A 56,436-nucleotide genomic window follows, 5' to 3' on the forward strand; every position below is an offset into this window, starting at 1 on the left:
TTGTTGGCTAATCTTTTTTATCCTTTCACGCAGTTGACTTTTGTTTTTTTGACAAGAAATGAGGACTTGGACTGATTCAATGTAGTGAGAAATAAGCACAAACCAATGTTTTTACTTTTTTTACCTTTCACACCAGCTAAAAAGCAACTAGAGTATGAAAATTACTTTAATTTCCATTTAACACCATGTCAAATTGTCAATGACGCACAGAGCCTTGAGTTACTGTATACCAATTTGACCTGGTATAATATTTTGCTGATCTGTCATGGATAGTTTTACCTCTTATCTCCATTTTTTTCCTTCTTGTATAACAACCAATCATGACTTAATCAATTTAGTAAATTTGGTCAATATCCATCCGTTTGGAATTTTGGTTTTTCAAAAAATTGGAATTTTAAATATAGAGTTGAAATATTCAAAATTCTGAAAAAATTTGAAATTCCGAATATAACAGAATCGAAATTTAATAGATTTCGATTTTTAAATTTATTGAAATTCTAAAATCCCGAACTATGATCCTGACTGGCTACAACTCGAAAACTATACCTTACTCAACATAAAAAAACAAAAAAATCACAAAATTAGGAAATTTTTGATACTATAGAGCCCAAATGAGGACTAATAACTTGAGCGTTATTTCAGTTGCAATGCCAAAGATTACCAGGAACGGTTGGACCGCAATTAAACTCCAATATAATGGTAAGGGTGTTGATCATTATTGACATTGAATGCTATTGCATTTGCATGGTAAAACCATAGTTCGTGATTCCGAACGAAAACTCTAAAATTCCATTTGGAATTTCAGTTTTCTAAAAAATTGGAATTTTGAATATAGTGTTGAAATAATTGAAATTCAAAAAGAATTTGAAATTCCGAATGTAATAGGGTCGAAATTTATTGGATTTCGGTTTTTGGATTTACCAGAATTCTGAAATCCCAAACTATGGATAAAACACATTTACACAAAAAAAAAAAATTACCGTTGTGTAAAAGGAAGGCATATACAGGGAACTTCTCTCTGCTGATTGTGCAGAGAATATATATATATATATATAATTAAAAACCAAATTTGCATAGACTTCATGGGCTTTTGTTTATCATAATAAGAAACAAAGACGTTGTTGGTTTGTGAGAACTGACGAGAGAGACAGAGATAGAAGAAGGGGCAGGTAAGAGAGAGAGAATTTAAGGTCAAAGAGTATACAAATGTAATGATTTCAAGGAGATCAGAAAAGCTCGTGATGCAAAAAGTAAAGAAGAATTTTCCTTGCAGGGTAACAGAACCAGAATGCTAAGACATCAAAAGGAATTTACAGGCACTCCAGCCTCTTCATTCCTTTTCTCGTGATCCTCTATATATCTTTCTACACTCTAATTACTGAAAAAATAATAATAATTTTCTTGCATCAGCTCTCTCTCTCTCTCTTTTTGTCTCTGAGCTTTCTCTGTGCTGCTTAATGTGGCTTTAAAAAGATTTTAAACCTTGACTAGACAGTTCCAACCATAAGACCAAATCTTCTTATAAAAAGTTACATCTGTCTCCAGCAATAGAGAACAGGTGAGAGAAAGTAAGCATTTTTTGAGTTTTTAGCAGCAAGAAAAAAAAAAGATGCCCATTAGCTCAAGATAAAAAGCCATTGAAAAAGAAGGATTTTTGAGGTTTGCTTCGAAAACCCAGAGTTGTTATCGTAGGAAGAGAGTGAAGAAATGGGTAGCTGTGGAAGAAATGGATCAGTGAGACAGTATATCAGGTCTAAGGTTCCTCGACTTCGATGGACTCCTGAACTTCATCACTGTTTTGTTCATGCCATTGAAAGGCTTGGTGGCCAAGATAGTAAGTTTTAGCAACTCCTTATCTTTTTACCCACTCCCACTACTATCTTTTTTTACTGTCTGACAGTTTTTACTTGTTTTCTCACTTTGTAGAAGCCACACCCAAGCTTGTTCTTCAACTTATGGATGTTAGAGGACTAACCATTTCTCATGTTAAAAGCCATCTCCAGGTTTTTTTCTTCTTCATCTTTTGTGTTATGCTTTATGTTCTTGTCACTTAAAATATTTGATTCTATGTTCTTGTTATTTGTCAACTTCAGATGTATAGGAGCATGAGGAGTGATTTGATCGGCAGACAAGGTATGGGAAACTTTCTACTAAAAGAGCAAGCAACGTTTTTTTTTTTATCTTTTCAACTATGATTTGCTCTTATTTGTTTTCTTTTCTTTCATTCCATTAATCCCATGGTGGAGAATTCCTCTAAACTTTCTACTAAAGGGACTTTTTCAAACAAGTTTGTTAACTTAAATCCTCACTTGCAGTTTACTGTTCTTGCTTCTTTAATGAAAGTTATGAAATCAAAATAAATACTGGTTCTTTCTTTCATTTATTTCATTCTCTAGTTTCTGAGAAAGCTGATGTACTTTACCTAAAATAATAGAGTATTTAATGACAAAATTTTCAACATTTTCCCCCATCTCTTTCTACTTCAATTTCACGGGTAAACTTGTTTGCTTAAAATCATTAAGAAACTTACTCCTTGTGAACATGTGTTTCCTGTGTTTGTGTAGCAGGTTTGCTTTCAACCCAACAAAGCAATCACTCTTTTGGTTATCATGATGGATGTGTTGATGGGGAGAGTGAGCTGGGATTCTTTCATTCTTCAAAACCCATCAAGGATTTTGAGCCTCATCAACCCCTCTACAGTTCTCTTCCTTTAAAAAGGTTAGCTTGTTGCTTTTTTAGCTTTTCATGAGATTCAAAAGAGAAATAAGTAAAGAAAGGAAAGCTACATACATGCACTCTCCTTTTTCATACTTTGGTTGGAGTGTCGAACCATGTTTCTCAAACTTTTCTTTTTGTTTCTTGTTGGTTTACACATCAGAGCTAGAATAGAGACGAGTTCTTCCATCTCTCAAAACCTGCAATGCAGTGAAAGAATATGTGAGACAGTCTCCTTTCCGTACTGTTTTGATGATTATCTGCAACACAATGCTGAGAAAAGGGAAGGAATAAAGGAGTGTTACAGATGGCAGACGGAGACTCCAAACACACTCTTCTCTCTGCCAAATAATTCTTGCAAGCTCAATGCTACATGCCCATACACAGAAGAATCTGCATTCTATAAGGTACTACTAACATATATACTATACTTTATACAATCCTTTCTCTCTCTCACTTTTCCTGGCCTTTTTATTCTCTCAACTTACTTTAGTATAATTCTTGACCTTCTTTCCGTAGGGTCAGTCTCATATTGATATTTTTATGTAAAGATTGCATGGAATGACTCGTTTTAAAATGAATGGTCTCATTTCTCTTTTGGTATTTTTTTCTTGTTTTTGGTTCAGTAAATATGACAATATAAGTTTTGCTGTAATGCTCTACCGGCCTGGACCACCAATCCACCATAGCAGTATTGGATACTCTCCATGAATATGCTAACCCAACTATGCATCCCTTCATCAGCACCAAAGTTTTTGCTTACTTACATTTGCCCCCATTTTCTCAACTAAGTAAATGAGATATATTTTGGGCAAAAATGAGGTTAATATCCCAATATATTTTAGATTCTCTGTCCCTCTCTAGGATGCAGGACGATTTAAATGAAGGACAGTATAGATGGTCCTTTTTGCATGGTTTTGGTGGAGTGTATTATGGGACAATGTCCTTGGATCCACATTTGCATAAATTCCATGGCTACCCAACACTGAACATAGCCATATGATGATCCGCACGAAAGTTGGTCGAAATTTCTTTTATGATGTGAATTTGGGTCACATTACACTGAAGTATTCTATAACTCTCAAGGTTAATCATGGATGAGGCCCTTTGCTGTTCTTAGTTCTAAGTTATAACCCAATACAAAAGTAAGGTGCACTTAAATGTTATACAGAGAAGTACTCATTATTATACTGTAGTTCAATTTCTCTACTAGTACTTGTTGGTATTGTTCCATGAAAATGAATTGTCTCCTCTTCATTACTACAGTGTCTGGGCTTAACGGTCTTATGCTAAATCGTTTTATTCCACAGAAGCCTATGCAAGATGAACAGCTGTTTTCATCTGGAAGGAAGAACGCAATAAGTACTGTGGAGAATGGTGATCAAATACAGTTGAGCATCAATCAGATGATGAAGAAGTAGGTGGTTGCGTGCTTTCATTATCACTCTCGTTGCTTCCCTCTACTCATAGGAGCAATGCCTCGTCGACTAGCGAGATTAGTGAAGAAGCATTTTCGTCTTCCTCCATGATCAATTCAAAAGACTGCTCTCATTCTCCGGCCAAGCGTGGTGTCAACTTAGATCTATCTATCTCTTTGCTTAGTACATAGTGTAGGAAAGTGTACATCTCTTTTTGTTTCTCATGAAATCCCTATCTTTTTGCACATTATACATACCCATCTAGACATCTAGTTATCCAGTTATCCTTTAGGCTTTTATTTATTTTTAGTTTTTTTGAGGTGCACTTATGTTTCGAATTCCTAGACTCTATGGAGTATGGACTATAATCAGGTTGTTTCTCTGGTATTATTCTTCTTATTGACACAATGGTTGACATATATAACTAATTTTGGTTTCCAAGTATTCTCTTTCGATCATTTGTATTATTAATTTGCAGCTGCTGAATTCGATGAGATTGGATTCAAGATTCCCTATTATCTTATTATCTTGCCAAATATTATAGATGGTGATGATATATGTATGACGTGCTTTGCCACGCACTAAAAGTTTAAAATTGCCCACACATCTCAATTACGATCTGTATTTACTGTAAATACACCAAAGCCTGCTTGTACTTGGAACACGGAATGCCTAAGGCAAAAACGTTGAAAATGCAACTTACTTATGAGTTGAATGTTAACGTTCCTCACTTAGGCTTGGAATTTATTGACCATGGAGGGTTGGAAGCTCTGTGGATTCCGTGTTCAAAAGTATTAGCATCATCATTGTCTATTTAGGTGATATGAGAAGTTTGGCACCTCTTGATTCTTAAAACCAGTTATATGCCAAGTGGGTGATCTGATTTAGGTGGATCATGATTCATGAACATGTATACAAAAATTGAGGTAGTGATAACTGATAATAAGAGGTTTAGAATTTCGACACGGCCTCAATACATGACAAAGTTTTTTGTTTTTTGATATGGACTACATGGCAAAGTTGACTACACATGCAGGCAAAAGTTGTATTTGATTGCGCACGAAACTTTGATTGAAAACTTGCTTCTTGCTGTGAAGAATTTCCACGAGACCTTTTTTATCGAGGCAATGGAAGTATGAAAATCCTTCCCTGCCTCGCGTTAATAATCCCATACAAAGATTTTCTGATTGACTCGTTCTTTCATTGCACTTACTACAGCTACCGACACGAATGTACCCTCCAATAGTCCAATAAACTTATTTTAAAAAATAAAATAAAATAAATACTGGTGAAATAAAAAGACTAATTTCATCTCATGGAGAACATTTTCACCATAATCTGCTTTGATCATTCAGCACCGGCAGGTTTTAATTGCATAACTAGAACAGTGAGTGCATAATAAAATCACGCACCCCAGCATTACCATTTGTTTTGAACAGAATACCCAGCTCGCAAGTCACAACATACATTGTCCAGAAAGAAATAACATAAAATATACAAGACAACATTTCCTTGTGAAGAACTACCACCAGCAGCTATTGCAAAATGAATCTTTACCCTTCACAAAACTTGACTTCTCATGAACCAGAAAGGCTACACGGCCGAGCTATGAGCCAATGATACAAGCAGCCCCAGAAGATTGTCCTACTAAAACTCCATCAGCAAACCTTTTAACTCATTTTTTTCCCATCTGAAATTAATGCCTTGATCAAGAGCTTTGGTTTTGTACTGATGAGGTTCTGGGGAAGAACTGAAACAGCAACCACCACAGAACCATTTGGCATCCGAGAAAGAGGTAGCAACTCAATGAGTACGGCAAACTGAGAATATATTATTCGGGTCAGCACAAGTAGTTAACCATATAAATAACATCAACTTAGTGCAAAAGATGGTCTCTTTAATAGGTACGGGTAGACTATTAGAAACAAAATGACACATCAGGGTATGTATTGTGAACTACAGCAATGGTTTGGCAAAAATGGGAACCTTCATCAAATAAAAGCTGAGACAAAAAGACAAAACAAATAAAAAGCTGAAATTGTCAAAATAACTCATTGGAGGAACAAAATTATTGAATTTCACCTCTGGGGATTTAAGGTCAACAACTGAATCTGTTATCATATCTTTAATGACACTTGCTACAAGGGCAAAGCATTTGTTGCGGTCCAATAGAGCCAATGAATTAGAATCTTTTGCATTACTCTTGTGACTCTTCAACTCTGTCTCATCCATACCTCTTCTGTTATATGCAACTGCAAACTACAATGTCAAATAAGAATCTTTCGACCAATATAAACATATATGAGGTAAACATGTATATATAACATTTTTTTCTGCAGAGACACGGATCTCAAGAAAAACGATTCTCCTGACTCAAGTCCCTCCCTAGTAAAGTTTTAAGTACATTTCTGTGTACAATTGAGTTCAACCACATCTCCTCTATTGGACCTAGCAGTTGCTTGGTACTTGGGTCCAAATTAGGGCCAACTGTGTAAAAGAAGGAAATAACTTTTACAAAATCTCCAGACAAAAAGGAGTGGTGAGTGTTATTTTATAGTAAACAAGCAAGAAGTGATACAGATTGAAGTTCTGTTGTTTCACTCTATAAGAGGCTTCGAACTTGTGGTAAAATTTTATAATATGGTACCTTTGTAGGCTTTTGAAATTTATTTTGTTCACTATCCAAGAACAGTTTGAGAAGATTTGACACAACTGCACAAAGATCGTTCTCATTTAGTCCACAAGTTGCTTGGACTGGGAATATACGATGACACCACCTGCATTGCATAAAATTAATTTCATTTTAGTTAAATCAGTTAGACATTTCATAGTTATGTCAACAGAAAATCTCAGACATATAAAATGAACTTGTTGCACTAGCCAATGCAAACTATACATGCACACACACATACACCAATAGCACCAACAAACATTTCCATGCCAACACTAAAAAGACAAGAAAACAATTCTGAACACCTCTATCATATGTTCACTGTAGAAAAACTCCATAGAAAAAGAGAAAGACCACAAAATACTGGAAGTTTTTCTAAGCTTTATTTAGAGAAGCAAGAGCCCTTCTTCTTAGTTGAATAATAGTTCAAAACTACAGATTTTCACACTTTATCTATTTTGTTGTTACATTTGTTTCCATTATTAGAAATATCTCAATATACATTTCACATGTTTAGACTCCCATTCGTTCTCACTTGCTCCTGTTTTTTGGCTTCCTGACATATTTACTAGTCTCCTGTCTTGGTTATATGCTTTTCTTTTTACCTGTAATGACAAGGATTTGCCACCTGGGTTACAAGCAAATAGAAGCAGTGCAGTTGGTCAAGGTCATTGCTGTTGGACTCTCAAGCCCGGGTCCAATACCCTAGAGCATAATTTAGATTTACACCTGGAAAATGTATTCCTTTACCAATATGTATTCCTTTATGTATTTAGATTTTACTGATATAAAGAACCTTTGCAGTAAAAAAAAAAAATTTGAAAACATTCAAATTCGTGCATTCTATATGAAAAGGCACTAGGAGTGAGCAAATATCTTACTTCAGTGACTTTAGATTTCCAGATTCCAGAGAATGAAATATTTGAGAGACAATATCAGTAGAGTCTGATGAGTTGTTTTTTGGGAAGATAAAAAGAAGTAATCCGCTCCTTGTTAGCTTGACCAGTGAGAGAATTTCCTTCTCACCATTTCCTTCCACCAGAGCCGAGGACGACGAAGTTTCTTTTAAACCTTGACCTGATTTCAGCAATTACGACAAGACGCGTTTGTCAGTATAACAGCAAACTGATCTCATTTCCAAGAGGATTAGAAAGTAAGCGAATCTTACAAAATATAATTACCATTATCAGTATTCCCCTTGATTTCTACATCATTGGCACATTCATGAGCTGTTTCCTCTAAGATAATTTTTCTTCTCTTTAGGTCCACATTTTTTTCCAAATCTTCCACACTGCGAAAACTGTTCTCCTTCAAAGATTGGATGTACTGCGATAAACACAAACTAAATTTAAGTGAAAAATACCAAAAAAACAAACTATCTGACCTTAAAATTGAAAATCCTTTCAACTTGGAAAATAGAGAACAGTCCGAAGTTTTAGTAACAGAAATAACTAGAAAACTAAGTACCAACGTCATATATACGTATTTCGTGTCTAACGTAAGTACACGGTATCTTGGAAATGGGGACACGGCTGTGCCTATACTTTGATAATCCAAATGCATAGGTCCATTGATTGGAAAATATTCCCACATATAGATTGTTAGTCTAACATTACCAATATCAAAGATAACCATATATGGCTCTGTAATTACATATTGTGCGCATTATAAATCCTGTCAAGATATTAATCACATGTCAAGCATTTCTATAAAACCATGGTCTGAAATTGTCACTACGCAATTTACAGTGTTAAATAGAACATACTATACTAAGTTACTAACATACATTTTAAAATGAAAATGGGCAACTTTTAGATAAAAACCTTTGATAAGATGGAAATGGCTTCTTTTGTGGCACTTTTCTCCCTCTCTAATAAAAACAACATTTCAAAGCAGTTTCAGCTCATGAAATTGAATATGGAGAAAAAAAAACTTCATTGCACAAAAGTGAAGAAGAACTTACTGATGGGGCAAGTAATGAGGAAGCCGGAATGAGAGTGTTGGAGAAGAGAAGAAGGTGCGTTGTAATCGAAACGAGGGATGCTAATTACTGCTGAGTGTTGCTCCCAAGGGGTCATCACTTTTTCTTTGGTCAACTTGAGTTCTTTTTCTTCTTCTTGTTTCTCCTCTGCCATTGTTAACCTCTTTTCTTCTTCTTTCCCTTCTCTGTGTTTTTTAGGGTTTAAGGGTCATTGTTGGGCTTTTTTTTTTCAATAGATGAAAGCCCGTCAGAAGTTGGGTTGGGCTTGCGTTAAGGTGTTGGGCTGGTGGTAAGCCCGTCATGGCTGGGCTTTTAGTTTTGGGTTATGTAGAATTGTTTTTTTCTTCTTCCTCTTTACTCCCCCTCAATGCCCATAAATCCATAATCATTATCATTTCCTTCATGGACAAATAGCAAATTAGATGGATTCTAGAGTCTAGTACTCGGATCACTTCTCGTGCAATTTGCTTCATTATTAAGAACCACGTCATCACGCCCTAAATACTTCACTAGTTTGCAATATCTTACTATATTAGAAAAGGGTGGAGTTTTAGAGACATATTTTATCTGGACACACCTAAACAAACTCAAAATTGTTAGGACATTTATAAATTTTAAATTGGGTTAATTTTTTTGTAGATATGATCTTAACTTTTGATCTAAATATTATGAGGTGACAAATCGAAAGTGTTTATGAAGTTGGGTTGTTTTAGTTAATAATTTACAAAATTCTTTGAAATCAACAAATAGACTAGACTTATTTTGGACCATTTTTGATATTATATTTGCTTCTAATGGTTTAGAAATTTGTAATTTTTTGATTATTTGTGACAATGGGCAAAATAGTTATGAGATTATATTAGAAAAAATGGTGATTAATTCAAAACTTATAAAGTAGTAAATTTTGTTTAATAATTTTGAATTTATCAAAAAATGACCCCAAAATAAAATATGTCTCTAGAACCCCTTATATTAGAAAAATATGGGTACGAGGAATAGTGATTTTGTGTTAGCAATTTTGCTTAATAATTTAATATATTTTATCAAAAATGAACTCAATGATTGATTGACAAATATCATAAAATGTTTTTTAATAGTGATATATAGTGAATAATTTGGGCAACCAAAAGGACCGTGAAACGCCAGGGACCAGACACCACCACAGTTTCGTGGATATAAATATGTGTCTTTAAATAGTGTGGTGGTTACTCACTAGCTGTCATGTTTTATGGGGTTTTGAGGTTTTTCCTTTTTCCACTCTGACAGTCACTAAGTCTCTTAAACCCTCGCCCCCCCCCAAACTCTTTCTTCACTACTTCACTTCACTTTGCTTGCCTCAAAATTCATCAGCTTTATTTTTAGTTTTGTATGTCGCGCCAAAAGCTCCTCCTTCGTTTCTCAAACAACATGTCCACTCTCTACTCCAACCACGTCGGCTTTTCCCCGTCTTTACTGCACCACTCTCACAGGTACTCCCGAAACACTTCTCATTACTTCTTGCACAAGTCACCAAAGTTTTTATTTTTATTTTTATAAATTTGTTTTAATATGAGTTAGTGTCTGGGAATAGCAGGTTGAACTTGAGTAGATCATATTGTACTTCACTTGAAGTCCCAGAAGACAAGTGTTCTTGGCTTCAAGAAGCCCAAAATATTAAAAGGTGGAAATTGGCTATAAGAGATAAAGATGGAAGTGGTTATGACACTGAACGAGTTACTGATGCTGAATCACCTCGTTTTCAGTTTCGATCCAGTAGTAGTAGTAGTGGAGTACCGCAGTTTTATGTGAACGATAGGGGTAGTGGGACCTTCATGCCTCATTGCTTTAATCATGGTTCTATGAATGAGAATAATGGGGTTAAGGTGCCCTTGAGACGGGATGCCCAAGTTAACGGAACCAGTGGAAATTTGGAAACGGGTGCTATTACAGTTCAACCTGAGTCTTATGTTTCAAAACAACCTGTAGTTGTACAGGTAGATTATCGTGAGCGCCTTGCTCGTATGTACAGTGATGTTCTTGTTGTCGACAGTATATCTTCAGCTAAGAAAGTTGTTCAGCTACTTACAACAAAGTACAGGGATTTTGTTCATGCATGTGATACAGAGGTTATTTTCCATATCTGTCTATGATTTTCACAGTCGTGGTAAACATGTATATGTGTGGTTCATGATTTCTTGTTTATATTTAGAATTCAGTGGTATTTTTTTTTTTTTTTTGTTTTTCTTGACCAATGTCAGTATCTATACAGGTATCTAAGATTGATGTGAAGCAGGAGACTCCTGTTAATCATGGCGAAATAATATGTTTCAGCATCTACTCTGGATCTAAAGCAAATTTTGGAATGGGGAAGTTATGTATCTGGGTAGATGTTCTCGATGGTGGTGGTAAGGATCTGCTAATGGAATTTGCTCCATTTTTCGAAGACTCGTCAATTAGAAAGGTAAAAGTTTTGACGAGCTTGACCAACACACACAGAAACACAAATGTGTACATACATAATGTGGTCATGTTATTGGTTGAGATCTTATTCTATTTTTCATCGACGAGCATCTTTGGTATTCAGACATTCTACAAAAGAATATGTGGGGGGTCTGAATAAATTTGGAAAGAGATTTAAATTCTCTCTTTTGCTGTGGAAATGTTGGTATTCAATAATATTGGATTGAAAACGAGGTTTAGATCTCCCTCACTCCGTGTCTTGTTTGGTAGCAACGTAAACACTGATATTGTACTCTTCGATTGGAATTCATTGAATAATTATATTTCTGATCAGAAAAAAGCCAAGTAAAAGAAATTGGTGGCCCTTGTTTAGGCTGTGCTCTTACTTCTAAGTGTGCATTAACATGAAATGAGAACAGCTGATCTATTTTGCAGGTTTGGCATAACTATAGCTTTGATAGTCATGTTATAGAAAACTATGGGATTAAAGTTTCTGGTTTTTATGCCGACACAATGCATATGGCAAGGCTTTGGGATTCTTCAAGACGGACTCAAGGTGGGTATTCCCTCGAAGCACTTACAAGCGACTCAAAGGTCATGAATGGGACTCCTAAAAGGGACTCAAAGGTCATGAATGAGACTTGTAAAAGAAACTCAAATGTCATTAATGAGGATCCTAAAAGGGACTCAAATGTCATGAATGGGGTTTCTACAAGTGACTCAAAAGAACTGATTGGTAAGATATCCATGAAAACCATCTTTGGGAACAAGAAGTTAAGAAGAGATGGAACTGAGGGAAAGTTTGTGGCTATTGCTCCAGTGGAAGAACTTCAAAGGGAGCAACGTGTACTATGGATTTGTTATTCCGCTTTGGATTCTGTGAGCACACTACAGCTTTTTGAGAGCTTGCAAAACAAGCTAAAAAGTATGAGTTGGGCTGTTAATGAGAACAACAAAGGAACCATGTTTGATTTCTATGAAAAGTATTGGAGGCCATTTGGCGAGCTTTTAGTTAACATGGAAACTGAGGGAATGCTGGTAGATCGAGCATATCTTGCTGAAATACAGAAAGTTGCTAGTATGGAACAAGAAACAGCTGGTAATAGATTCCGCAAGTGGGCAGCTAGGTACTGTGCTGATGCTATACATATGAATGTAGGAAGTGATACGCAATTGCGAACGCTCCTTTTTGGTGGCACAACTAACAGGTATATGGCAAGCGTGTCCATTTTATAATTTTTTTTGTTTTCTTTTGCTGAGTACATTTAAGTGCGTGGATGGTAACTTACTTATTTTTCTTCCCAGATGGATATGTAAATGTTGTTAATCACATAATCCATTAATTGTCTCTTGTTTGCTTTTTACAGCAAGGATCCAAATGAAGTTCTTCCTGAGGAAAGGGTTTTTAAAGTGCCAAATGTTGACAGAGTGATTGGAGAAGGGAAAAAGATTCCATCGAAATTCCGGGATATTAGAATAAGCAGTTGTAAAAATATTAAAATAGAAAGTGCGATGTTCACACCCACTGGTTGGCCCTCTGTTAGTGGTGATGCTCTGAAGACCCTTGCGGGAAAGGTATCGTCAGAGTATGATTGGATAGATGATGTTCATGGATTTGAGTCAGAGATAGATAACAGTGGGATACGTAATGATTTAGATTGTTCTGCGGATCAAAACGGAAAAAAAGACGTTTCTTCATATGGAACAGCTTATGAAGCATTTGGAGGTGATAAGGATGGGAAGGAGGCTTGCCACGCCATTGCTGCCTTATGTGATGTCTGCTCTATACACTCTTTGATATCCAATTTCATTCTTCCCCTGCAGGTGATTTATTTTTACATGATTCTTCCATACATGCATTTAGATTATTTACCCATCCCAGGCTAGAATACAACTTCAGTAAAGTGCTCTTCATTAAGGAAATCAATCCACATCTTCTGGTTCAATTGGCAATGCTTTGGCTGATGCGATACTCGTAAAGAAAGTTGCTTCCTTCATCTGTTTTTTTATAACTCAAGACGCCTGTCTCATATACTCATGCCTACTTGAAGTTTTGCATTTTATGTCTTACACAAATTTTGGTAACTGTAACTGGTTTAAAGGTTGAGATTCTTATGCAATTACAGTTGTATCGCTTTCCAACAGACTGACCTGTTCTTCTAGTTCGGCTTCTCTCCTGTTTGATAACTTACCAATTTAGATAAAGCCCAATGGCTGTTGCAGCAGTTTGCATTTCTTTTTTGGAAAAGCTATTCTTTGCAGTCTATGACACTTGTCTTAAGGCCATAAGTACACTGGAAAAACTGTGTTTCATGTAGATGGAAGGAAGGTTATTATTCTAACCATTTGCATGGGTCCTACACAAATTCATGCTAATATTCTTTTGCCACAAGAACTGAAGTGATTAGTGGGGAAATATGACACTTGTCTTAAGACCATAAGTACACTGGAAAAACTGGGTTTCATGTAGATGGCAAGAAGGTTATTATTCTAATCATTTGCATGGGTCCTACACAAATTCATGCTAATATTCTTTTGCCACAAGAACTGAAGTGATAGTGGGGAAATGCATGTTGGATGTCTATCCAGGATGATTTTTCCGACTGCTACACCTACCTCCCCCCCCCCCGCCCAAACCCACACACTCACACATGTTTTTGATGGTCTGGACTTACATTATATGGGGTAACTCATTGTAACTTTAATTCATGGGTGAGTGGCAGAACAACCGTATATCAGGGAAGAATGGGCGCATCCATTGTTCTCTAAATATCAACACTGAGACTGGACGTTTATCGGCAAGGAGGCCAAATTTGCAGGTACATGCTTGATATTATTATGTTATGTGAACAAAGACTAATTTGAATTGTTGCTAGTTTTGTTATATTTATGGACTCTTATTTCTACTATTGATTTAAAGACATGGTTCACTCTGAACAAACAATAAATTGTTGACACTGAGGTATCACAAAGTGTGTGCATCCCCAATAATAGACCATCAGTTCTTCTGATGCACATATTGACACTGTCAAGATGTTCCACATGGGACATTTAAAACTTTGCGCATTAGTATATAACTATATAGGGGTCACTCCACTCATTGGCAATTGGTTTTGAGTTAAATGCTCCAAAGGTTAAGATGGTATGAGAGCAGGCTATTCCAGTTTGTTCCATAGGGCCCATTCATGTCATTCAATAATATTGGTCCATGTGTCATGCTCAACCAACCCCACGTGTAAGGGGGTGTGTTGAGATGTTTAGTATAGTCCCACACGAGACATTTAAAGCGGTGCATATTAGTATGTACATTCCTATGGCCCCGCTCCACTCATTTGCCAATTGGTTTTGAGTTGGTTGATCCAAGGTTATTGAGACACGATTCCTTATTTCAATATACCATTTTTCAAAACTAGAAATCAACATGGTATCAAAGCTGTAGATCTTGATAGGCTGAGTGGGTTGCAGTATTAATTAAGTGGTTGTTCAGTAGGTTTAGTGGTAATAAATACTGTTATGCACCTGCACCCCATAAAGTGGTGTGCTAGACCTATTTAACATCCTGTTCTGCGTACGCTGGTAGCTACTATATCTTCCCTTATAGTTTTTACTTTTTTTTTTTATCTATCTATGAACTATACTCGTATATTTGTTTATTTTTGAATTTTTTTTTTTGCTCGGTAAAGTGAAATCTCATTAATAAAGGAGAAGTAGGTTGAGAAGGCCTACATTACAAGAGAAAAAGAAATAAAAAACATTTACAAGAAATGAATCAACATTGTTGAGATATATAACTTCTAGTATGTGGTTTAGTCCCACATTGAATAAGGAGAGAGCTCATACTCTGACTCCTACCTACTCAATCCGACCTAGCTACAAAAGACTGAAAGAAACATCCTCTAAACTCTTTGAAGACTTTAGACCACTGAAATAACAAAACTTTTATTGAGAGAATTATAATCGTATTTTTATTCCTTATGTCCTCTTAAAAAGTTTCTAAAATTTCACTGTTATATATTTCTGATATCAGAACCAGCCTGCTTTGGAAAAGGATAGATACAAGATCCGTCAGGCATTTGTAGCTGCTCCTGGATGCTCTCTCGTTGTTGCTGATTACGGACAGGTTACTGGATACTTAGTTACCAAATTATGACATGTGGATCGTGTTAATTTGTTCTGATTTTGTAAGAGATATCTCATTACAGTTGGAGCTTAGAATTCTGGCTCATCTTGCAAACTGCAAGAGCATGAAGAATGCCTTCAAAGAGGGCGGTGATTTCCACTCTAGGACAGCAATGAATATGTACTCATATATACGTGAAGCTGTAGAAAAACAAGAAGTTTTGCTTGAGTGGCATCCCCAGTCCAGTGGGGATAAACCCCCTGTTCCTCTATTAAAGGTAAAAATGACTGAAAAATTGTTGCACTTGTACATGAGAGCTTCAGTATACTTTTGCGATAGGAATTAAGAACCTCTGGATAACCACTAACCAGCATGTTAATGTATGAAGACCAAGTTATTAAGTTGTTCATGTATTATTTAAAGTAGCACAGAAGCGAAGTGACATTAACATGGTTACATGTATCGGTTTCCGACACCACTGTTTTACTTTGTGCAGACTGGCTCAACTTAACCCCTACTGATATCCATTTTAATATGTGGTTTATTTGTCTCAAAACCAACTTGCTGTTCCAATCCTTGAAAAACCCCAAAAATTACTTGAGTCCATCTGTCCCATATTCTAATGGAGAGAACATTATACCTTCGCCTTTCTTCTTTTCTTTTCATCTCAGTGTACTTAGAAGAGGAATATGATTTTTCTCAGCTCTCCTTGTTTCTCACTTCTTCCTCTTTGGGGCTGAAAATATTTAACCTGAAATCTTATCAGCAGTGTGTTTTTGTGTATCCGCCACGAGTTTTGGAGTGTCCACATGTTGAAGCGTTAATTGTGTAAAACATTTTTCGTATGGTACTGTTTTTAACATTTTGAGAAAGTGCTAACTTCCACAAACAAACAAAAGAAGGCTTTAAAATGGAAACAGTATAGCATATTTTGGAACATTATATCGTTATTTGCGTGAACCATATATGCTTTGTTTATAATATGCAAGTTCAGTTTTCTTTTATGTTTCCTGTGATTTTCTCAGGACACCTTTGCTTCTGAAAGGAGAAAAGCCAAAATGCTCAACTTTTCCATTGCATATGGTAAGACTCCTGTTGGGCTTGCTCGGGACTGGAAGGTACATGCGCTATGATGAAGTTATAGGTTTTGTGTGAGTTACAATATATTCAAAGTGGAAAAATTGTTCAAGATATATATGTTCTCTTTATCTTAGGTTTCTGTCAAGGAGGCAAGGGAAACAGTCGAACTCTGGTACCGAGATAGAAAGGAAGTTTTGAGTTGGCAAGAGGAGCGGAAGCAAGATGCTAATCGTTATGGATGTGTAAAAACACTATTAGGCCGGACACGCTCCTTTCCTTCGATGAATGGTGCTAGTAATGCTTATAGAGGACATATTGAGCGAGCTGCTATTAATACCCCTGTGCAGGTCTGGCTTCTAATTTCACACAGAAGCTAAAAACATTTCTTTAGAAAAACATAGCTGTGTTTTTTGGTTATTGACATTGCCTGTATTTAATTAACAGGGCAGTGCTGCCGATGTTGCTATGTGTGCCATGCTTGAAATATGTAGAAATGCCCATTTGAAGGAGCTTGGATGGAGGCTGCTCTTGCAGGTTTCTCTCATATGACACTTTTAGTTTTAATTTACCACCTGTGACTTATTTGGTTTAGCTTTTCATGTGCTCAATTGCAAACACCTACTGTGGCTCTTCACTTTCTATGCACCCTCGATATCTCTCGTAGCAGTAAACCGTTCTATTTAAAATTTTAAACTCAAAGTTCCATCTTCAAAGTGTTAGACTTGGATAGTCAAGGTTTTTAATGGTATCTAAACTCACTGGAAGCTGCACCTTGAAACTGCTTCGGTTTGCAAGATGAAAATGTTGTCTTACCAATTGCATACCCCTATTATCTAATATAAGGATACAGTTGATTGGTTCAGTAAGTCGTGAGCCTCCGTTCAATTCTAGTTAAATGACGTCTTCTGTTTGTCTTATTTACTTTATTTTCCCTTTCCTTTGACCTTTTTGCATTTCAACTTACTAAAACTAGAGCATTTGTCTGTGTTAGCACTCGACTAAATTATCTCAATCATTTTTTGTGTCTTACCATGCTTGAGCCATTCCTACATTGTCACGAACGTCTTTGTTTCTGATTTTCCTCCTCTTACTATGCTCATCTCTTCTCTTCTCTGCTTAATTAGTCAAAGTGTTCTTTATTGATTAATCTCTCTGTAGCTCAATAGATAGGTGACTCGGTATCCTTCTTATAAAATGTATCAAGTACATTAGCATTTATCCGTTAAAAATGAGTGGAGACATGCTTTTGTTGAAGCAGGTTCATGATGAAGTAATATTGGAAGGTCCAACGGAGTCAGCAGAGGTGGCGAAGGTTATAGTTGTTGATTGCATGTCCAAACCTTTTGTTGGCACCAACATTCTAAGTGTTGATCTGGCTGTGGATGCCAAGTGCGCACAAAATTGGTATGCCGCCAAGTAAACACCAGTTCTGTGATTGTATCACAAGCTCCAGTTAGATTGAAGTTACAGTCGCAGTGGTGCAGTCTGAGATCCATTTTGTACAGATGTAGCGAAGGCTATAGGTAATTGGGTGTGTATATCCCAGCCTTTTGAAGGCGCCAACAATCTCGGTGTTAATCTGTCTGTTGATGTCAAGTCTGCACAGAATTGGTACACCGCCAAGTAAAACATTGTGCTCTATCACAAGCTCCACTTTTTGTGGTTCCTTCGGGCCTTTAGTACTTGCAGTGGCGTGGCTACAGTTGTGTGCATGTCAAAACGTTTGGGGTGGCACAAACATTCTCAATGTTGATCTGGTTGTCAATGGCAAACTTTTCACAGAATTGGTATGCCACCTAGAACACAGTATTTTGCATCACAAGGTTCAATTATGATCGAAATCCTTTTGTTGCTCCTTTGTGCTTTCTTTGGCCCGAAGGAGTTAAAGTGGAAGCTGTGTGGTTTAAGATCTACTTTGGACAGAGGTTTAAAAGGCTAGTTGAGCGCATGGTTCGAATACCAATATGTTGATCTGGCTATGGCAACTGTGATATGACCTAGTATTCCACCAGTAAAACAGTCAGTTCTGGTACAAGCTCTAACTTGACTGAATGTCTTCCCCTGATCCTTTGTGGTTTCTTTGGGCCTCAGTGAGTTTCAGTGGTGCAGTTGAGATCCGTTTTCTTTGGCTGGAATTGACGGCACTGCTAGGTTGCACGCTATAAAATTAGTTTTATGATCAATATGAGGTGGTACTTCGATATGATTCACAACGCCATGTGGTGTGATCTGTAAGGACAGTGGGTTAACATCTCTGTGAGGCTTGAAGCTAAAGCTGTTTAGATTGGGGATGGGGGGGAAGAGTTGTACAGTGTACATTGACGTCCTACTGCCATTATTCAAAGCTGTATTTCCAGATAGAATGGATTTAACTCCGTACTCCTTTTCATTTGGGCCCTAGTTTTTATTTTCTGAAAATTATGCTGTTTTCGATTTGCTGTGAAACAGATTTCTTGAATCTAAAGCTTACTGGCTACTGCTTTGGGTGGTAGTAACCTTCATCCACAAATTCTAAGGTAGTGTGATGTCAGTAACCTTCATCAACAGCTATGTTTCGATTTCGGACTGATTTTGTGACCCAATGTAAACATTGTTCTCTACTAAGATCCATCAGTTGAGGTTCCTGAGAACATCAACCACTATGGAATCAAATGTACCAATCACTCAACGAAAACGCAGATAAAAAATGGAAAGTGCTCACCAGCCAACAAATCAACATCTAAACCAGTTTCACAAAAAGGAAAATAGTTTCATCCAAAGAGAACGAGTATGCAAGTATGCAACACCAGATCCCTCTCATGGTCACTGCGCTATAGGAGGATATGAAAAAAACGATACACAACATTTTCAAACGGCATAAGTGGTGATGCAAGAGTTAAACTTGTATGATTGAGTGAGTATACAGGTTGTTTTCTAATAATGGTATTCGGTATCTCAAGATCAAACAAAATGTTAGAACATCAGCAAATTTGTGGAAGTCCCAACAACGAATGGTTCCATTAACAGTCGCGTCAAGAAGTAAAACGTCACCCCCAATGTGATAGAGATGGGAAGAGCAGGTAGAGCTCGATGACACACAGACAAGAGGATAAGTGTGCACCCAAGGCCAGATATGATAGCAAGATAACATGCATAGACAGTCATGAGATCATACATAGCAGCTCTACCAACAAGAACACTATAGAAAACAAAGTCTCCAAGACCTAATTTGATACCTGGTTTCATAATGATATCCAAATCTCTACCACTATCTCCACCTCCACCACCAATGTCCCTTCGCGACCTTTCTGCCTCGTGCCCCATAACATGAGATGACCTCTCTTCAACAATTTCAGATTGCCGAGCACCTAGAGATCCAACGTCCACCACGGTTGAGCTAGGCGACACCAAAGGGATTCTCTCCTCATCTTCTCCCCCATTGTAAGCTTCAGTTTGGATACTGGAGCGATATGCATTGCTATCATTTTCTAAATTCCTTCCAACATTTTGAAGTTCGATCGAAGGCGATGCCATAAAAGCCCCGGCAACCAAAACACCCAACGATCCACGCCCTTGTTGATCACGAGCCACTGTCGGTCTGGCCTCATAAACCAAAGCAGGAAGCTCTTCGTCTCGACTCGAAGCCAACTCAACTAAAATCTTCAAAGGTCCACCAGGAGCTAAAACAGCAACTAAATCATAAACAGCCAATGCAACAAGTAACACCCATGTAGTCCATTCAGGCAACTTAGTAAACCAAGTAGCAACAATAATCCCCAACAAAACCATATACCCTTGTCTCAAAAATATCGGAATCCCACGACTAAAAACCGAAAGAACACCCAGTATAGTAAAATTAAACAACAGCATAAAACAAGTAATCGAGTCAACAGGTATCGAGAAATGCTGAATTATCGACAAAAATATCCCTCCACCCATGGAGCCAAGCACGAAAAATGCCGAAAAACGCATGTAGTTTTTCAAGAAATTGGTGAAATTGTAGTAGTAAAGGAGGACTAGAATGAAAGTGACAACAGCAATGAGGACAACGAAGACGGCGGCGTTTAGTAAAGCGCCTTCGAGTTTCTGGGTAGTGGAGTCTGAAGGTGTTTCGAGGTAGACTAAATTGGCAGCAGTTCGAATTGGGGTTGAGACTGGTGTGGGAGAAGAGAGAGAGTAGACTAAGAGAACTACTAGAAACATACATATTGAGACCGGGGACATTACGCCTATGATTTCTACCCCAATTGATTCTAGAATGCTGCCTTCCATTTTCTTTTGAGGTTTCCAAAGTGGTCAAGGAATAGATAAAAGCATCTCAAATACCAGCTTCACACATGAGAACTCTGCTTTTAACGATGGATTTAACATTTCGTGGAATTTACCTGTTGACTGTTATTTCAGAATTTCAGTCCAAGATATTTCGAGTGCAGTTTAAGCGCTAATCGAGAGCAAGTCGCTTAGTTAACCTATAATATATATGTCTCGTATAAGTGATATAACAACCTAAAACAAAATAAAGTCAAAAACCTATAAGTCTGAGTGGTGGAGTGCTAGCTGGCCTAAGAGTTTTCTTTGGTAGTTTTTCACTTTTTACAGTTTTGATTATTTTTCCTCAGTGAAGAGCGAAACGTTTTCAATATATAAATATATAAATCTTTTTTTGAGGGCTTTTTTTGGACTTAAAAAAAAAAAAAAAAAAAAAAAACTTCAAAACAAAAAAATAAAAAAAACCTATTAATTGGGGCTTTTTTAAACCGATTTATTAAGTCTCTCAGTTCACATTGATACCACATTTTGGTTTTTTTTTTCATCATTTCAAGGTTTTGAAAATATTCATTTTCTCATGAAATTTTATCTAAGAAAATGTATGTATTGCGTCCAAGAAACGTTTGACACCAACAAAATTTGCCATGGAAAAATTTCAATTCATTACTTTGTTTGGTATTATTCATGGAAAAACAAGTAATTAACAAGGGAAAATATTTTTCATTTTCCCACGAGAAAATTTTCTAGGGGAGTTATATGGAGAAAATTTTCCTACATACTTTTAACGAATCAAATACGAGAAAGTTGGAATTTCCCGGGTAAATCATTATTTTTCCACAGGAATATAGTGGATCAAATATCCCCAATATCCTTCATGAGAAAATCGAGAATGTATATCTATTTCGTGTAGTGTATGAATTTTTTGTCAGCAGAGGAATTTCAGTTTCTGACATCCACCATCTTTTGTGAAAAGAAAAGAAGATTCAAACAATTTTGCTTCAACAATTTAGCTCAACAGTCTCTTGCAAGAACCTGTAAAGCTCTTCTGCAACGGCATCGGGATACTCTTCATGTGGTAAAAGTGCACCAGGCACCTCGACAAACTTGGTAACTCCTTTAGCTCCTTTGAGTGCAGTCATCTCTGCTTTTGATCTCTTTGGCGACCCTTTCGTTGAAACAACTAGAATTCGAGTCACCCCTTCCAACCCTGCAAAAAGATTGAGGAACTCCTCCCTAGACTGAACTGGGTCAAGGAGGCCTGTCAAGAAAGCAGCTGGAACATACCGAGCCCCTTTCTGTTTTGTCAAGTTATATCTACTTTCAATGATGGCAGAGGTTACATGTTCAGGATCTGCATAAACATGGGATTTATACTGCGACTGAATGGCCTTCTCATTGCTAACGAGCATATTGTACATCATCCAACCCACTGCTGGGGCCCTTAGGGTACCCCTCAACAGCCCATACCTGTATATTCATGGATAGCAGAAACTGATTGTGGTCAAGACCATTGTAGAGATTTGCGAAAATCTTATAGGGTGAGCTTTATAAATTAGTTAATTGTCTGATTATGCAGTAGCTATTCAGATTATGGACGATAGTGAAAAGACAACCAACGAACCAAATAAATGCAATAGGTTGTTAACAACCAGGGAAAAAAATGCAGGAGGTTAGCAATGTCATCTATCTATTGCATGGACACGTCAAACTAAAGACAGAAACCAGTGAGCCAGTCTCTCAACCAGCCAATGATGAGTTCATATTACCTTGATTCCATGGTGGAATCTCGACCGAAGACTATAGGAAGAGGACCAGCCCAGGTCGGTGCTATAGCAGCAATTGCTGAGGTCTTCACCAAGCCTTTCTTTGCTGCCCGAAGTGCAATGGTAGCTGCGTGTCCTCCTCCAAAAACTACCAAATCATCATCTGATTGAATTGCAGAAGAAGGTGACAGTGAGAAATTACCTAAAAAGTAAAGGATGAAAAGTACCAACATCATGCTCAAGATGCCCTAAGGAGACTAATTGAACAAGCCTGCAAGTAGTCTACTATGAGGAGTGGAAAAAGAAGAAGAAACACATCGATCGATAACACTAGTGTGTGTGTGTGTGTGACCACATGTCTCTCCGTATGCAGAAGCAAACACGTCAAGTTACTAGCTAAAACTTACATCTCAAAGTTTTCCTGAAAAAATAACAAAAGCTCTGAAGAGTTTCAGTATAAACAAATTAGAAACAAATTACTGTGGCAAGGAGAGTCCCACTGTGCATTCTTCTAATCACTGTACAAAATAGGTTTTAACTGCTCATATCCTAAAACCTAGAAATATTTTGAGAAACGTTAATTATGCTGGCCCTCCTATTCAACAAATGCATCAATATGCCAATAAGTCATCAATATGATGCAACTGCAGATTATTACAAGTTTGATTTGCGCACCTTTTCGCTGTACAGGGCTATCAGGCGCATTAATAAATTCAATCAAGAAAGTCTCCATTATGTCTGCAGTATAATCAATCTTTGGTCTATCAGAGTAACCAAGACCAGGCCAATCGACAATAGTTGCACGCCAGTTAATTTTTCCATTCTTCTGAACAATCTCTTTAGCCACCAATCTCCATTCTTCAACAGTACTAACATCAGAGATTGTAGGTATCATAAGAATATCCTTACAAGGTTCAGAGCTATCCCCTTTATGTTCTTCATAGTAGATGTTTACCGAATTATCTTGAAATTTCCATTGCCAAGTACCAGTCTTTAACCAACACAAGCAACAGAAAAAAAAAAGCCCCAACGACAACATCAGATTAAATAACACTAACATAAGCAAGAAAACATTACATTGAATCGTTAAGAGAGAAAACTTACAGTTAATGGAGATGAAGGTTTATCGACAATGGAGACCCTTGAAGAATCTAGAGAAGTTGCTGAAGCTCTGATTGTTGTGAAAGGTTTCCTGAGCTGAAAAGTTTGGCAAGTAGAGATTTTGCAGAATAGGAGTGTGGCATAGGGAGGAGTGAGAGAAATATTTGCCGAGAATGCCATTTGGACGAAGAAGAAGATGTTCAGTGTTTGGGATTAGGAGGAGCTTAAACGAAGGGGGAGAGAGATTCCAGTTTGACTCTTGCATACCTTTTCAGCAATGACCAAAAGTCTTCGTGTGCTGCTGATTTTTCCACAAACTCTCGTTGACATTTCCAAGTTTGAACCTCAAAAATCATATCTTTGATGGAGCCCAAAATCGTAAGAGCATTCAAGTTTCAAGGGGTTTGTGACTATAGTCATCGGTTTTGGGGAAAAACTGTTATATAATGCAGAGGTGATTATTTGGTGAATATTTTGCCAAGTTGATTTCAAGGTGAAACTCATCACCGAGATAGTGGCTGATTTGTTAATTTCGGACGAGATGTTGGATTCCATCTCGTATGTTTTTTTTTAAAAAAAATGGGGGTTTTTTTTTTTCCGGACGGGATGTTGGATTCCGTCTCGCATTATTTTTCGACTTTTTTTCGTTTTTTTTTTAAATTTTAGACCGGATGTTTCATTCCGTCCGGAGTGTTTTTTCGATTTTTACGTACATCCCGTCTGAGATATTTTTTCACCTTTGCATTGCACAGCTTCACCTTGTTTTTCACCAAAACGGTGAAAAGAGGGAGAATAACTGCCTACGTAGAGGTGATAAGGGGGGATTATTTTGACTTGCATTGGGAATGCTTAGAGCCAAATTTTCATCTCTCTTTTTTACTACTTTTATGGTGAAAAGTTGTCAGTGGTTGCCAAATACATAAGTGACTATAAACTTCCGGCGTAATACACGGAATGTTTTTTGTATATGAATGTAAAATTGAAAAAACATATAAGATGGAATGAAATAATAAAAACGGATATTGATTTTTCAGCACCCTAAAGGATTATCATTTTTATTATTTCTATATTGAACTAGTATTGGAAGCTGCTCAGACAGAAATTCATATTTTGTTGAAGGTGAGAGTATAAATAAAAAGCTGCGCCTTAATCTTAATTAACTCCTTTGACAACACCTGCGACTATTTTCACTGAAAATATCCGCCTCGGCCGATGGGTGCCTTGGTTGCCTTGAGCCGGGTTGGAGGCGCCTTTCACAACATAGCTCAAATGACGATGAAACTATGCTTAGAACCAAGGCCTTTTGAATTTTGAATGTTATAAATGATTACCTGGGTTTGTGCTTGCTCTTTGATGTGCATACGTAGTTCTTGGTTATATTTTGTTTCACAACCTCCAGGCTTGACAAATTTATACAAGGAGGTGGCATGGGCTGTATACTGCATACTTGACAGTCGGCATGACATGTCTTGTCGGACCTTGATACATGAAGATACACTAGATCTGTCAAAGATGTTTTAATGAATATTTCTGATAGTCTTTATTGATATAACCAACATATATATATATATAGAAGAAGAAGCTCTATGAATACAGAAGATCTCTTAGATCCACATATCTAGAAAAATAGGGTACACTTATTAAGATTACAAGATACTTGCTAATACTAAATAAAATAACAAATATTCTAACACCCTCCCTCAAGTTGGTGCGTAGATATCGCACATGTCCAACTTAACAAGAGAGTTAATAAATACATTGCTAGCCACTGCTTTAGTAAGGACATCTGCTAGTTGTTCTTCAGACTTTACAAATGGAAAAGTAATAATTTAAGCTTCAAGTTTCTCTTTGATAAAATATCTATCAATCTCTACATACTTCGTTCGATCATGTTGAACAGGATTATGAGATATCTCTATAGCTGACGTATTGTCACAATACAGATTCATTTTCACTTTTGGTTTAAAACCTAAGTCCTTCAACAAATTTCTCAACCACAGCAACTCACATACCCTATATGTCATACCTCTATATTCAGCTTTAGCACTTGATCTTGATACGACTGACTATTTTTTACTCCTTCAAGTCACAAGGTTTCCACCTACAAAAGTGAAGTATCCTAAGATAGACCTTCTGTTGTCGGCAGAACCTGCCCAATCTGAATCATTGTAGCCTTATACATTTAGGTGATCATGATTCGAGAACAATAAGCCTTTATCCGGAGCAGATTTCAAATATCTCAATATGCATTCTATAGCATCCATATGAGGTTTACGTGGGTCATGCATGAATTGACTCACGACACTAACTGCATATGCAATATCTGGCTTGGTATGCGATAAATAGATCAATTTCTATACAAGCTTTTGATATCTCCCCTTATCGGTTGGAGTTGCATTCAAACACAGAAACAACTTGTGGTTCTGCTCAATGGGAGTATCAACTGGCTTACATCCGAGCATTCTCGTCTCAGATAATAAATCAAGAATATATTTTCGTTGGGATAAGAAAATACCATTTTTTTATCGGGCTACCTCAATCCCAAAGAAATATTTAAGGTCTCCGAGCTGTTTCATTTCAAATTCAGAAGCCAGATACTGTTGTAAACTAGAAATCTCTTCATGATCATCACCTGTCACCACCATATCATCAACATAGATAATCAAAGCAGTGATTTTACCTCTTCTGTGTTTTAAAAACAAAGTGTGATCCGAGTTGCTTTGTTTGTAGCCAAACTTCTTCATAGACTTGGTGAACTTGCCAAACCAAGCTCTTGGGGACTGTTTTAACCCATACAATGTCTTCTTTAGTTTACAGACCATTGTTGTATCTGAGTATTCTGGTATACCTGGGGGAGGATCTATATATACTTCTTCAGTAAGATCTCCATGCAAGAAAGCATTTTTTTCATCAAACTGAAGAAGAGGCCAATCTTTATTAGCTGTTAATGACAAAAGTACTCTCACAGTATTGAGTTTAGCAATCGGTGCAAAAGTTTCTTGATAATCTACACCATAAGATTGTGTATACCCTTTCACAACCAGCCGAGCTTTGTATCTCTCAATAGCCCCATCTGCTTTGAGCTTGACTGTAAATACACATTTGCACCCCACTGTCTTCTTTCTCTTTGGTAAGATTACAAGTTCCTAAGTGGCATTCTTTTTCAGTGCTGTCATTTCTTCTGCCATAGCTTTGGTCCATCTAGAATCTGCTAAAGCTTCCTGCATTTGACTAGGAATAGAGACAAATGATAATAAGAATACATAAGATGCATATGACTTGGACAACTTGTGAGATGACACATGGTTGCTTATGAGATATTTCACTTTAGCTTTAGGATCAGGTTCATATTTAATTAGTGGTTGGCCACGGTTAGATCGAGGTGGAAGATGATATTGAACTAGTTCAGAATTAAGACTAGGTAGATTAACATCATGAATTAGACTCACCAACATTATGAGTATTTGAATCAACAATAATAGAGTCAGGCGATACCTCTAATGGGTCTTCTGGAGAAGATTGGATTAGTGGATCCGTTGTAGGAAGTAATGTACTATCATGGACTTGATCTTCACATCCTTCACTTAAGCACTTAGTGGAGGTTGCATCGACTTTTTCTATTAAGTTTTTATCACTTGGTGATTGTGATCTCAATAAATTAAAGACCATTATATCATCATGATTATGCATTTCATTTCTATTCTCCCCCTGAAGTGAAGAATCAGTGATATTTATATAAAAAAGATCGTGCTCATGGAAAATGACATCCATTGAGACAAATTTTTTGTTAGAAGATGGATGATAACACTTATAACCCTTCTGAGTTGAGCCATACCCAACAAAGACACACTTCAACGCACGTGGATCCAGTTTGGTGCGTTGTTGTGCATGTAAGTGAACATACACCACACACCCGAAGATATAGGGTGCTAAATGAACAATGGGTGGAAGCGTACAATGATCAGAAAGCACATCTAAGAGTCTCCGAAATAGGACAACACTAGAAGGTGTACAATTCATCAAGTAAACAGCAGAGTTCAAAGCTTCTCCCCATAAGTGAGATGGAACATGACCACCAATTAATAAAGACTGGGTGACCTCCAAAATATGTATGTTTTTTCGTTCGGTAACCCCATTTTGCTGAGGGGAATAAGAGCAAGATGTTTGATGTAGAATACCAGCCGAATGCATAAAGCCAATCAATTCCTTTTTGAAATACTCACCCTCATTATCAGAGCGAACAACCTTTACATAGATTCCAAACTGTGTGAGCACCATCTGATGGAAAAGGGCAAAAACTGTACAGACATCACTTTTATGTTTCAAAAAATATACCCAGGTCATCCGAGTGCAGTCATCAACAAATGTAATAAACCATTTCATCCCGTTATGTGTAGGACGTGGGGCAGGACCCCAAACATGTGAATGAACTAAAGAAAAAGGAGCATCAACTTTATTATCACTCGAAGAGAAAACAGTACGATGGCTTTTCGCCATTACAGAGGGTTTACAAGCAAAATTAGAAAGACTACAACCATTAAATAAAGATGGAAATAATCTCCTAAGATAACCAAATGAGGGATGTCCTAGTCTCTATACCAAAGCCAAATCTCGCCTTTATATTTATTAACTTTATCATCACTCATAACATGAGCTTGTACTCCTTGATTGGACCGTTGTAAACCATCCTCCAGATAATACAATCCTCCACTTTGTTTACCACTGCCAATCCTCTCCTTGGTATGGATGTTTTGAAAAATACAGTGAGTAAGAAAAAACAAGGCAACACAATTATTAGATTTGATTAATTGGCTAACAAAGAGAAGGTTACAGTTTAGTGATGGAACAAATAAAACATCATGGATATATAAAGAAAAAGATAGAGGTACAGTGCCAACACCAACAACTGGAGATGACACACCATTAGCATTAGTAATGACTGATTTAGAACAACTAGAGGAGAAATGGTTAAATTTATAGCGATCACAAATCATATGATCAGTAGCACCCGTGTCAATTATCCAATCACTATTTCCAATAAAAACAATAAGAGCAGAGTTAGATATATCTGATTGGGCAACAAATCCGGCAGTAGTGACTAAGTGACTCTTCTTCATATAAAGAGTAGACATGACAGCTGAATCGTTATTGGAATGCACAACAACGGAATCATTATTAGTAGATAAGTCTGTCATTATGATATATAACACAAACAATGAATTAGATTAATAGACAAGAACGATAAGGAAGAAGAGGGTAATAAATACAATCTGATATAGTGTAACAAATTGTATTATATGACCATAAAAAGAAACCAAACATCCAAAAAAAATACTCTGATTTCTATAGTAATGGGGTAGTGGAAAGAAAATCGGAGTTGGCTCTTGTTACCATGTCAAAGATGTTTTAATGAATATTTCTGATAGTCTTTATTGATATAACCAGCAGATATATATACAAGAAAAAACTCCATGAATACAGAATATCTCATAGATCCACATATCTCGGAAAATGTAATACACTTAGTCACTTACTAAGATTACAAGATACTTACTAATACTACAAGATACTTATCTCTTATATATAAAGCGGATACCAGATTTCCCAATTAGTTTCCGTATTCCCGGTTTTACACCAAAGTTTTTAATGGGAAGGGTACCGGAAAGTTAGACAGCCACTTATTTTTTGCTCTTCATAGAAAGGGTAAAATCGTATATACACTTTTCCCTTCCATCACTTAACTTTTGCTACGTAAAAAAAACCCAAACAGACGCACCTTTCCATCGCTCCATAAATCGCAACGAAAAAAAAACGGCACACAAATTCTCTAAATTCTTTTTCATCGTCATCACAACTCTCCTCATCACTCTCTCACACACAAATTATCTCAAACGTTTTTTCATCTTCGACCCAACTCTAAGATTTTATTCGTGGAAAAAGGTAAGTGAACTTCTTCAGAATAAAACTTTTTTTGTTGGAAATTACATTCAATTTTCTGATTTTGATTTGCAAGCAATCGCAGAAAAAAATTTCTTCTTCGCGAACAGGTTCTCTCCTCTTTTTTTCTTCCCTCCCGTTTTTCTTTGTCTTCTACACCACCTTCATCTTCGAAATGATTTTGTATTGTTTGAGAGAATGCCTTATTAGAGTTCCTAATTTTGTTTTTGGGGTCTAATGACTTTGTCAAACACAGGTTGGCAAAAGGAGTGCTTCATTACAATGTCACTTGAACTGCGATTATGGACCACTTTAAGGTATTGTTAGAAGAACTCAGTTTGGTAGGTTTCGTTCCTTTATGTACTTTTGTTTGAGAGTACGTACTCATCCTTTAGATTCCTGTGTTTCTACAGTTAACGACTTTGGTTTGGTACAATTTATTTTGCGATGCTCTATTCCATTCTACAGTTGACATATGTTCCAATTTCTGACAGTCTAGCAGGGAAACAAATGCTTCCACTACAAGAAAAGGTTGTAAAAGCTATTAAGGAGGCATTCCACCTGAAAAAAACTGCAACCATTACCGAGTTCTTAGAAAAGGTTACTTGCATTTCATGCTAGAAAAGGTTAGAAACGGATGTTGTTGGCAGGGCGGAATTCGATGTTGTGTTGAATAAAATGGCAAAGATTTGGATACTGTGAGGTTTGTTTCCTGTCTCCAAATTCACCATTACTATTTTTGTATTTATCTTTTATGTCTTTTTGCGATTATGAGTTTCATAGTTTCATTTGATAAAGCAATTATTAGAAGGAAAAATAAAACAAATTGCATTTGTCATGCATAAACCGGCGTGTTCGGCTTCTCATACTCTAATCTTTGTTTTGGTTGTAACAGGCGGGCCCTGAGTGCCAGCGTCAAACAATTGTTTTACATTAGTAGTTCCGGGATCTACAAGCAAACGATTGAGGCACCTCATGTTGAAGGGGTATGCTTTATGCTTACATTCGTTTTGTCGAATTCCCATGTGTTTCATACTGGATATTTTCAGAATGTAACAACCCAAAAAACAAAACTGGGTTCTACTATCCTCTTACTATGTTGGTCCTGCAGATAGCCGATAACTGTTGTCTCATGTTAGAAACAAGTCACATACTTGGGAAGTCGACATCATATTGATTCACAACTTCTTCTATATGTTTCCTTTACTAATAATCAGGAATTGTCCAAGACCTAAAATCGTCATCAAGGAAAGAAGAAGTAATACTCCTTCACTACCCAAGCACTGGCGGTTTCTGGGGGAAGCATCTGTTAAGGGTAAGCTTCGTCTTTTAAACTCCTAGGGTTTTCTATTCTTAATTGGCCTTCTTCTTTTCTTCTCGAATATAGGTCGGCTCCTTTCGTTTCTACTGGCAAGCTTTTCCGGAAGCTCGAGGTCTGGAGTGACACCCTGTAGAAGGCCTGTGCTAATAAGCAAAAATATTTTTACAACACCCCGCTAATAAACAGATAGAGTAGTAGGAGGGAATACAAGTGTTACATTCATGCCTTCATACGAGGCATTGCTTGAAAGCGGATTTCCACTATTACTAACACGAGAGGAAAAAATGTGCGTATTATGTTGGCACAGGAAATTTATCCATTCAATTTTACTGAAACCGTGGAAACTTCAGGCACTACTGCTGCATCTAACAGAATCCGCAAAATTTACCAGGTAATAGACTTTAATTATGTTCAGTAAAATGCTAAACTTCCATCTATTGTTATATTTAGTTTAAATAAAAGTTTGATGAAAGAATATGTGCTGTGTTGTGGTGTTGTGGATGTGGTAGTGTATGGTGTGTTCTGGTTTGGTGGAGGTGGTAGTGTGTGTGTGCTTTGTGTTTTGTATGTATGTGTATGCTGGCAGGCCATGTGCTAGAGTGTTGTGTGTGTGACGTGGTTTTGTGGTGTGATCTGGTCTGGTTTGGTGGAAAGCAGACATTGGCAAATACTAATAGGGTTGTTGGGACATAGTAAGTATCATATAGTAATGAATATTGATTGTAGTTTTTAATTTTGGAAAAGTTTAACAATGGCTGAAATACTGAAGTTTGTGAAAAATACGCTTACCAACTTCTTGAAATTCTATCAGATACCCAAAAGCTTTGCACACTTTTGTGGTATTTTGTTTTGTGGTCGTAACTGTGCTATGTAAATTGAACAAAAAACCTTTTGTTATATAAAGCATATCATGTAACTGCTCTCAAATATGACAAACATTTATACTCAATTTTAAGGAAGGGCGCAAAATGACACCAGTAAAGCACAGTCAATTTGCAAGACTCTTAAATAACGGACTAATTTACGTATTATAAAGTTTGTGTGACAGTCATCTTGATGTAATTAGTGACAATCCTAGCAAAGAATTTGAAGGTGTACACTGTGCCCTTTTCCCCTTTGTTTGTTGGTAACATTTAAACATGTTAAAAGAGGTTAGTTAGCCACTGTTCATGTGGAAAGATACTAAGATAGACAACTAACAAAAAATTAATTTACTGTCCTCAGTTTAAGCTTTTGGTTTCTTTTCTTATTTTTTTCTTACTTTTTTGTTGACAAACTTTTTTTCATTTTCTTCATTATAATGATTTAGGGTTTATATGTTCCTTCCATGAGACCATGACTATAGTCTTCTTTAACTTTTACGCTTTCCTTAGATCATACCAACTGGCATGCAACGAGTTTAAATTCTTTTCACAACAATATGCAGTGGTTACATGTCACCTGAGTATGCCATGGAAGGAATATTCTCTGAAAAATCTTATGTATTTAGTTTTTGGAGTGTTCTTTGTTAGAGATTGTGAGCAAGAAGAAGAATAACAACTTGGCTTTTTGCGGAAGAATCTTATAACAACCTTTTAGGATTTGTGAGTATATACTTTTCAGCTCTATCCTTGACTTATAATTTACTTTTATGATCTCTTGCTTCAAATGGGTAATCTTAAATTTTTCTATCAAGGGATGGCAATTGTGGAATGAAAATAAGGCGTTGGAGTTGATGGATCCAACATTGGTCGAATCATATAATTCACAATAGCTGATGAGATACATCCATATGGGGCTCCTTTGCGTGCAAGACCCTGCCCTTGATAGGCCAACCATGTCTACAATAGTTTCCATGCTTTGTAGCGATGCAACTGTAGCTAGAATGTTTTCTAGGACACAATATAAATGTACTACGTGTTGCAAAAGGGCTTATCCACTTGAGAAGGTCAGTGCTACAATTGTTATTAATCTGAATCGATTATGTGCTTCCTTTTACTTGGCTTCTGCTCTGTGGACTATCTTTGTTTCCAAAACATTTGAATCGATTATGTGCTTCCAAAATATTGCTTATTTTCTTTTTGGTTGTGAGACATTGTGGGGAAACCCGGCAGGTAAGGTTGTTGGCGGGCCGGAATTCGATGTTGTGTTGGATAACAATGGCAAAGATTTGGATACTGTGAGGTTTGTTTCCTGTCTCCAAATTCACCATTACTGTTTTTGTGATTATTTTTTGTCTTTTTGCAATTATGAGTTTCACAATTTCATTTGATTAAGCAATTATTGGATGGAAAAAAATAAATCAGTGCATTTGTCATGCATAAGTTGCTGTGTTCTGCCTTCTCATACTCTAATGCAGTTTGGTTGTATTAACCTAACATGAAAAGTTGAAAACCTTAACATGCAGACCTGAGTGCCGGCATCAATCAGTTTTTGTAGATTAGTAGTGCTGGGATCTACAAGCAAACGAATGAGGCAACTCATGTTGAAGGGATATGTTGTATGCTTCTGTTCTGTTTTGTCGAATTCTCATGTGTTTCATACTGGATATTTTCAGTATGTAACAACTTCATGGTTTGCTAAGTTACTAACTAGGTCTTAAACTATTTGACTAATTTTGTGCATGTACAAAATTGAATTAATCCGTATTGTCTGAGACTCACCATTTTTTATTTGAATCTGTATGTTTATTCACCTTAGATTTTACTGCCACCAAAAGATGTGTTCGAAACTAAGTTGTAAACTGAGTTTACCATTATCAGTTTAGCACCAGTCTGAGAAGAGTTAGGACATAGTTTTCCTTTAAAACAATCGCATCTTATTCAGCCAACAAACAAAATCAAGGCTTCATAGTGTATGTTTGTGTATGCCCAAAGGTCGGCCCATCCGAAAATCCAATGCTTTTATATTACATCTCACCGGCACGGTATCTTTGGTCTCCTTACCATAAATAATGTGTTACCAATAGGACTCCTATTTTCTCATTCGAAGCTAAACTTGGCGGGGACACCATTAAAGCCGATGGTGGTCATGTTGCAGATGGATAAATATATTGCGGATGTTTTCGTCATTTGGCGAGTTCCTTCCCTAGCACATTATTGGATCGGAAACAAAGAAAAGATTGTGAGGAGTGGTTCTTTCATCGTAAGTAAGCTAATGAAATTTTATATGTACCTTTGTTATGTTTAGCTCTAGGCATCTAAATTTGTCGGTATAATAATTGTTTATTACAACTCCAAATACCTCGAAGCCAATACTTTGATCTTTCCAGTCTTATCTAACTAAGATCTACATTGTAACGGTATTGTTCATGACTGACCGGTTGAATTCGGGATCGGGATGCAACTGCCAATATCTCCCATGTTAGGGACTTATCTTCTATGCTCACTTCGGCAGTTGAAGATCCAATTGTTTCAAGCGGAAAGATTTTCAACTATGTAAGTATTGGCTGTTAAAATGTTTGAAGATGGCCCGAAAGAAGTCTATTGGCTGTTAAAATGTTAATTTGTTGCCTCATAGGTCAGATGGTAACCTATGCCAAATAGCTCGGATGGTGGTGGGTAGATTGCATGTGTGTTTGACATTATGTAACAGCAGATAAAGAGTGAAGGATCGCATGGGAAAGGGAGTTTGTAAAGTTTTTCGTTAGAGCTTAGAGAGTAGTGTATACTTCAAGGAGCTTCTTCCGGGTCAAATGAGTATAGAGAGTACAGAAACAGTTCTTCATACTCTCAAACAAGTGAAATGATTAATGCTCCGGTGAGACGTATTGATGAGATTCTTTAAGAAGAAACTCCCGGTTAGACGTATAAGAAGAAACTGGGAAACTACAAAACCATGATTACTCTTCACGCTGCTGTCCCTCTCAAGCTCCGTGCATCTCGAAGAGTTTGAGGAAAATATTAATAAGTTGATCAATAATCTTATGTTCTATTCTTTGTATACCCATGAACTCAATCTGTATGTTTTCGGCGTAATTCAACATTGCAAGTTTTTTATAATTATGTACTCATTACTGTGTACATCAGTTTTTAAACACTATTGTGTCATTGATACTTACTACTATCTCATAATACAAACTTATATAGTTAGCGCCATCAAATATGCATTTTTTTACATGCATACAAACGTCATTTTTTTTTTACAACACCTTGCTAATACACAGATAGAGTTGTAGGAGGGAGCTATGAGTGTTACATTTAGTCTGCATTCACGCCTTCATACGAGGTATTGCTTGAGAGCGGATTTCCACTATTACTTTTTGGAAATGCCCTTACCATAGAGCTTTCAAACCGACTAGGAAGGCCCAGGAATGGAAAAAAAAAAACATACTTATCCCTTCAATCCTTTCAATCCCCTCAATCGTCAAAAAACTCTTCCTTCAAAATTCAAGTACTAACTGCTTCAACTACCGCTCGTATGGTTCCTTCAAACTATAACCGTGTCTTCAGCGAAACTGTCAGTATACATACAAAAAAAATTCCATTGTCAAAGCCTCACTTATTCTCTTCCTTCCAATTTCTCATGTGCCATCTTTGGCATCAACAAATAGCATTATCCTGCAAAAAAAGGTTTGATCATGACTAATTTCAGTCTCTTCAACAACACTTTGCATATTTCAACTTTAAATAGACACCATTTTAACTATACTAAATTGTTTCATCGTATCATGTTTTCTTTCATAGTGTTGTAGTTTTCAAGACTGTTCATCACGTACACTTTCAAGAGTGATTCACTACTTTTTTGTGTACTTTTTCTTATTCACTACTGCATTTCATAATCTCCTTCGTAAAATATTTCTTTCATGGTCTATATTTCTCTGACTTTAAAATTGTATAGGTTTCCTTCAAAATGACACCACCGGGATATCTTCCTTTATCTGACATAAATTACCAGAATCAAAACTGCAGAATTAAGTTTCGCGTCTCTAGAAAATGGAGCATCGGAAAAGAATTGCATGGAAAAACTAGCAGATTTGACATGGTTTTGATAGACGATAAAGTTAGCCAATTTTATTTGAATTGTACAAATTCCCTTTCCAGTATTTTTTATTCAAACAATTATTAACTATTTGCATATATTTTGGTTTCAGGGGAATCAAGTGCATGCAATTTTTCCAAAGAACCAATCTGAAAAATTCTCAGAAGTTATCCGAGAAGGCTGCGTGTATCATGCTGAGCATTTTAATGTACAAACAGTGTCTGATTATCGGCCTGTTCAACATGCATTTGTTATACTTTTTAAATGGGACATGTTTGTTAGACTACTAAGTGAAACTGCACCAGAAATTCCGCCGTACAAGTTTGCTTTGACTGAATTTGACAACATCAACAGTCGTTACAAACAAATTACAAATCTAACAGGTACCCGAGGAATGAAGCCACTGAGAAATATATACAACTACAAATATGTATATTTATACATAACAAATATCTCTTTATAATATTTATCAGATGTATGTGGCGTGCTTGAAGGAATTTCAGCCATAACGGTTAGGAAAGGAATGAAGCAACTGAGAAATATTCACTTGAGGAATGACAGGTTAGCTTCCAAATTTTGTTTTAATGAGTATGGAAAACATCTTACCTGTATCTATATACTCACAAAAAAATTAACTACCCAGTGGGAAAAAAATGAGGATTACACTATGGGAAAATGCAGTGGACTTGGTTGACAAAGATATCATTAATTCTACTGCGGATCAGCCTGTGATCATTGACTGTTGACATCTAATCTGGTAACTTAATTAATACAAGTATAATTATACGCTTTATATTACTATATTATTCCTTCTCCTTGGAACTAACTGCTGCTTTAAATATTTCAGGAGTTTACTATCTAAATTCAACAAGGGCGACAAAAATTTATTACAACTTGGCAATTCCTGAACTTCAACATCTAATGAACAGGTAAAGTTCTCAAACGTACATATACTTTACATTACTCAAAATTTAACTTTTATTTTTTCAGTCCAAAGAGCAAAACAATTGAACTGCTTGAAGGGTCAGCATCTACTGATCGTATATCGAGTACTCGACAACTCAAGAACAGGAAAACTCTTGCTGAAATTCTTAATTCATTGGATAGAGACACCATTGTGAGTTAACAATACACTTTTATATAATTTTTTTTTTTTTTTTGCTTTAAAACTTTTCACTATATAGAGTCATTCTTTTCAGGGACATGTTCTAACATGCAAAGCTTCAATTTGCGAAGTCATACATGACTATGAGCCATATTATTTATCATGCCCTAAAGCTGGTTGTCGAAAGAAAAAAGTTTTGGAAAAAGATGATCGTTATTGGTGTAATAGCTGTAATGAGTTTCTACCATCTCCATTTACAAGGTAAAACTATTATATTTTATTATAACTTCTTCACTTCCCTTTCAATTATTTATATTGACATGGAATGCTAGATATCAAATTCGAGCCCGCATTCAAGATCACACAAATCGTTCTATTGTGACCATCTTTGGAAAAGAAGCAGAAACACTGGTTAAACATCCAGCATCTGAATTGGAGGCTATGCTTAAATCGGTAAATCTACTATTAAACATTTCAACACTAATTTATTTGCATTTAAATATATCTAATTCAAGTGCATAATCTTTTCTTAAACCAGGCAAGTGGTTCTCAAATGGTTAAGAATATACTGAATGAGCTTATAGGTTCATCATTAATTTTTGAAATAAAAATTAATGAATGCAACATCAAGAATCAAGGAACCAATGGCTTCATAACAACTAAAGTTTTTCCTATGGATTACAAGCTAGAAGGAGACATGATGCTTACTCACATTGATCAGGTAAAAAGAAAAAGTATATTTAATAAAAGTTTAAGATAGATAGACAAGACATTATTATTTTTTTATTCAATGCATAATTTCTTTTTTTGATTATAGATGCAGGCCAAAGTAGAAATTCATACTCTTAATACTATCTACCAAGATCCTATATCCGAGCATCCAAAAGTGAGTGATTCTAAACTAATCGAAAAAAATGTTTTTATTTATTTGTTTACTTGAGATAACTGTTATATATATATTAGAGAGAAAATGTACATACTAATATGCTATTACACGTTTTTACGTTATGTTATTTGTTGCCATCTTTTATTATTTGTAACGGGGCTGTTTCAATTAGAAAATTGAATATTATTTTGTTAAGAATCATGTCCTGGCAGATCAGCTCATTAGAAATTCAATCCTTCTTGATACAGATATTACCATTTGAAAATTCTTCTGAACCGCCTGGAACCTCAACTAAGGAAACAAATCCTAAACATATGCGTAGAAAATCCGAATGTGTGGTAAATATACAAACGCTTTGATTTTTAACTATTTGTTTTTATCAATTCTTTTTCCTTTATAACTAACCTGGGGGGGAAAATGTGCGTATTATGTTGGCACAGGAAATTTATTCATACAACTTTAAGGAAACCGTGAAAACTTCAGCCACGACTGTTGCATCTAAGAGAATACGCACAATTTACCAGGTAATACACTTTAATTATGGCCATTAGAATTCTTAACTTCCATCTATTGTGATCTTTAGTCTAAATAAATATTTGATGAAAGAATATGTCGTTATAGGAGTAAATGTGTGTGCTGTGGTGTGGTATTGTGGATGTGGTAGTGTATGTTGTGTTGAGTGTTGGCAGGTCTTTATTCTTTTGTTGTGTACTTGTGGTGTTGTTTGCGTGATTGTCGCCTGTTGTGTTGCTACATTTTGTGTGTGTTGGGTGCTTCGCTTTGCGTGCTAGGTTCATTTTCTACCGCTACTATTTCATTACGGGCCGACTCCAAATGCTTCTTCCGCTACCGATGGCCGGTAGTGGGAGTGTGGTGAGTGTCTTTGGTCAGTATCTGTGTGTGGACTGGTGTGTCATGCTGTAGTGGTGTAGGTGGCAGGTGGTTTAGTAGTGTAGTCGACTTATTTTGCTGCTGCTGTAGTGGTTTAAGATTGGAACATGTTAACGGTTATAGGACAGAATGATGGAGATGGCTTGGAGCATGTCGTTATTAATATTGTTCTCAACTTATTATTGTTTTATTACTTATGATTATCATATATTTTGTTGTTGGAATTTAATTTGTAAAGCAACAATGATGTTACTAATGGCTACTAGATTTGCTCTGCCATGTCACAGTGATGCCATAGGATTTACATAAATAGTTGTTCTATAAAACAGCCTAACAGGTAAGCTGAGCATCTTTCCCTGATGTCAAAAATCTCAGTTAGGTATAAGGTAAGGTAAGTGTCCTACCTAAATAAGTTGCAATACCATAGAACTTCCCAGTTGACCATCAACTCAAGGTGAATTTACCCATAAATAATGCCATCTTAAACATTCTAAACGAGAAATTGTTTTGAGACGATAAATGTTTCACTCATATAGGCAATTACAAAATGCAACACAAACCAGTTAAATATGCCCACATATTCCTATGGGAATAACATAAACTACTCAGTAAAAACATTTACAACAAATTTTCACACAGAACTACAGAATCCCAAATTACTACACACCCAATCTGCTAAAACCCAAAACCCAAAAAACACAAAACTCTTCTCCAAAACACCAAAAATAAACATAACCCATGTGTTCTTAAATCTCAAAAAAAGCACATTTTGCAGGAACTTACACTCTATCACTAAGCTATACAGCCTGTTGTTTGCCTTCCTAATTATTGTTTATAATGATTTTTACTAAACTTTCCATTCCATGCTTCACAATTCAAACGAAACTCTACCGACACAGAACCTAATCACCCAATTGCAAAGTCTTCATACTAAAGTTCATCATCCATAGCAATCCATGATTCCGCCAGTGTTGGGCAATATTTCAATAATTAGTTATTTACCATGCTCAGGCCCAGAACAATATATGAAAATGGGCAAACCCAATCCATCATGAAGCAAAAGATTGATGAATGCCATGTGCAGCTTGGTGCCAAAGAAAAAGGTTCATAAATTGGGACCAAATAACCAACATTTCATTTCATTATGTTAATCAAGTGGAATCCCGAAACCTGGCAAAAATTTGAATGTGTAGCTTGGTGCTAATAACATTTTTAGAATAGGGACCAATAAACAATGTAAGAATTGATCAAATTAATGCGACTAATGTAAGGATGACAGATGATAATTCAACGATGCGGCCTAACATCCATAATTTCTTCCTTTTGAGACCTCCATACAAATGGATTGAAAAAATTCAACCCTCCATCATTTGAATAATTTAATCTCCATACACATGAAATGGATCCACATTATATTAAAAACTTTTAAATTGTAATTTTGCCACATAGCCATCTTACCGAAAACTATTATTTACACATTCAATTCGTCCGCATATTATATCCAACTTAAATGTGAACGTTCCTAAATAAGACAAACAAAAAATGGCTTTTTTTAGCTACCAACCCTCCAAGCTACCTACTTATTTAAACCGATCAAAATAATTAACGACAAAAAAAAAAAAAAATGGATTCGCTAGATCATTCTGAAGACAATAAAAAGAAAAAAGTTACTTTTCTTGCATTTTTTGTTAGATATTTTATTCTTCAGTTTAGAATATAAATCATATTGCACAACATGATGTAATATTCTTATATCTTACAGGTAGTACACTCATATAAATCCAACAATGTTGCTCCATCAATTATAAATGCTCCACAAAAGAATTACACAACTAGCAGCACAAAGGTAAACTTCATCAACATAATACCTATTTTTTAGGTAAATTAGTTTATGCCATATACAATACTAATTACATACTAACTAAATTACAGGCGGTTAAATACCTCTTCAAATATATTTATTCGGCAAAGATCAAAAAAATCGAATCAAACAAAGACTAAAACTAGCGTATTCATTCGTTTTTTTTTTTCTTATTGAAGTTCTTTGAATATAAACCATTTTACATAATCCATTCAAACAAATGTAATATGTAATATTTTACATTATACATAATTCTTTCCTTTGATTTTTCTACCCCAATTTTCTTTCCTAGCACGTGCAACGCACGTGCCCGTTTACTAGTTAATACTAAATAAAATAACAAATATTCCAACGAAACCTGCGCTACCTCCAGAGTGATAATGTTTTGCTTGGTGCTGTAATCAGAAAGTCAGAAACCATCATATGATTTGATTAGTAAAAAACGGTTCAAGATTTGAAGTTAATTGGGAGCCTTATCTCATATTTTCGTTAGGATAAGTTGGGTGAGTTATTCCGAAAACCATTACCTGTTGCTTCTACTATTGCTTATTTGTGGTGTGTGTGTAAGGCTCCAGCTTGTCGTGGCGGTGGTGCTACTGTCTACTGTGCTAGGCCACGTTTCTTCACTTTTGTCTATTTAATACATGAAGGTACACCAGCATAGTGGCTTTACTTGTTCATGAATCGTGGTGAGCTTTAGCGAAAAATAAAAATAAATAAATAAATCGTGGTGTATAGTGGACTACGTTATAACCATAAGGGATAAAGCCATTCCCTCTCCCTCTCCCTCTCTTTATGATATTTAACTATGAAGAGACGCGATTATCTGAATTAGGAATTCAGAGGGGTCCGCGGTATTAATACTCCATAAATAGGACTAAAACCTTTTTGACTAATTCAAAGTTATTAGTATTTTTCTATTAAATACACAAAAAGCACTAACATCAAGCAGTTGCCGCGGGATTACACAATTTATAGTATTAGAGTTTTTTTTTTTTTTTTAACCACTCGAAAAAAAAATTAGTTGCCGCTAGATGATTTTGTTTACTAAAATGGAGTCTTTGTTTGTGTTAATTATCAAAACTCTTTTTCATTAATTTGATCACAAAATTTTCTTATAACATATAAAAATATTTATTGCGAAATAGCAAAATTATGATTTGATTGTATATTTTTTTTGTCATAGTTTTAGTGTTGTTTTTGGAGTGTATAAAGAAACTTTAAAAAAGAAAATGAGGTATTTATATGTCGTGTGTATTTAACACCTTGAAAATTTGAACTGAAAAAAAAAACCAAAACAATACTATATCCACCGCGGCATTTATTTTTTTGTGTTTTTTTTTTTTTTCAGTTCAAATTGTACATATTAAACACAAGACATTATTGTTTTACTTTTTGTCAAAGAGATGCTAGTCCCATCAAATAGAAATGCCAATACCACCCCAATTCCAAGTAAAAAAGTACGCTTGTGCGTTTTGTGGATTTTCTCCTTGGTATAAATTGGTTCACTATGTGGCCAAGTCTCGTCCAAGTAACAAAATGTCAATCTCTGGGGAATGACGGAATGTAGTGAATTGATGTCGGCCTGTCGGGGGATAAGAAATGGCAAGTAATACCCTCATGTTACCAACCAGTACTCTTAATAATCCCGCAACCCCCAAAAGAAACACAAACCATTAAGCTCCAACCTCAAACTTCAAATGTATAAATTGAATCTAACTCGACTAGAACTGCTCATCAAATTTGTTTTGAAAGTGTTCCACAAAGTTCGCTAGTGGGCTTTAAAATGGCAGTGAAAGTGTATGGTTCAATCAGGGCAGTTTGTCCTCAGAGAGTCATGGCATGCCTTCTTGAGAAAGATGTGGAATTTGAACTCATTCACGTCGATTTAGACACTGGCGAGCATAAAAGACCAGAGTTTCTCGTTCGACAGGTGAATTTTTACTTTTTATGATTCAATGTTAGCTCTAAATTTTTCTCTGAATATTTCATTTTCGGTATCCTTTACTTGTACGAGCATCTCCAACTGGTCCTAGACTCCTAGGCCTTGTGCCAGCCCAACCACAGAATAGAAAGGGGCCTTAGTATGTATCTGCTTTCTTGACAATCCTCCGATCCGGACTCTGGATCAAGCTTCAATCCACAATTGACCTTTGCATATTTGTTTTCCTTGCAGCCCTTTGGACAAGTTCCAGCCATAGAGGACGGAGATTTGAAACTTTTTGGTAAGTACACTGATTAATATACATAGAGACAAAGAGGTGACCACTATGAACAAATGAACAATGAATTAATCATGCAATAGGTTTAACTGTATGCTTGTATGTAACATATATTATGCCAACTCTTTGCCTAAATGTTCACTCTCCACCGCACTGTCAAAAAATCAAGGGTTAACTATGAGTGTAACACCAGTTTTCCAAAGGCATAGCTTCTTAATTATTGCAAGTTTAAGTCATGGAACTTGGTTCAATTGATTTGTAATCCTCGATATGTATCATCCAGAGTCAAGGGCGATTATAAGGTATTATGCAGCTAAGTACGCAGACCGCGGTCCAAATCTAATAGGCAACACTCTAGAGGAAAGAGCATTAGTTGATCAATGGATTGAAGTAGAAGCCCACAACTTCGATGACTTGGTGTTCGGTATTGTATTTAATCTTGTTATCCTTCCCAAAATGGGTAAGCCTGGGGACATTGCAGTAGCCCACGTTAGTGAACAAAAGCTTGAGAAGGTCCTTGATATTTATGAGGAAAGACTATCTAAGAGCAAATATCTTGCTGGGGATTCATTTACTCTTGCTGATTTAACACACCTTCCAGCCACTAAGCACTTAATGAATGAAGCTGGAATGAGTCACCTTATAAAGGGTAGAAAATACTTGAATGCATGGTGGGAAGACATTTCCAGTCGACCAGCTTGGAAGAAATTGATGAAGCTTATGGATTAAGAGTTAAGGATATTTTCTGTTAAGGTTGCGGGTGCTCGAGATGCAAAATTTGTTGCTTTTAAGAATCTAATGTGGTTTTCTTTCTGAATTTTTTTTTCTTCTAAGTATATGTTGTAGTGGTTGTACCACTGTACTAAAAAATAATATGGAAATTGCTTCTTTTGCATATCCGGACTCCGGGTGGTAATTTTTTTTTTAAATTATTAATCGTCTACAATTTGAACTTGGAAACACTAACACAGCTTGGATCAGTCCAAAAGTGGCCAAAACCTTCATTAAAATTTCCTCAAACATGAAGAAACAGCTTAACACGGCAAATTCCGTGCACATTTTACTTAACTCAGATATTATAGATATATAGAGAAGACACACTTCACAGTTCACACTACTAGTTCCAAAGGAATATCTGAGAGCGCAGCTAGTGTGCATATTGTCTCAAAATACTACGTTTATATTGGCCATCTTATATAGACTGCTTCAAGAGATCTCATTCACGGCAAGGTTTAGTGCAAAAGCATCTACGACGAAATCCTCTGCATTTCCCTCCTCGAAAGCCTTCAGTCTGGCAAACACCAGCGCAATTGCTCTTCCTCACGCACATGCCTTTGAACCGATGGCTTGGTGATTCACAAGTCCTTCCCTCGATAATGGTCGCTCCTACCTCTTCAACAAAGAAAAGCAAGTTCACCCTAGTGTCAAGCATTTACAATTTACTTGTGTATGCCACATGTTTTCAGTTATTATAATGTTCCAAAAGGGTTAACTTGTGTATGCCACGGTATGCTTTGAAAGAATTGAAAGACATTTTTTTTTCACAATTTCAAAAAACAAGACACCATCTGACAATATTATATACATCCAACATAGTGATCGATCAGATTTACAAGATAGTGGACTCGAGTGTCACTCGCTGTTTGTGATCAATATTTAATGCCAATTTCATGCTTGTGAAAAAAAAAAAAAGAAACACAATCTAGTTGGCATAGAAGGTGAGGAAGCCAGGTTCTGAATCGTTTATACTAATAACAAGACATAGTTTTGTTCCATTTGGTCTAGAACACACTTAGTTATGCACATAACTAAATTTTGTCCATGCAAAACTACAGTTACTTACCAATTGCCGTAAGGAGCAATACAGTGAAAAGAGCCGAAAACAGACGCATTTTTTTCTCCATTGGGTTTAGGGAAAGAGAGTAGATCGAGTGAACTGTGAATGTAGATGGAAGAGAGCATGTACCTCTCTTTATATAATTTTTTTTTCGCAATACATGGGCTAACTTGTAAAGTGTGAAAGGGATACATGATTCCGACAACCTCACCTACAAATAGCTTCTTTTTTCTTTCTTCGTTTTGTTTTTTGGATAATGACCTATACATGCTTAGTAGTCATGTTGCAAAGAAGTATGGCACTAGTGTTAGAGCCAATTCAAAAATGCAAAAGCTACTTTTGAAAATAAAATAAAAATGCACACATGACTTAGCTGGCGTTCTTGCAATCGTATCTGTTTATTTGTTTAAAGTCTAAACAGTTTTAGAGTCGACCCACTATCCCTTAGTATCTACATCTTGTTTTCTTTTTTCTTTTTCTAGTCTCTTATTCTTCTCTTTACACCCAGAAGAGTGTATGATGGTGTTTCAGAAATTCAAATAAGGTAATATTAAGATTTAACATTCGAAGCTTTAGCTCTTCAAATTTCACTTACTTATAACTTTATAAGGTATTCTAAGAGGCATCTGACAAATGACTTTCAGGGATTAGTGTATCGATTTTATTAGTGTATCACCTCAGTAAAATGCACTTTCAGGGAGGTACGTAACTACTGCGTATGCAACTCATTTTTGAATCGAGCACATAAAGCAAAGTTAAAGGCACTTTTCCTAAACCCCTTTTTTTTTCTTCTTCTTAAGCTAGACATGGAAGGTAAGAATTAAGAAATGGAAAGGGAAAACAATAAAGTAAAATAAAGATAAAATTGCAATTAATTTATGTCTTGAATCTGTAGCACAATAGTTCAAACCTTCCACACGAATCATAAACGTGTTGGTGGGAAAAGCCATATATAGAATAACTCCCACGAGTCAGTAGACTAAAGAACCTGAACAAATCCATAAAGTAGTTTACGAAGAGACAAGGAATAATTGTTTGGGTTAGTTTAGTGTTACCCCCCCAACACACACACACTAGATGAGCCAATTTCTAGTGGGTAATACTAGTTAACCCTAATTGTTTTTCCAATGATATACCTCACAATCCCATAGTAGTTGGGATCATCAGTTCAGTTGAGCTAACAGAACTGGTTTGGACCTTGCTTTGGGAAAAGAACTTGCCATGAAAGTGTCTTTGTAGACCTTTGTCAATTGTACACAGAGAAGAGGATGACGAGTTTGGATCATGTAACAACAGTTATGAAGTTCCAACCTTAGCAAACTTATCCTTCAGCACAGAAAATTCACCATGGGGTTACATGATGTCACTGACGTGTACTCCACACGAGTTGACGTTGTATGGTTTGAAAAAGGTTAAATCTCTGCTGGATTAATAAGGTGCTAAGAGCGAATCTCCATGACTGAAGGTAAATGATCCAAAGAAAATGAAAAGCCATATAAAGTACGCAAAGCACAAATCCAAAATCCATTGAACTGGTCGCTAGTTACGAAGAGGAGTGGCAATTTGTTAATACAAGAGATGAGACCTGCAGATACATCATTTGTTCTTGTTACTTGCTCATTCGCGATTTAGCAGAGTTCTGCAGTAAAGGAGACAAAGGCTGTCTTGAACTAGGGCTATCGAACTCTATCATCCTCTTAATCGGACTGCACCTCTTGGGGCTCGACTTTCTTTTGTTGCTCTGAAAAAGAAACATGAACCAATTTTAATAATTGATCACGTGTGCAGTACGGTATTGGACTGCTTTATAGGAAAACGTTAAAAGTCACAAGAGATAAGCCGGACACTACAAAAATGTTCAGATAGGTTAAAGCTAACAATCTGACTCAAATGCGCATTATATAGTCCTACGTAATACGATCTTAGGAACTATCCATTACTATGTCCTTAAAAAAGAAGGATTATCTAATATAAGTTGCTACATATATCCATTACTATGTCCTTAAAAAGAAGCTCAATAGAAGTTGCTACATGATCATCACTCTGATATTAACTCAACATCTCGTTCAATCTGAAAAGACTTACAAAGTATTAGTATCAACAAAATGTAAAATCTCACCTTTGCTGAAGTATTATGTCCATCCCCGGACCCTGAATGGCGCTTTTCTTTGTTGTACAGCCTCAACAACTTTTTGTTCTCTACATCCAAGATGTTATTATCTTCAAATAGTACGTTCACCTGTAGGATAAAATACAAAAACGTTACCAAAAGAAGTAGTGGAATATAAACCTTAAACAACATAGGAAAAACCATCCATGCTAACCTCCTCCTCAGCCTTGGTAAGGTTAATTTTAAGATGCTCCTTCTCATTCTGCAGTGTCTTGACTTCAGCCACCAATGATACAACAATTTGACTGGATGGTCGCGAAACTGCAACAGATAAAACAAAAATTCTGCATATCAATCAAGATTTTTTTTTTTTTTTTTTTGCGTTAAGACGCCGCCCGGTCCTAGGAAGTACTTGCATCTATAATAAATTAACAACTAATTGAGGGCTTGAGGCATTGATATTCTCTTTTAGCTTCTTAACTTCTTGTGTATTGATTTAGTAATACAACAACAAAATCAGAGTGAATCAAAATATATTTTCTTGACACATGAACCATTGGACGTGATTAAATATTTTCTAGCTTGTGTGCATCAATCCAGCAGAAGATATGAATACTCCATCCCATACCTCCAAAATATATAAGTGCATTACACATAAAGTAGAAACTATCAACATAAGTTATTAAAGATGAAAAATGAATAAAGAACTCACCGGTCCCACATATTAAGCAACTTCTTATACGATTCGAACATTTTATTTGCTTCTAGAAAAGCACGTGCATTTGCTACTAATCCATCTTTCTCAACCATCGAAGCTAGCACTGAATCAAGTAAACCTTCTTCCAAAGTTGCACCACATGGAGACGAGTCATGCTTTAAGAAAAAACATGATAAGAATTTGTCAGACCTCTCAACAGTATAATTTAAAAAGTAGAATAAAGAAATTTAAAAACCAATAATGTATTACAGGGCCATCATCCGATGCTGAAGAACTATAAGCAATGACCTAAAGAAATCACAAGAAACTCTGTCACTTAAGATTATTAGAAAAAGGAAACTCATTGTACATAAAATTATATTTTCCTTGCATTTATTCTAACTTTGTTTTTAGTGCAAAAAGGGATGCCACTTATTAGTGTGTCTTCTCATGAGATAGGAAGCATAAATAAGAGAAGTTTACCACCCCTAAAGTCATTCATCAGCATTCCACCCAACAAAATTCTTACATGCCCTCATGGAACTTCTCCCTTAAAGTTTTTGAAGGTTGTAGAAAGTTCACATGGAACTTCTCCATAGAAGTCTTTGAAGGTGATGGGCAATAACTTCATATTATGCTTTTTATCTGATATCTTCACAAAAAAGTGTATCTTCCTACTAATAACCCTTTTCCAATCAAACACACAGTAATAAGCCGCTAACAATAACGTCTATTTGCTACTAAACTAAGAGCCTTTTTTGATGGATATGTTGGCAGATTGCATAGACAACCCAATGGTACTGGCCATCTCACTAATAAGATCACTATTAGTTGTTTAAAACAGTAATCAAACATCAAGTGCCAAATTAAGTTTTAGAAAAAAAATTAAGAGTTATTAACTCACGGGCATGGCGGCTAGTACATGTGGGCGTGGACTTTGGTCGTCTGCTTTCAGCAAAGAACATTTGCTACAGTGAATAGGATTATCACTACATCCTTGCAACCTGAGTAATGCAAAATGAATAACAAACTTAGCATACTAATACACGCAAAAACATTTATCCCCACTATAAAATTTGACCAGTACCCATTTATATACCTTGATTGCTCAAGCATAGTAATCTTTTCTCTCATCAAATGTAACTCCTCAGTCAACCGTGTTTCGCTAACCTGCCACCAAAGAAACCCAACTAATCAATACACAAAAATTTAAAACCTTTTAAAATCATTAAACAACATTGGGGGATATATATATATATATAAATAATAAATATACCATGTGCTTCTCGCATTTTTTTCTATAAATTTCCAACTCTTCTGAAGCATTCTTCAACTCATCTTCGATATCAAGAACACGAACCTCAGCCTCTTTAGCCCTTTCATCTGCTTCATTAGCAAATTCCATCAACGCTTCTCGATCCGATCATCATAAAGCAAACACTCTTTCTCCCATCTTGAACACTGGTTCAAAAGATTAGTACACTCAGTAGCCAACTTCTGATTCTCCTCCACAAATTTCTTCAATGCTAGTGCACTTTGACTCGCTTCCGACTAAATAAAAATTAAAACAAAACAAAATTATATATAAAAAAAATTAAGTTTAATAATGTAGAAAAATAAAAAGTTCCTACTAACCCTAGCACGGTCGATTCTTTGGTCTTTATCTTTTAATCTGGAATGTAAAAGAAAATACTGATCTTGAAGACATTTTCTTGCTTGTTCAGAGGCACGGAGTTTTAATTCAAGTGTGTTTGTGGAAATAGGGAGACCTAAAGAGAAATCGATTGATTCTTTAATGAACTCGTCAATTTCTTGAGGGAGATCTATACTACTATTGGCTCTTGATGTTGTTGTTGTGGGTTCTTCGGAACTCATTTTTTTTCTTGGAGATATTCAAAACCCTAGAAATGGAATTTGGTCGGAAGGAGAGAGAGAGAGAGAAAGGAGTAGCCGTTGAGAGATTTTTTTGAACTTGAAAAAGAGGTTTATATAGTGTCTGTTCGGTCCGACACCAGAATTTCAAACGTCACTTAACTAACAAAAATAACCATCACTAATATGTTTATTGAGTAATATTAACCTCATTTAAGTAATATTAACAAAAATTCATGATTGTTATGGTATTTCTAAGTTTTAGATTTAGCGGATTTTTTTTATATATAATCTTCTAATTATTTTAAATATCGTCACAAAAAATTATTCAAATCTGAAATTTGTAATCCCATTGAATATAGTCAACAAATTAAGAAATTTGACTAATTATAAACAGTTCATTTTTACGATTTTTAATACTATATTTAATAAGTTTAGAACACAAAAATTAACCTGATCTAAAAACTTACAAATGTCCAAACGGTTTAAGAAATTTGACTAATTATAAACAGTTCATTTTTACGATTTTTAATACTATATTTAATAAGTTTAGAACACAAAAATTAACCTGATCTAAAAACTTACAAATGTCCAAACGGTTTTGAGTTTGGTTAAGTATTTTTATAACACCTAGAACAGTAGAACCCCTACCTTAAGGATTTTGGCGTATAGGTGTGGAATGCTAATCACAATTATCATTGCTGCATCTGATAGAATATGTGAACTAAATATATGAATGACGAAAGTTTTATATATTTTCTCTTCCAAACACGTGTGAAATGCCAATATTTAAAAGAACATTAAATCACACTAAAATGTTTATGTATGAAGATCCACACACATATTACTACACATTTACAGCGTTTGGGGAATTCCGAATAAACCATAAAAACAAAAGTAACTTCTCCATAAAACAAAACCACGACGACCTCCACGGTGTTTTGTTGGCATTTGTATTCACCCTGTCCAAACCAACCATTTGAGAAGTCACTGTAATTATAATAATCCTGCCAATCAGAAAATAATCAAGTCAATAAACAGATGAAAAATAACGAGAAGTCCCCACAAAAAATAAAAATACACTCTATGCCCACATCTCAACATGTCAGACCAAAGACCATGAATGCATACTCCAAAAAAAGTAGACATTTACGCTACGGTTGGTTCAGAAACCCTCATCATTTGTAGTGTGAATGGTCTTTAGCTACATCTCAGACACTTGATGCAGACATTATTGAAAAAAGAAAGCTTAACGCATTTATTGTTACTATGGTGGTTCAGTATCAGCCTAGTCCCATTGCTATTTCAGAAGTTGGTGCCTAGTTATAATGTGCAGAACAAAATAAAGATCTGATTAATAAAAGAAGGGAAACAAATTACTTAGGAACAACATTTAGCCGCTTGGGACCTATCTGCTGGTCTGTCAACGAGAACCATCCCTGCAGGATTTTGAGAAGGCTGGGCCCTAGGTAACCTCCTTGCTGCTTGCATGAAAACAAATATTCAAGGTCAAGACGAAAGAAAGAAAATTAAAAGTAATGGATAGAAACTGCTTGGTTCACATATACAAAAATATCATTAGACAGAATCGAAATCTATAGACAATGAAACAAGTATCCTTTTAAAGAATCCGCAATGATAACATACATAATTGTGTTACATAGCTAAAATTGCACTTGTGATAACGATATGGGTACATGGTGGCAACATAGATGGGCCTCACCAAAACCAAACATTGGATATCAACTCCTCTTCCAATCAAAAATTACAGAGAAGATTAAGATCCAGTGACACCTTTTAGCTGCCAACCTATTTGACAACCATCTAGATGGAGCACAACCCCAAATGGGACTTGCTTTTCGGGTCAAGAGGATCTCTTCACCATAGAGATAATCCTCAAAAAGAGGGGGAACAAACCATTTTTGACATTTCTACCCTGGAAAAGTACAGCTCAAAGTTTTCAATTTGCAATCATCTTTGGACAAGGTATAAAATGTACAATTAACCGATTTAGTGCAAGGAGATGGTCCGCCAAACATCAACTCAAACATTGGGGGTTCCATGAAGACACTGCCAAATAAAGTTCTAACGATACCCCACAATATGAATTGCAGCCATGCTCGTGCTTAGTAGGAAGCGTGTTAACCCATGGGAAAACCACTATCAGAATAACAAATATTTTACAGCCAGAAAATTGTAGTGGTTTACATATTTTCAGGAGGATAAAGGACATAAAATTCAGGAGTTCTATAGATGTTCAGATCATATTCCATTCCAGCTAACAATGCTAATAAATTAATAATAATCAGAAAGAATTTTCATCAATTAGAAGAAAATGAACACACCTATTTCGTAAAATACGTCGTTGACATTAGTAGCATTTTTTGCAGAGGTCTCCATGAAGAAAAGTCCATTCTCCTCTGCATATAAGCGTGCCTCCTGCAAGGGAATTTTTTTCAGAACTGATACATACGAAAGCACGGCTGGGCACGCGAGGATGCTTACATGGAAGAGCCGATAAAAAAGTGCAAATCAGAAAAGGAGATTAAGTTATTTCCATAACTTGGACGCTTTGTACTAAAATTTCTTTTCCTTTTACCTAACTCAGTAACTCCTGATGAAACAGTGTATGACACAAAGTACTAGCAGACTGTGATCATATTAATGGAAGTTTCTACCTAACATTTCCCCATTACTGTCACTAGAGTCATTGGTATCCCAAAAAACTAGAACAGACCAACCTAACCAGTATAATTATAAACACAACTTATAGAGCTTCAACCTTAACTCCATATCTGCAACTCAAAGACCCGTGCAGCTCATTAACTAGACATGTATATACTATTGTCTTTATTAAGTATGACCATGACATCAATTAAGCAGGGTGTGTATACTAAGGTCTGTAGGGAATGTGACCATGAAATTAACCACACAACCTAAAATACATTTAAAACCTCTTCAAAAAACAATAGTTCACTGAAAATTTTACTGTCAGTATCAGGCTTTAAGCATAGCACCATTAACATGTTCACTGAATAAAATTACACATTAAACAAAAATCAAATTGGGCACATCCTGCCAGCAACATGACACCATAGTGAAAATAAACATCTTTGTTACATTATAAAAAAAAGCCTACAAGTTGAATGGAAATCCCCGATCCGAATAAGTGTATGGATTCAAGCATTATAATTGGAGTAAATCGTCAAGACTTCAGAAAATGTAATAGAAAAAGTTTACTTCGCGCATCATACCCTTTACTTTTTGTCAACTTCAAAATTCACTTCCCCTACTGAGACTCGAGAGCAGTTTACCAATTTGATGTTTCCAAAAAAAAGACCTATTTATTTTTACTTGGAGCACATCATCATAAACAGCAATCTTGTTGCCTCCTTATATGTCAACTAATCATGATGAATTCTGCATAACCTAATTATAAATCCCCTATCATCTAACCAGAAATAAACCCTCCAAAAAATTCCATAAATTACACTCACCTCTGCTGTCACCTTCCTTTTTTCTTCCAAATCAGCTTTATTTCCCGCAAATGCCATGACCATACTAGGATTACCTGGAACAAAATTCAAAATAAACCTGTATTCATAACAAGTACCGATAAGGAAACCATCTCAAGCATATCCCTTTAACATATGGAAAGACCGCAAACCTTGTTTCTGCAGCTCTTGCACCCACTTCTTAGCACGTGTAAACGATTCCTAAAACCCAACAAAACAGATGTTCAATCAAATTTCAACCGAAAATCAAACTTTCACAATAAATCCAAGGAAACAAAAAAAAAAAACAAAAACCACACCGTGCTAGTTATGTCGTAAACGATGATAGCAGCCGCAGCACCTCGGTAATACATAGGAGCCAAACTATGATACCTCTCTTGTCCAGCAGTATCCCAAATCTCAAACTTAACAGTAGCATCATTTACTGCTAATGTTTGCGAAAAGAACGCTGCCCCGATCGTGGATTCCTATAAACACCTCAAAAACCCTAATTTAAACACCTCAAAAACCCTACAACAAGTAAATTCACATGAAATTCATCTCAAATTTACCTGAAATTCAAGAAATTGACCCTTAACAAACCGCAACACTAAACTTGATTTCCCTGCTCCCATATCTCCTAATAGAACCTAAGATCGAATCCCAACAAGTACAAATTTTAATAAAATAAATTGAAATTTAAAAAGTGTTAGGTGAAATTGAACTTACGAGCTTTGCATTGAGATTGTTGTTTCCAGTAGTTGCCATTTTTTGAAACCGAAAATTGAAATCTTCGATTTCGAGAATATGAGGATCGGGTTGAAATTTAATTAATTCGTCTGTTGGAATCGAGAATTGAGATGGAGACTCCAAAAGAGAGAAGACAAAGTAATTTGACGTGACGAAAGAGGAACGAAATGGTTTAAGAGTTATTATTTTTTACTGATTCTGTACATCTAGGTGTTATATAAGCGCTTACGTAATGCGCGCCAAGTAGCATTCATTGGCAGAATACGATGAACCCGTGTTTTGGCATGTGTAGATCAACAGAGTGGTCAACTTAATTTTGATTCTAGTTTTTGGTCTGGTCAAAGTTGGACATAGAGCTGTAAATGCTAGCCCGATATACACAAAGAAAATCACAACGTCTAATAGCATTCCCAATGCAGGTGGATATGGTGGGAATGTGATTTTATTCACCTTTTTATGGTTCAAAACTTTTGCCCAATGCAAAGGTGAATATCTCGGTGACTATTTTCCCAAGTCAAAACGATGGTAAAATCTTCAACTGAGATAGTGGCTGAGTTGTGAACTTCGGATGGAATGTTAGATTCCATCTCGTGTGTGTGTGTGTGTTTTTTTTTTTAAATTTGGTTTTTTTTTTCGGACAGAATATTGGATTCCGTCTCGCGTGTTTTTGACTTTTTTTTTGCGGGTTTTTTTTTTAATTTCAAACTGGATGTGTCATTCCGTCCGGCGTGTTTTTTCGATTTTTACATTCAGACGGAATCCAACATCCCGTTCGAAATTATTTTTCACCTTTGTATTGGGTAGTCTCACTTTGCTTTTCACCAAAACAGTGAAAAAGATGAAAAATACTGCCTACGTGAAGATGAATATTTGTGACTTGCATTGCATTGAGAATGCTCTAATGTCAAGCTTTGACATAGCCAATGATGTGTCTTCCCATACCACATTTATGGTCCATACTGTTTTTGGACAGCTACGGTTGGTTAATCACAACCGCTAATCTCGAGCATAGTATCCAAAGAGTGCATGATGTGCAATCAATAATTCAATACTATGCGTTTGTAATTTTGTTAATGAAATTTTGAAAAAATCTTGTAATGTAAACGTTACTTAATTTTTTTTTTATTATACTAATGAAAATCAAACTCGAGATTTCAAATTTGGCTCGACTGTAAATGTGTGCTTCTGGAGATTTTATTTTATGCAGTAAAAACTATCCAAATGAAATTAGTCAACCTAACATGAAAATCTAACAGAGAAAACTTGTGGTGGTCATCAAATCTTGATCAAGAAACATGCTTGTAGTAGTTGAAAAAATTGTGAATCAATAATTAGAAATTTAGAACTACAGCTAATGTTATACACTTATACCATTATATTCAGCTGCCGTTCTGAAAGTCAAATCCATTAAAGTGCTCTTTTTCCGCCACAGAGATGTTAAATAGAACATTTGAACCACATATGGTAATTGGCAACAGCCCCATTTCAGTCTCCATTATTATTTTTTTCAGTTTCCCAAAATTAAGGCTTCCTTATTACTAGTTTAAGACTCATTAAGCTGCAATTTCTACGTACCAACCAGTAGATAAAATACTGCTGGTTGAAAACCCGTCCACTTGCTCCAAAGTGGCATTCATGCAGACTAGTGAAAGTACGGAAAGACCACCAAGTGTGTCCTACTTGGACATCTACTACAACTCATTTTCTTTAGGGTGGTATGGAGTAAGGTCATATCTTTGTTACAATCTTACAGTACCTACACGGAGAAAGTGAGGAGCCTCTGATAATCGTGAACCTCTATAAACAACGGGACTGAAAATGTGAGTGGAATTGCCTCATGACAACTCATTGAGTTAGCCCCCCTCCCCTCTACCCGATATCAGTGGGGGAGCTCCCCGGGGGAGGTGGTGGGTGTTACGCCCTAGCTCACCTAGGAGGAATTTGGCAAAAAAATAAGTGTTAAATTCGTAGTTAGTAAAACTGATAATATTATTTGTCCCTATTATACTTTGAATTTTATCTTTGCATTCAAAAAGGACTTTAATTAGTGGTAAAAATAAGAACTATGAAGGGTCATATTTCTTTTGTTGAGCTGATGGATTCATTAGGACCACTTAAAATGAAAAGTTATAAATACTGTACATGGACAGAATGTTAATGATAAAGCAAGCTCTTCAACACTAATTATGAATTAGGAAATCTCCATTATATAAATATATTAACATAATTTTTTTTATTTTTAAATATTAACAAAATAAATTAAGAAATTATTGTTTACGTAAAATATTTATATATATATTGATGAAGTACTCTGATGTACATTAATGTTTAACTAAAATAAAACAAACTAAGCTAAAGTAGTTGTGTACATACAAATTGAGTTGAAAACTTAGAGTGCTCACCCGGAACAAATTTCTGGCTATGCATGCCACTGCCTGGTATGAGAACTTCTGTCATGACTCATGAGACTCGGATTGGATATGGAATTGAACTAACCCTAACCCACGGATAATACTAAAAATTCAAAAAAAGTCCAAAAATTATATTCAAATCCTAACTTGAACCCGACATACCGGAACTCAAATCTGACCCGATTATATAAATGGATATAAAAATCAACCCGAACCTAATATATTGATCGGTCGAATTCGAATTAGTCTACGACCCGATTTTCATGAGACTTTGTATCATAACAAACTTTTATAGATCTGGAGGTGTGCTTTGATGGTTTGATCGGTCTTTATTTGATAGAAAGCAAAGAGCTATTGCTAATCTGATATGCCTTGTACATGTAATAGGAACATCACTATATTCAAATTACTTGCGAGAATACTAGTGTCAAAATTATGATGTCTCATGACCAAAAATATTAAGAGCTCATATAGCGTTGGATTGTTGTATTGTAATAACCATAAAAAAAAAAAAAGATTGTTGTATTGTAATTATTTTTTAAGCTCA

At 35.9% G+C, this 56,436-nt stretch overlaps 8 protein-coding genes, 3 long non-coding RNA genes and 1 pseudogene across 18 annotated transcripts; 7 read left to right on the forward strand and 5 right to left on the reverse strand.

Annotated features, from left to right (window-relative positions):
- The first annotated feature begins 1,073 nt into the window (after positions 1-1,073).
- Positions 1,074-4,574, forward strand: LOC147521241 (myb family transcription factor MOF1-like). 4 transcript variants are annotated; one of them, XM_086600812.1, is made up of 6 exons: positions 1,074-1,834; positions 1,927-2,003; positions 2,094-2,133; positions 2,568-2,718; positions 2,879-3,122; positions 4,029-4,574. In XM_086600812.1, exons 1-6 carry the CDS (start codon positions 1,708-1,710, stop codon positions 4,134-4,136), a joined length of 747 nt encoding a protein of 248 aa, XP_086456938.1. In that variant the 5' UTR covers positions 1,074-1,707; the 3' UTR covers positions 4,137-4,574. The 4 variants fall into 4 exon arrangements, with proteins under 4 accessions (XP_086456938.1, XP_086456739.1, XP_086456812.1 ...); XM_086600613.1 differs by having other exon boundaries at positions 1,076-1,834; positions 2,565-2,718; positions 4,026-4,574; XM_086600686.1 differs by having other exon boundaries at positions 1,076-1,834; positions 4,026-4,574.
- An 884-nt stretch (positions 4,575-5,458) lies between these two features.
- Positions 5,459-8,990, reverse strand: LOC147521242 (uncharacterized). Of its 2 annotated transcripts, XM_086600903.1 has the most exons (7): positions 8,768-8,988; positions 8,628-8,674; positions 7,986-8,130; positions 7,686-7,881; positions 6,781-6,910; positions 6,216-6,392; positions 5,459-5,953 (listed from the first exon to the last, which is right to left on the reverse strand). In XM_086600903.1, the coding sequence occupies exons 1-7, from the start codon at positions 8,937-8,939 to the stop codon at positions 5,804-5,806; spliced, it is 1,017 nt and encodes a 338-aa protein (XP_086457029.1). In that variant the 5' UTR covers positions 8,940-8,988; the 3' UTR covers positions 5,459-5,803. The 2 variants fall into 2 exon arrangements, with proteins under 2 accessions (XP_086457029.1, XP_086457101.1); XM_086600975.1 differs by lacking the exon at positions 6,216-6,392 and having other exon boundaries at positions 8,768-8,990.
- A 920-nt stretch (positions 8,991-9,910) lies between these two features.
- Positions 9,911-20,726, forward strand: LOC147521243 (DNA polymerase I A, chloroplastic/mitochondrial-like). 3 transcript variants are annotated; one of them, XM_086601063.1, is made up of 12 exons: positions 9,911-10,254; positions 10,356-10,890; positions 11,034-11,225; positions 11,660-12,432; positions 12,592-13,048; positions 13,948-14,043; positions 15,252-15,344; positions 15,427-15,621; positions 16,370-16,462; positions 16,559-16,771; positions 16,869-16,958; positions 17,683-20,726. In XM_086601063.1, exons 1-12 carry the CDS (start codon positions 10,154-10,156, stop codon positions 17,842-17,844), a joined length of 3,000 nt encoding a protein of 999 aa, XP_086457189.1. In that variant the 5' UTR covers positions 9,911-10,153; the 3' UTR covers positions 17,845-20,726. The 3 variants fall into 3 exon arrangements, with proteins under 3 accessions (XP_086457189.1, XP_086457255.1, XP_086457310.1); XM_086601129.1 differs by having other exon boundaries at positions 10,359-10,890; XM_086601184.1 differs by lacking the exon at positions 10,356-10,890 and having other exon boundaries at positions 9,914-10,254.
- Positions 19,143-20,675, reverse strand: LOC147521244 (presenilin-like protein At1g08700). The gene has a single exon (XM_086601280.1). The coding sequence runs from the start codon at positions 20,673-20,675 to the stop codon at positions 19,377-19,379; it is 1,299 nt and encodes a 432-aa protein (XP_086457406.1). The 3' UTR covers positions 19,143-19,376.
- A 740-nt stretch (positions 20,727-21,466) lies between the features above and the next one.
- On the reverse strand, positions 21,467-23,861 carry LOC147521245 (uncharacterized). Its single transcript, XM_086601372.1, has 4 exons — positions 23,540-23,861; positions 23,111-23,426; positions 22,439-22,598; positions 21,467-22,139 (listed from the first exon to the last, which is right to left on the reverse strand). Exons 1-4 carry the CDS (start codon positions 23,714-23,716, stop codon positions 21,671-21,673), a joined length of 1,122 nt encoding a protein of 373 aa, XP_086457498.1. The 5' UTR covers positions 23,717-23,861; the 3' UTR covers positions 21,467-21,670.
- Positions 23,862-29,117: 5,256 nt separating this feature from the next.
- Positions 29,118-30,171, forward strand: LOC147521246 (uncharacterized). Its single transcript, XR_015193850.1, has 3 exons — positions 29,118-29,476; positions 29,730-29,790; positions 29,968-30,171. It is a non-coding gene; the product is annotated as an uncharacterized LOC147521246 (long non-coding RNA).
- A 599-nt stretch (positions 30,172-30,770) lies between these two features.
- On the forward strand, positions 30,771-32,287 carry LOC147521247 (uncharacterized). The gene is made up of 3 exons (XR_015193856.1): positions 30,771-30,788; positions 30,861-31,185; positions 32,221-32,287. It is a non-coding gene; the product is annotated as an uncharacterized LOC147521247 (long non-coding RNA).
- Positions 32,288-32,340: 53 nt separating this feature from the next.
- LOC147521248 (uncharacterized) lies at positions 32,341-33,731 on the forward strand. The gene is made up of 3 exons (XR_015193861.1): positions 32,341-32,377; positions 32,470-32,957; positions 33,181-33,731. It is a non-coding gene; the product is annotated as an uncharacterized LOC147521248 (long non-coding RNA).
- A 2,146-nt stretch (positions 33,732-35,877) lies between these two features.
- LOC147521249 (replication factor A protein 1-like) lies at positions 35,878-38,430 on the forward strand. The gene is made up of 11 exons (XM_086558745.1): positions 35,878-36,136; positions 36,227-36,510; positions 36,601-36,682; positions 36,744-36,870; positions 36,953-37,119; positions 37,191-37,311; positions 37,397-37,579; positions 37,676-37,744; positions 37,993-38,082; positions 38,185-38,268; positions 38,366-38,430. The coding sequence occupies exons 3-11, from the start codon at positions 36,675-36,677 to the stop codon at positions 38,369-38,371; spliced, it is 855 nt and encodes a 284-aa protein (XP_086414871.1). The 5' UTR covers positions 35,878-36,136; positions 36,227-36,510; positions 36,601-36,674; the 3' UTR covers positions 38,372-38,430.
- A 3,588-nt stretch (positions 38,431-42,018) lies between these two features.
- Positions 42,019-43,613, forward strand: LOC147521250 (glutathione S-transferase F11-like). Its single transcript, XM_086601480.1, has 3 exons — positions 42,019-42,429; positions 42,673-42,721; positions 43,002-43,613. Exons 1-3 carry the CDS (start codon positions 42,283-42,285, stop codon positions 43,445-43,447), a joined length of 642 nt encoding a protein of 213 aa, XP_086457606.1. The 5' UTR covers positions 42,019-42,282; the 3' UTR covers positions 43,448-43,613.
- Positions 43,614-46,069: 2,456 nt separating this feature from the next.
- Positions 46,070-49,349, reverse strand: LOC147521251 (uncharacterized; annotated as a pseudogene). Its single transcript, XR_015193562.1, has 8 exons — positions 48,998-49,349; positions 48,639-48,913; positions 48,462-48,532; positions 48,267-48,366; positions 47,378-47,538; positions 46,880-47,009; positions 46,675-46,794; positions 46,070-46,296 (listed from the first exon to the last, which is right to left on the reverse strand). The product of XR_015193562.1 is annotated as an uncharacterized LOC147521251 (transcript).
- Positions 49,350-50,022: 673 nt separating this feature from the next.
- Positions 50,023-53,741, reverse strand: LOC147521252 (ras-related protein Rab5). The gene is made up of 8 exons (XM_086601597.1): positions 53,458-53,741; positions 53,301-53,378; positions 53,049-53,216; positions 52,902-52,950; positions 52,732-52,805; positions 51,580-51,673; positions 50,615-50,715; positions 50,023-50,241 (listed from the first exon to the last, which is right to left on the reverse strand). Exons 1-7 carry the CDS (start codon positions 53,494-53,496, stop codon positions 50,615-50,617), a joined length of 603 nt encoding a protein of 200 aa, XP_086457723.1. The 5' UTR covers positions 53,497-53,741; the 3' UTR covers positions 50,023-50,241.
- Between the last annotated feature and the right edge of the window lie 2,695 nt (positions 53,742-56,436).

The sequence above is a fragment of the Coptis chinensis genome, chromosome 1 (genome assembly GCF_015680905.1).
Source record: "Coptis chinensis isolate HL-2020 chromosome 1, ASM1568090v1, whole genome shotgun sequence".
NCBI classification, from domain to species: Eukaryota; Viridiplantae; Streptophyta; class Magnoliopsida; order Ranunculales; family Ranunculaceae; genus Coptis; species Coptis chinensis.

Excerpts from the sequence above, each read along its gene's own strand:
- LOC147521244 (XM_086601280.1), bottom strand. The coding sequence starts at position 20,675 with ATGGAAGGCAGCATTCTAGAATCAATTGGGGTAGAAATCATAGGCGTA.
- LOC147521241 (XM_086600613.1), top strand. The coding sequence starts at position 1,708 with ATGGGTAGCTGTGGAAGAAATGGATCAGTGAGACAGTATATCAGGTCT. Across the intron at positions 2,004-2,093 it reads ATGTTAAAAGCCATCTCCAG|ATGTATAGGAGCATGAGGAG; the intron begins GTTTTTTTCTTC and ends TGTCAACTTCAG. Across the intron at positions 2,719-2,878 it reads AGTTCTCTTCCTTTAAAAAG|AGCTAGAATAGAGACGAGTT; the intron begins GTTAGCTTGTTG and ends TTTACACATCAG.
- LOC147521250 (XM_086601480.1), top strand. The coding sequence starts at position 42,283 with ATGGCAGTGAAAGTGTATGGTTCAATCAGGGCAGTTTGTCCTCAGAGA. Across the intron at positions 42,430-42,672 it reads CAGAGTTTCTCGTTCGACAG|CCCTTTGGACAAGTTCCAGC; the intron begins GTGAATTTTTAC and ends TTTTCCTTGCAG. Across the intron at positions 42,722-43,001 it reads CGGAGATTTGAAACTTTTTG|AGTCAAGGGCGATTATAAGG; the intron begins GTAAGTACACTG and ends TGTATCATCCAG.
- LOC147521249 (XM_086558745.1), top strand. Across the intron at positions 37,312-37,396 it reads TGGAGGCTATGCTTAAATCG|GCAAGTGGTTCTCAAATGGT; the intron begins GTAAATCTACTA and ends TTCTTAAACCAG. Across the intron at positions 37,580-37,675 it reads TGCTTACTCACATTGATCAG|ATGCAGGCCAAAGTAGAAAT; the intron begins GTAAAAAGAAAA and ends TTTTGATTATAG.
- LOC147521245 (XM_086601372.1), bottom strand. The coding sequence starts at position 23,716 with ATGGCATTCTCGGCAAATATTTCTCTCACTCCTCCCTATGCCACACTC. Across the intron at positions 22,599-23,110 it reads TAGCCCTGTACAGCGAAAAG|ATGATGATTTGGTAGTTTTT; the intron begins GTGCGCAAATCA and ends CAATTCAATCAG. Across the intron at positions 22,140-22,438 it reads GATTCCACCATGGAATCAAG|GTATGGGCTGTTGAGGGGTA; the intron begins GTAATATGAACT and ends ATGAATATACAG.
- LOC147521242 (XM_086600903.1), bottom strand. The coding sequence starts at position 8,939 with ATGGCAGAGGAGAAACAAGAAGAAGAAAAAGAACTCAAGTTGACCAAA. Across the intron at positions 8,675-8,767 it reads CCTCATTACTTGCCCCATCA|AGAGGGAGAAAAGTGCCACA; the intron begins GTAAGTTCTTCT and ends TGTTTTTATTAG. Across the intron at positions 5,954-6,215 it reads TTGACCTTAAATCCCCAGAG|TTTGCCGTACTCATTGAGTT; the intron begins GTGAAATTCAAT and ends ATATATTCTCAG.
- LOC147521243 (XM_086601063.1), top strand. The coding sequence starts at position 10,154 with ATGTCGCGCCAAAAGCTCCTCCTTCGTTTCTCAAACAACATGTCCACT. Across the intron at positions 11,226-11,659 it reads AAGACTCGTCAATTAGAAAG|GTTTGGCATAACTATAGCTT; the intron begins GTAAAAGTTTTG and ends TCTATTTTGCAG. Across the intron at positions 12,433-12,591 it reads TTTGGTGGCACAACTAACAG|CAAGGATCCAAATGAAGTTC; the intron begins GTATATGGCAAG and ends TGCTTTTTACAG.
- LOC147521252 (XM_086601597.1), bottom strand. The coding sequence starts at position 53,496 with ATGGCAACTACTGGAAACAACAATCTCAATGCAAAGCTC. Across the intron at positions 52,951-53,048 it reads TTTACGACATAACTAGCACG|GAATCGTTTACACGTGCTAA; the intron begins GTGTGGTTTTTG and ends GTTGGGTTTTAG. Across the intron at positions 52,806-52,901 it reads GCAAGAGCTGCAGAAACAAG|GTAATCCTAGTATGGTCATG; the intron begins GTTTGCGGTCTT and ends ATTTTGTTCCAG.